At 36.1% G+C, this 72,089-nt stretch overlaps 5 protein-coding genes across 10 annotated transcripts; all 5 read left to right on the top strand.

The window, feature by feature from the left end:
* Positions 1–46,191: 46,191 nt before the first annotated feature.
* LOC127080278 (uncharacterized) lies at positions 46,192–46,838 on the top strand. Its single transcript, XM_051020605.1, has 3 exons — positions 46,192–46,524; positions 46,630–46,699; positions 46,783–46,838. The coding sequence occupies exons 1-3, from the start codon at positions 46,192–46,194 to the stop codon at positions 46,836–46,838; spliced, it is 459 nt and encodes a 152-aa protein (XP_050876562.1).
* Positions 46,839–47,473: 635 nt separating this feature from the next.
* LOC127080277 (protein SODIUM POTASSIUM ROOT DEFECTIVE 2) lies at positions 47,474–50,510 on the top strand. The gene is made up of 3 exons (XM_051020604.1): positions 47,474–47,677; positions 50,226–50,301; positions 50,377–50,510. Exons 1-3 carry the CDS (start codon positions 47,474–47,476, stop codon positions 50,508–50,510), a joined length of 414 nt encoding a protein of 137 aa, XP_050876561.1.
* Positions 49,199–53,727, top strand: LOC127084036 (cation/H(+) antiporter 15). 2 transcript variants are annotated; one of them, XM_051024402.1, is made up of 5 exons: positions 49,199–50,138; positions 50,226–50,301; positions 50,377–51,107; positions 51,257–52,261; positions 52,416–53,727. In XM_051024402.1, the coding sequence occupies exons 3-5, from the start codon at positions 50,910–50,912 to the stop codon at positions 53,631–53,633; spliced, it is 2,421 nt and encodes an 806-aa protein (XP_050880359.1). In that variant the 5' UTR covers positions 49,199–50,138; positions 50,226–50,301; positions 50,377–50,909; the 3' UTR covers positions 53,634–53,727. The 2 variants fall into 2 exon arrangements, with proteins under 2 accessions (XP_050880359.1, XP_050880360.1); XM_051024403.1 differs by having other exon boundaries at positions 50,357–51,107.
* Positions 53,728–54,294: 567 nt separating this feature from the next.
* On the top strand, positions 54,295–58,189 carry LOC127084037 (cation/H(+) antiporter 15). 5 transcript variants are annotated; one of them, XM_051024406.1, is made up of 5 exons: positions 54,295–54,691; positions 54,799–54,928; positions 55,106–55,510; positions 55,681–56,685; positions 56,843–58,189. In XM_051024406.1, the coding sequence occupies exons 3-5, from the start codon at positions 55,313–55,315 to the stop codon at positions 58,046–58,048; spliced, it is 2,409 nt and encodes an 802-aa protein (XP_050880363.1). In that variant the 5' UTR covers positions 54,295–54,691; positions 54,799–54,928; positions 55,106–55,312; the 3' UTR covers positions 58,049–58,189. The 5 variants fall into 5 exon arrangements, with proteins under 5 accessions (XP_050880363.1, XP_050880365.1, XP_050880364.1 ...); XM_051024408.1 differs by having other exon boundaries at positions 54,295–54,928; positions 55,386–55,510; XM_051024407.1 differs by having other exon boundaries at positions 54,295–54,928; positions 55,370–55,510.
* Positions 58,190–59,442: 1,253 nt separating this feature from the next.
* Positions 59,443–62,030, top strand: LOC127080276 (cation/H(+) antiporter 15; the record flags this gene model as incomplete). The annotated part of the gene is made up of 3 exons (XM_051020603.1): positions 59,443–59,637; positions 59,722–60,729; positions 60,813–62,030. Coding segments are annotated over 3 exons (2,421 nt in total), but the record flags the coding sequence as incomplete, so codon positions are not given.
* Positions 62,031–72,089: the final 10,059 nt, after the last annotated feature.

The raw sequence follows: 72,089 nt of genomic DNA, 5'->3' as shown, positions 1-72,089 counted from the left end.
TGAAAGATGTCTTGGTTCAAGGATTCATGCTTGTGATAAGTGGGTTGAGTGTTCTCCAAAGAATGACTTAAACAAAACAAAGCAAAAGCAACACTAACTTCTAATCAACAAACAACTAACATTTAATTTCAAGTCATTTCCTTTTAATGCACTTTAATTTTTTAAGCTTTATTCATTTGCCATTATTCATACCATTCAAGTTGTTTATTTTAATGTCATTTTCACTTTGTCCATTCGGGCCATATTTTGTGATATATTGTGTTTGGATATACTTGTGTGTTTGTGTGGTCTTTTGGCCTTAATGTACATAATAAGAACAAAAACCCTAAAAAACATTTTGTGTAGACTGTTGGTTTGATCTGAGACTATTAGACTTAGAATTTAGGCAACACTCCCTATGCAAAGGACTTGGCCAATGCCAACTTTTATGAAACCAAGTGCTTGTGAAGGGAACATTCATTTGATACAATATTAGAGATCCATTTGAGTTCATCTGCAACATGATCATTGTGAAGCTGTGACTTATGCCACCTTTGAAGTCATCTGATACATGGGCAATTTTGAAGAAGATCATGAAGTTGTTAAGCTTGGATATGGCTATCTTTATTTGATGCCTTGCTCTACAATTTTCTATTTATGTATTGATTGTTGTGTGATTCTAAATTCCAAGGGAAATTCGGGTTTCTATACGACATTCTTATCTATTGGATTGCAGCCCATCGGTCAGATCTTTTCAACTCTCAACTTTTAAATTTGTACTTAGGATTAGTCTCTTCATCTCCTTCCCATTTATTTAATTTCAAAATCTCTCCCTCCTTTTAAAAATCTTCTTTGTTTGTGTTTGTTTTTTTCTAGACTTTGACCTTATGCCATTGCACTTTTAAAATCTTTTCTTAATCAAATTTGTAAATAAACTTAACTATACTTGACTTAAATTTTCAAAATCCAAAAGAACTAACACTCATTCAAACCATTTTAGGCCCTTGTGCCTTTTAAACTTAAATTTTTTGTTAAAAGCAATGCACTCACTTTGAAACTGATACCACGAACTACGAGGTTTTGATCCCTCATTTTTATGTTGGTACGTAGGCACAAGTCTGAAGGTTTTGTCAAACACAAAAATATAATTAATGAATTCTTTTCTCATCCCTCCATTCTATTTATCTCAAACATCATTTGTACAAAAACACATATGCACACAAGAAAGGGCTCCCTAGGAGTACCTAGGACACTTTGGGTGCTAACACCTTCCCTCTGTGTAACCAACCCCCTTACCTGTAATCTCTGACATTTTATTAGTTTTTATTTGAAAACTTATTATCTTTTGGATTGTGTTTGTACTTTTCCCTTTTCCCTTGGAAACAATAAATACGCGGTTGCGACTCTGGTTTTATTGACATCTAGTTTATCCATAGCTTGATGATCTTGAATTTACCGCTACATGATGCAATTCGATAAGCCCATAAAATATGTGGTAGCTCATTGGCCCAATTTCCCTTGGATACCTACAACCACCTCTTCGAGCCTTTCATTGTTATCTGATTAGAAGCCTCAACTTGGCTGTTTGTTTGAGGATGTTCTACTGATACAAAATGTTGTTTGATTCTAAATTCTTTCAAGTGGCTTTTTAGTTTTTGTTTATAACTTGTGTTCCATTATCTGTGATAATTGCTTAGGGCACTCTGAACCTGGACAACATATTATTCTTAAAGAATTTTATGATGTTTGCCACCATGATATTGGCTAGTGCCTTGGCTTCGATCTGTTTATTAAAATAGTAGATAACGATAATAAGATATATGAGTTGCCCCAGTGCTGGAGCGAAAGAACCAATGATATCAATTTCTCATTGTATGAATAACCAGGGTGACGTTAATATGCAAATTTATGTGTCTGTGGCATTGAAGACGTCACCATGCCTTTGACATTGATTACATTTTTCACGTATTCCCGAGTGTCATAGACCATGGTCGGCTAGTAGTATCCCACCCTTAAAACTTCATAGTCGGCACTCTTGTTGCCAAGTGTTGTCCGACTATGCCTTCATGCACTTCCAATAGGGCGTAATTACCTCTAGCTTTCCCTAAGAACCTCAACATTTGCATGGACAAACCCCTTTTGTATAAAATTTCTTTGACCTTTTGTTAACCAACATTGCATCAGATGGATCTATTAGAAGTATCTTATATTCGATATATTGTTGAATCGGGGGTCATCCAAGAGAGTGAGTGATGACACTCAATCATTGTATGTTTTTTGTCAAAGAAACAAAGAAAAACAAGTCGAAGATGATCAAATTTGATGAATAATGGCAAAAGAATATAGCGAAAATGACCAAGTATGAAGAATTTGGGACTTAGAGAAATTTGGTTGAAAAGGTGTAGCGGTAAATTCATGACCATTAAGCTATGGATAAACTTAACGTCAACAAAACCAGAGTCGCCACCGCGCTTTTATTGTTTCCAAGGGAAAATGGAAAAGTAAGAACAAAACTCAAAGATAAGAAGTTTTCAAATCAAAACTAATAAAATGCCAGAGATTACAAGTAAGGGGGTTGGTTACACAGAGGGAAGGTGTTAGCACCCAAAATGTCTTAGGTACTCCTAGGGAGCCCTTTTTGTGTGTACGTGTTTTTTGGTATGAAATGATGTTTGCAATAAATAAAATATGGGTATGAGAAAAGAATTCATTAATTATATTTTTGTGTTTGACAAGTCCTTCGGACTTGTGCCTACTGTAGCGGTGTATTCGTCGCTATATGATCTATCGATTAAACCATAAGCTAAGAGATACGTTGAAATTTTCGAGTCGCCACCGCACTTTTATTTATCCAAAGGATTGGCTAAAAAGCGAACAAAAGCCTAAGAAGTTTTACACGTAGAAAACTAATAAAAAGATCAGAGATTCTGGGTAAGGGGTAAATTACGCAATGGGAAGGTATTAGGCACCCACTACGTCCTAGGTACTCCTAGGGAGCCCTTTTCACACTTGTTATGCAAAAATTATTATTTGTTATGACATATATATTGTGCAAACATGATTGGGATGGTGAGAAAAGAATACACATTTTTATTATTATTGGGTTCGAACGGATGAACCCGTTGCCTACGTACCTTCCATCAAAGGTAAGGATCAGAACGCCGTAGTTCGGCTAAAAGATTTCCAAAAGTGGGTTAGGTTCAATTTTAAACATAAACCCTAGGTCTTACGTTATCCACGGGAGAAAACTCAACCTTATACAAACAACAACGTCCACCATGTGAGAACAGCTTCAACTGGCCAGGGAGGGGTTAACCCTATAATAGGCGAGGAAGACTTACAATTCAATCACTAAAGACAGAAGGTGAGATTAACATCAACCACTAAGATAAATCAAACCTATAGCTCATGTATGAAAGCATTAATAATGGACAAAGCCAAAACAAGTGAATGGATGGCATTACTGATTATGATTATGAAAATGGAGTCAAAGTATAATTAAGATCAATTCAGATGAGTATTATGAAAATGGAGTTTGAAAAAAGGTCAAGGACTTGAGTCCAGGTTTTTAGTTAGAAAACATGAAGATGTTTGCACAACACTTATGTCAAAATTTAAAAGGTATAGTGTGAAAAGGTTCTAAGACGTAATGAATGATGAATGGATGAAGGATGGATAGTAAAAACTCCTCAGGCGGTTCACTTCTTGAAATCATATAGCAGATGATTCAAGTGTGTCCTTTGGAATAGGAATGGATAATAATAAACAAACAAAGCAAAGGCGGATATCGGATGCCAATCAATGGTCTTATACCAATCTCCTAAAACAAAACGGGATGTCAGAGGCCACTCAATGGACTTACACCGATCTCCACAGGAAAAGAAAAAAAAAAGCGGATACCGGATACCAATAGATGGATTTACACCAGTCTCCTAAAACAGAACAGGATATCAGATGCCACTCAATGGACTTACACCGATCTCCTCAAAAGGAAAGAACAAAGATGAAATATGGAAGTCAACTGCCAATTTATCTGGACTTAGGTTAACTCCACAGTATGCTCACAGGAAATCCAATGCCACATTACAGGGGCTTACAATGGATCCTCACATACAAGAACAAAAGCAACAATATGATCACAGGAATGCAAATGCCAACTTACAGGGACTTATAATTGCAACCTCTCACACAACAGATGAACAAACTATGATCACAGGAAAAGCAGATGCCAACTTACAGGGACTTATAACTGCAACCTCACATACAAATCAAACAGATCACATTATGATCACAGGATAACAGATGCCAACTTACAGGGACTTATAACTGTATCCTCACATACAAGAACAAAAGCAACAATATGATCACAGGAAAGCAGATGCCAACTTACAGGGACTTATAACTGCAACCTCACATACAAATTAAACAGATCAAATTATGATCACAAGACAACAGATGCCAACTTACAGGGACTTATAACTGTATCCTCACATACAAAACCAAACAGAAGATATGAGTGACCAATGAGGTCTTACACTCTATCCTTCCATATCACAGGAGCAAATGCCAAGGCAATGGACTTACAATTGTCCTCAATGGGCAAACAACAAATGATAACATCACAAAACAAATGAGATGATCATGCACTAATGGCAATTGATGATGATGATAGATGCATAACATATAAGCAAGCAAGTGCATATGAAGCAATCAATCAATCAATGAATATCAAACAGCACACTCTATAGCCAAACAATGGGGGGCTCACACAAGAGGGTTTGACTTTAAAAGTCCACTGTAATAGGTAAGTGTCGCTCTTAACCTGGCCATTGAGGGGCTCAGGTGAAGCAGATGAAAAGGAGATGAGGGGTGTGCCTCATTGCTTCAATCTCAAATCAGAGAGAGCATCAAAGAAAGTGTGGGAGTTCAGAAAGTAGGAACTCTCTCCACATTATTGACTCGATTAGATCTTGGGTATTTATCTCATTGCTTCAACCAGGTACTGGGAGCAAAGAGAGGACACACTGAATAGTGGGGGATAGATTACTTATCCCTACCTTCCACCAATTGCCTTACTTGAAGGACTTTTCCTGCTTAGGACAAATATAAACAAACACAGGCATTGCCTCTTAAGGAGGACTTCAGACAGTTTGCCCGGTCAAATAACAGACCGGGTCTCCAGACTACATGAAGAAGAAGTAATTATACCTCAAAGCAAATGCTAAAAAGCAAAGCAAGCAATCAAGTTCAAAGAACTTAGGCAACTAAAGTACCTGCAAAAGTCAAACTTATTAGCAAACAAGTCAACAGTCAAAACCAAAAGGAAATGAACCAATAGTCACACAGAGGGACCAATTGTGCAAGGCACAAAGACTCAAGCATATGAGTCACCTACAAAACAAGTGTTAGCACATGATAAACAAACCAACTCAATCAAAATCGAAAGGTCTTTGAGGCATTAGTGCTCAACCTGAAACAGATGAACTCAACATAAGCTCAGAAGACCACTAGGACTAGCCTAGGGTCAAAGATGAAAGAAAAAGTCAAGGCAGCAAGCAATATTCAATCAAAGTCAAGCTCAATCATGTAGGAATCAAACACAATTGGATTCAAACTTATATCATGCACCAAGGTCATTTCATAAGCCAAAGAATGCAAAGCATGGCAAGAGAAGTATACAAAAGTCAACAGCAAAGACTTCATTCAAAAGTCAACTCAAACATTTTCAAAAATCATGAAATAAATCACACTCAATCCTAACATCTAACATGGTATACATGTCAAATTTCATGGCATTTGGATGAGAGGAAGGCAGCCAATTAAAATCATGAATTCAAATCAAATTCAAGTAAGCATGATGAAAGTCAACAAGCATGGGTCAACTTCAAAAAATCATATCAATTTGAAAACAGCAAAGAAATGAATGAGATTAACACCAATGCAAAGCTTGAGATGTCTAGTTATCACATATGGAATTTCATGATCATACAATAAGATTTGAGAATTTCACAAAAGATTTGGCAATGCATAGCACAAAAAGTCAACAAAGGACCAAGTATGGAAGAAAATTCTCAATCAAATGGAAAACAGCAAGATTAATTCTAAGAAAATTCATACATCAATTAGACATACAAGGGATCATTCATGCAAAATTTCAAGTGATTTGGATGTAGGGAAGTGTGTGAACAAAATTAGAGAAAATGCATGATCATGGTATGACACCAAATGCAACACACAACTTCAAAAAATCATAACTATCAATCCACAAATGAGAAATCCACAAACTTTATATGGAAATGAAGATCAATGTGTCTAGTTTCACCACAAAAAAATTTCAAGCTCATTGGATATGTCATGAGTATTTCACAAAGAGAATGGCACAAGGTATCATTTATGCACACATGTTGGAAAATCATTTATCATTTAAAATCCAGAACATGAAAAATTAACTAAAATTCACAATTAAATACTAGACTCATTTGTGAACATGTGGAAAAAATTTCATAATTTTTTGATAAAAAATGAATTAGAAAACAATTTGTTGAAGTTGGATGAAATAGTGTAGCAAGCATGAACAAAAGGCAAGGCAATTGGTCAACACAAGGGTCAACCGTGGCATTGTGGTAATATTTGCCTTCATTTAACGAAACGACATCGTTTCAGGGGCGCCCAGGAAATGTCCTGATTGGCTCGCTCCAATGAAACAGTAAACAAAGCCAGCAACAACCAATGAGCTTCAAGATTCTAAGTTCACATGCATTTTAGGGTTTTGGCAAACAGCAAACAGCCTTTGGTTCATCAACATGTTCATTATCAACCAGCAAACACAAACTTCATACAAGTTCAATCACATCCAAACAAATTCGACAACAAACAACTCAGCAGTATAGCATCATTATGGACAAGGTAATTGTTTAAATAACAGCAGCAACAACCATCATTATGTTCATTATCCAACAGCAAGCAACAGCATGATATGCATTGCAGTTTGGCAATTGCAGCAGGGCATGACAGCATGTAACATCATGGCACCAATACACAAAACATAAACCAAGTGGATTCCTAGGAGAGTTTGAAACAGCAGCAGAGCAAATCCATCATCAACATGTAATCATCAAACAACAGCACAGCATGGTAGTAGCATAACAGCAGCATGGCATGACAGCATGGTTACATGTATTCATCATTAATAATCATTCAAAAATAAACAGCAGCATACAACATGTTTCAACACTGCAGCAGGGTATCATGGCATTCAGTACAGGCAGCATCATGGTTTAGCACAGTAGGTTCATGCAATTAAAACAGACAACAGCAGCAGTATTCATCATTCGACCAAACCAAAACAAATGATAGCATGGTATTATCAACATCAGCTTGATCAATCAACCAGAAACAACAGCAACATGTATGTTTATCACCATAAATCAAGCTTCGAGCCAAATCAGACAAAAACATGGCATTGGTACTGCATCATGTAACATCCAACATCACAAACCATACACAACAGCAGCACAACAAATTCTAACAGCATTTATGATTCACACGCAGCAGCAGGGGTATTAACATTCAATGGTTCATTCTAATCAATACCAAACAAGTTCAGACAAAAATTCAAAAAGCAGCAAGGCACTGAAACATTAACCATCGAGGCAACCTCAAACCAACACAAACCAAATACATTTCATGTGGATATAAAGTTTCAAAAATGCAGCATGGTATAGCAGCAACAGCAACATGGTATTTTAAGCACCAAAAGACAAACAGCATGAACAAATGATTGTGATATTCATATTGCAAACAGACAACAGCAACATTCATGTTTTAAAACTGCAGCAAGGTTTAGCATGGCCTCAATGTGTTCATCCATATCCAAACAAAATAACCAACAGCACACAAAAGCAATGGCATTCAAAGTTCTGGGCAAAGTTCTTGTAGCTAGGGTTTGGCAGCAATGGTATTCATTATCATGCTTCATGTTTATGGTTCATCAACATGCCAAAATTCGAGCAAAACACACAATGGCAGGGCAAGCAGCATGATACCATCATCATTCGAACAGCAGACCAAATAACAGCATATAGCACAATCAAATGAATTTTTTAGGACAATGTTCATAAGGCTCAAAGCAAGCAGGGCAGGCTTCATCATCAACATACATTCTCAACCAAAATTCAAGAGACATGGCAGTTAGCAAGGCAATGACAAAGTTCATGTAATGTCCAAAGCAGCCCTAAACCAAACATAACTAACACAGCTCACATGGATTTCTAGGCAAGGCAGGTTGCAAACAGCAGTAGTACATATTAAGCATCATCAAGATTTGACCAACAAAGCAAATAACAGCATAGCAGCAGAATGGCATGGCAATCACCCAAACAATGATATAACAAGTTCATGCAAGGTGTAAACAGCAACAAAACACAACATTTCAAACGAAAATCTGGGCAGAGTTTGGTTAATCATGAATAGCATATCAACTTCAACCTCATCATACACTTAAAATCAAATCAACCAGAAGTTCAAATTAAGCATGGTCACAGCATCAGTAAGCATCAAATAACAAGCATACAACATCAAACTTCCCAGAATCAAATCAAACATGGCAAATCGAGCAAGACTTCACTTGTACACAAAACTTCAATTTCAAATATCTCATGCAATACTTCATCAATTCAAACAAACTATGGCTCTTTAGAATCAGTGAAGCAAGGCCTACTTAAAGCATATCATTATTTGACAAAACAAGGTAATCGAAAAACTCACTTGTTTGGAGGAAATCAATGGAACAGTGTCTGTTTGAAGGTTTGAAGCTGAAACAGTTCCTCTCTATGCTATACAATGATGGAGTCTTGAGGTGGTTTGGCTCAATAGTGCATCGAGTTCTTCAAATCTTCCTTCACCATTGTTGATAGCTTGGAGATGCAGTGTTAAAGAAGGTGTTCCAGTTGATAAAGGATGGTTCAAAATGCCTCACAATGCAGTCCAAATGATGATGGATGCAAAGGTTCTTTGTGGTTTTTGGTGGTTTCTCCAAATCGAGTCAAAATGCAAGGTTGCAAGAGAGGAGGGAATGAGTTTTTTTCTGTGTGGTAGGCTGCAGAACTAGGGTTGGAAATGCAGAAGAATGGCTTAAATATCATCTGTTAATCCTCATTTAACCATGTGCTAAGCTGACTTAGTGTAAATGCCTTCATTTGCAAAGTTGCTAATTGTGGACAAAGTGGAAGTGGAGGGTGTGTGCTGCTGCGAATTGGGCCTCAAATAGGCTGGAAACAGACTGCAATTTTGCTGTTTTTGGTTGTACAGAAAATGCAGTGTGTGTTTTGTTTATGTACTTCCTTTTTGCACCTTTTGCCAACTTTGAATTTTGATTCAAAATGATGATAAAAGGATGGTATGATGATGGTTTTGGGATGGGAACAAGTCACAAATGTGATATGGAACATTTCCCAATTGACCAAATCAAGAAAAAGTCAAAAACTCAAAAAGTCAAAGTTTGGTCAAACTTTGAATTTAAATGCAAAAGGTCCAAAAATGCCATTTTGAATGGTAAGGTTTTAGGTCATGAAATTTATATTTTTGGAAAGAGGATGAAAAATGTGATGTGTAGGAAAAAACCCCACCAAATTTGGCCTTATGGTTTGAGAGATATGGCTTGTTGAAGTTCAAAATTTGGTGAAAATGATTTGATCATATCTTGACAACCACACATGGGATTTTGATGTTCTAGGACTTTTTGAAAATGGGAAGACAAGATCTTCAACTTTCATGTTGGGCAAAAATTCATTTGAAGCTTGTATCATGATGTAAGTTTAAGATCAAGAAGTTTCCATTTTTGGCAGTTGAAATTACAGGTCCACTTTCTATTTCTGGAAAATTTCTGATTGACTTGATTTTCTTCCATGATGAGGCTGAACATGATATATGAGACTTATACAAGCATGAAGGAACTCCTTCAGATCAATTCTATCCATCAAATCACTGATTAAATCAACTGTTGACCAAGTTTGACTGTCTGTTGACTTTTCTAGGGTTTTGGACTGATTGAACTTCTTCTGATGAGTTCCAAACCCTAAATCCTTGAGAACTTGACTTCAAATGATGTCACAAGATGTATGAACCTTTGATTAGTGATCATGGTGCCCAAATTCTGCAAGAATGGCCACCATCCATTGCTTTGACTGACTGTTGACTGATCTTGACCTAATTGCTGATGACTACTTTATCTGCAAGCAAAAAGGTTAGACTGACAATATTTTTGTACTTTTTGAATGATAAACATATGAAAGCAAAGATATACAAATGCAAAGTATGCTTGGTGATCAAGAAATGAACCTACAAGGCAATCTACCCACTAAGAGGAAAGCAAAGGCATGCATTGATCCTTGAGGTCATGATATGAATGATATGGGCCATGAGGGATCTTTAGGGCCCAAAATTGGGGTCTTACACCTACGTACCAACATAAAATGAGGGATCAAAACCTCGTAGTTCGTGGTATCAATTTCAAAGTGAGTGAATTGCTTTTAACAAAAATTTAAGTTTGAAAGAGGCATAAAAGGCTTAAAAGAGTTTGAATGAGTGTTAGTTCTTTTTGTATTTTGAAATTTTAGGTCAATATGGTTAGATTCATTCACAAGTTTGGTTTAAGAAAAGAGTTTAAAAATGCAATGGCATAAGGCCAAAGTTTCTAGTTTGCAATAAAGTCTAAGTTTAGAAATCACAAGCAAAGAAGATTTTAAAAAAGGGGGGAGAGATTTGAAATTTAAGAAATGGGAGGAGATGAAGAGACTAATCCTAAGCAAGAATTTAAAAGTTAAGAGTTGAAAAGATCTGACCAATGGGATGCAATCCAATAGACAAGAATGTCATATAGAAACCCACTTTTCCCTTGGACTTTAGAATCAGAAAATATCAATACATAAATAGTAAGATGAAGAGCAAGGCATCAAATAACGATATCCACATCCAAGCAAACAATTTCATAGTGTTCTTCATAATCTTCCCCATGTATCAGATGACATGCTTCTTGAATGGCTCGGAATAATGCATTAGACACAGATTCAAAGTAACATCTTCATCAAGACCAAGTTGCAGATGAACTTATAAGGATTCCAACACTTGTATCAGATAGAAGCTCAATTCACAAGTTTGACTTTAGAAAAGTTGGGATTGGCCAAGTCCTTTTGCATAGGTAATGTTGCCTAATTCTAAGTCCAAGTCTCAAATCAAATCCAACAGTCCACACAAACATTTTTTAGGGTTTTTGTTGTTTATTAAGTATCTTAAGATCAAAAGACCACAAAAACAAACAAAAAATGCACAAACAATTATATACAATCACAATATATGGCTCAAGTGAGCAAAGTAAAAATGACATAAACATAAACAAGTCAAATGATATGTATAATGACAAATGATAAATGGCTTGAAGTTAAAGTGCATAAACATAAATGACTTGAAATTAAAAGTTAGTCAATTGTTAGTTGATTAGGAGTTAGTGGGGTTTTGCTTTTTTATTGTTTAAGTCATTCTTTGGAGAACACTTAACCCTCTATTCACAAGTATGGATCCTTGAACCAATACATCTTCCAAAGGAAGAAAAAAGGTAAAGTTTCCATACAATACCATGAAATGGGGGAGACATACAATTTCACTTAGTAGAATGATATGCCTTTGGGTCAAAATTTAGTGTTATGTTAAGCAATCATAATTAGACTTACGTAGAAGTCATAACTATCTGAGGCCGGGTAATAATTTTTTTGGTGTTAATGCATGTTAGAGATATGGTATGATGAACCATACTCCTAAAACATACCACACACAAAAATAAAATGATCAAAAGGGTGGACCTAATCTCATCCATACTTGTATTGGTTTATGAACCAACTAGCCTTAGGATATTGAGATGTCATTGGCCAATGAGAGGAGTGGGATAGAAAGGATTGAAGATAAAGAGGGAGGGGAAATGAGACAAACACAAATTGGTCATGGGAGGAAATTTATCAAACTAAAATCATTCATTCATTTTGGGAGATAAAATGTGCATTTCATCAATCCCCTAAATCTAATGATTTTAATCCAATAAAAATCAAATCAACCTTGACCAAGACCCAAACACAATAGTCAAACTCCACAAGTTAATAAAAATAGCTCAACACACTTTATTTTCAATTAAACAAATTAAAAATCAATTAAAAGTGCATTAAATTAAATTATGTTTGATCAAAAACCTAAAACCTCTTCAAAACACCAAATAAATGGCCAAGAGATTTATCATAGGTCAAAGGACCTTGGAGAAAAAATTTCACTATTTTTGAAAAGTAAAAAGTATTTTTAAACAATTAAAAATATGCACAAAAACAATTAAATCATGAAAAATATTAATATTGATCCAAAAATAATTTTAATTCAGAAAATGAAAGAGAAGAATATTTGAAATTTTTTGGTGAAAGTCCCATATTTTTTGGATCAATATTAAAATTAATATGAATTAATGAAAATAAAGCAAATAAAATGTAAATTCAGAAATTACAAAATACGTGGACCATCTGATCTCCCTCATTAATTGAGGTGGCAGATCAAATGGTCCAAAGCACGCGTTCCATGTGGTCATCAGTCAACTGCACAACACGCGTGGTAATCACAACCAACGCTCAAGATTAGAACAAATTGAATGGATCTTGTGGTTGGGAAGCTTGCTAACATATCGCCGGAGCCAGAGCTTCGGTCTTCTCCTCCGGTGGACCTCACCAGACTGGTCCACCTTCAACCATCACCAAAATGGAAAATCAAGACATGGATTTAAAGAAAAACTGCTCAGGAGCTCGAATCTGGCCTCAATTTTGTCTAACTCCAAGTATATGAAAAGATACAGGGAGTTGAATTTTGAGGATCATGATCTGAGTTGCTTTGAACTCAAAGCAACTCAATCTTCTTGCCTACATTAGTAGGACTTCACACAACCAAAAATCAACAAGAATAGTGGAGAATAAGAGAGAATCGAAGAGTGGAAGTTTCTGAAAATTCACCTTCGAGTTGATCCAATTTGACTTGATTTTGATCTGGATTTGATTGCTTTCTCCTCCTCTTGCTTGCAGAAACCAAATGAATTGAAAATGGAAGTGAATTTCTGGAGTTTGAACTTCCGAACAGATGGTGAAGTTCAAGCTCGATTTCAAAGAAATCTCATAAAATTCTATGGCATTGAGGGTTTGCAGAGGTCTAGCAAATCTTGGGTAAGGTGTTCATTTTGAATCTAAAGCCTTAAACTTGTTTAAATAGGCATTGTGTTTGATATTTGCACCACTTGAAAATTTGACAAAAATAGTAATTCACTTGCATGGGTGCATGGGCAATCATTTGGGCCTTTAGAGTGATGTAATCCAACTCCAAATCGTGCACAAAGTCTATTGAACTCATAATGTGCAAGCATGCAAAAGCAAATGATCATTTGAAGTTCAAACTTGCCAAAACACTTCCCCTAATGAAGTCATGTGCAAGTCCTTCAATTTTGATCCAAATGAGATGACCTTGGATGTTTTGAAAAGGTAAGATCAAGGGGGACAACTTTAATGTTGAACAATTTTTCATTTAAAGCTTGAATCATGATGAATTTTGAGGTGGAAGTTTGGGAAATCAAACATATTTGAAACTTTTCTAAGTCCCAAGTCAAATGTTCACTTCTTCCACCTTGAGTAACTTTTTCTATGTACTTCAAATGAGAAAAGTTCCTTCATAGAAGTTGTATCTATTTCAAACCTTTGAAATTTGGTCATAAATTTGACCTCATTTGGATTTGTAATGAAGGAGTTATGCAATTTATAAGTTGAGGAAAATCACTTGTTCAATGGTATTGGTCCAAAATGACCAATAATGTTTCCTCTTGGCACATGCATTTTCAAGTTGAATTTGCACTTACTCCAAACATAAAAGTTTAAGTATACATATTGAAATTAATCATGCAATTTGAATGGTTTCATATCATAAAAAGTGAGCAAGTTATGGTCTTGGGAAGTTGACCTCCAAATTAGGGTTTAGACAAAATGACCTATAACCTTTCACCATAAAAAATGACTTTCAAAGCAAAACTAGCTCTTGATCTCAACATGAAAGTTGTTTCTAATGTAGTTTAGAGTAACGTTTATCTTGGAATAATTTTAATATGATAAAAATTCTAGGATATAGGGTCAAGGGAACCCCAATTTTGACCAGTTGACTTTCTCTAGTCAACCACCATGAACCAACTTGCTAGCTTGATATTCTCTTGACTTTTGGGACTCATGGAGGATTATATATGCATAATATGATGTAATATGAAGTATACCTTAGAATATTTGATCAATTGTTGAAGAAACTTGTTGAAGAAATCACACAAGATACCCATATGAATTAGGGTTTCCAAGGTAAACCAACTCCAAACTCCTGATGATTTCTTGATCAAAATAACATGTGAAGATCATGGGGATCCATATATGATACTTAGAGCCATAGTAAACCAATCTTGATTGAGCTCATTGAAATGAGGGTCTTAAACCCTATATATGAGCTTGATAGAGCATAGGTGAGCATACACACTACTTACAAAAGAGTTAAACTATACAATGACATATTTTTGGTATTTTGGTTAGTAAAAAATGAAAAACAAAGTATGATACAATCAAAAGTGCTTGGTGATCTCTCCCAATGCAAACCCAATGAATGAGGGGTAAGGAGAATGCCAAGGTGTGATCCTAGTGCTAATGCATATGATGAGATAACATGAGGGATCTTAGGGTCAAAATTGGGGTCTTACAAAAGGGAGCAAAAGCAAGCAAGCCACTAGAATAATTACACGTTGCATCGCGCATGCGGTAGAAAAGAATAAAAATGGTATCATGCACCATCGCATGCGTGGAAAAGTAGCAAACGCAACATCGTGCGTGCGATGCAGTCTATCGCGTGCGATGGGCCCTTTTTCTGGAAAATTTGTGACACATTCTAGTTCAATGTGATGGCTATAAAAAGACATACTTTGGACTTTTTGGGGCAATTCTACGATTGGAGACTGGAAAGTACGATTTACGACATTGAAAGTGAATTTTAGAATGCATTCGAAGCCATTGGAGGCCAGATTTTTAAGGAATCCTTATACAATCTTATTCTTATCAATTACTATTGTGATTTTATCAGTATGAGTAGCTAAACACTTTTAGGTTAGGTTTTATCTTTGAACCTATTTCATACATGTTGGGACATATGTTTAATTTGATATTGTATGAATTATCTTAGTTAGATTTCTATTTAATTGCCTATTTTACTTAAAGTTAATTATTTTAGATACTCTGTTAATGTGATTATGGACGTATAGGAAAAATTAACCCTTAGCTTATGCATCTAATCTAGGGCAACTATCGTACTTACGCTAGTTGAATAAGAATAAGAGACCTCGAGTAGTGGCCTTAGAGTTAATGTATTGTATCATCGCATGATTTCACTAGCATCGGCTCAATAGGGATATGAGACCTATATTATGAACCAGTGAGGTATACACCAAGGGATTGGGTATAGTGGTCTTGTTAACTCACCGTGCAAATATAACATCGATTGATTTATGTAATCATTAGACATCAACATAGGAGAAATAGGGGTTCTAGGCAAAACCTGACGACTTTCTTTAAATTGTCAAAACACTTATTTTATTTTCAACTGCAAACTCAAAACGCACCCCTCAATTATTAATTTTAATACTTGCATGATTATTACTTTGTTAAACAACAATCCATGTGGATTCAATACTCTTTTTATTAGTGCGACACTATCGATACACTTGCCGAGAAATCATTAGTGAGACCATGTCACTTATTAATGCTATTGATTTCTATTTCATTTCCACGCTAGGGATTTTCTTAATTTCATGGATGAAAGATTAGTTGATTATGGGGTTTCTCGTGCTGGATAACCGAGATAGAACATTGGCTCAAGTGTTTTCCTCCCAAGGTATATGGTCTATTTCAAATGCCTTGAATTTTGCTAGATTTCCTATAGCTAGTTTAAGATATTTTTGGAGCAAAGGATCATTTGTCTGGGCTTCTCCGTTTATTTGGGAAATAACCAATTGGGAGTCTGTTTGTAATTTGATGCATTATGCTGCCATTTCTCTGACGACTGTGATCCCGTCAATGACAACCTCATACTCGATTTGGTCGTTGGTGTTTGGGAACTCAAATCTTATAGATACTTCCATTACTAAAGCAAAAAAAATCTAGCATCACACTTATGTCGCTTTCCCTTATGTTAGACTATCCATTGGTGAAAATCACCCATGCACGATCTGGTTCTTGGGATATAAGAGTCATCTCTACGAAGAAGTCAGTGAATACTTGGGATTTTAGGGATTTTCTTACTTCGAAGGACACCTCAAACTCAAATAACTCAGTGGCACACTTCGTTAAACGTCCGACCAGACCCGGTCGATAAACACATCTCTCAGGGGCAGATGTACTCGAACGATAATGGAATGTGCAAGGAGATATCGTCGCAATTTGTGAGACACTATTACCAATGCCAGGGTTGTTTTTCCAATACTTTGGTATCATGTTTCTGCCCTTGCCAATGCTTTAGAAATGAAATACACTCGTTTCTGGTGCGCGTCAGATTCTCTGATCAATATGAAACTTGCAGCTTCTTCGGCAATAAGTAAGTATAAATTTAAAACTTTCCCTGGGATTATTGGGTAAGTATTGGGGGCGTAGCCAAAGTTTTACTTCAAAGATCTAAACACCTCCTCACAACCATTTGTCCACTTGAAATCGGTTTTCTTTTTCAACAGTCAGTAAAAAGGCAAAGCATGATGTGCAAACTTTGAATTAAACATATTCAAATAAGTTGGCATGCCGTTTAACCTTTGAGTTTCCTTCTTCGAAGTAGACAAGCTCATCTGGATTACAATTTCACATTTGTCTGGGTGAGCTTTGATCCCTCACTTGGTTAAATAGAAACCCAAGAATTTTCATGCCCTGGCCCTAAAAGTACATTTTTTCAAGATTAGGCGCACATTATATTGTTAGACTCTTTTGAACACCCGTTGAAGGTGTTAAGCGTGAAACTCCTCTTGGTTAGGCTTTACGATCATATCATCCATGTACACTTTCAATGTCTCCCCTATCTATTCTTGGAAGATCTTATTCATCATTCTTTGGTAGGTTGCGTATGTATTCTTCAATCTGAAGGGCATAGCATTATACTGATAGTTTGCTCGCTTCCTCATAAAGGCGGTTTTTATCCAGTCAGGTCCATACATATATATCGGGTTATACCCCGAATAAGCATCCATGAATGAAAGTAATCGATGCCCAGCTGAATTGTCTACCAATTTATCAATGTTTGGGAACATATAAGAATCTTTCGGGCAAGCCATATTAAGATCTTTATAGTCAACGCACATCCTCCATTTTCTCGATCCTTTTTTACCAACATGACATTGGATATCCATTCAACATATTTGGCTTCAGAAATGAATTGGGCGTCCAATAAGGCATCAATCGTGATAGCAGTGGCCTCGGCCTTTTTTGGAGATTGTCCCCTCCAACATCGGGATACTTAAAGAGCTTTGGTGTCCATATTTAGGTGGTGGCACACTATGCTAGGATCTATGACTGCAAAGAATGTGAAATAGAAAAGAAAAAAAATCGATGATTAGTTGGTAAAATAGAAAAGAAAAGAAAAGGACATGGAGATATAAAATGAGATTTAATAGAGAGACAAATAATGTGAATGATGGAAGAAAATGTTTAAGGTTACAAGAAAGGTTGAGTCAGGTTTGGTTGTTCATGGAAGAGATAGATGAAGAAGGTGAAAGATTTCCATTTTTTTGAGATATTGAAAAAGGATGAGAGAGACGAGAGACTTTGCAATATTGTGTGATGTTTGGAAAATGTAGTATGACATTTCTGAAGATGGAATAATGATCATTGGGAGTGATGATTGTTTATGGAAATATGAAAATTTTAAAAGACATATAGTTACTTTTGAACTAAGAAGAAAACTTAGTTGAAAAAAGTAGGAAGAAAGTTTGTGGATGCAACATCGTACATTAAAAAAGAGGTTGATTTAGAACTAGAAGAGAAGCTTAGTTGAAAAAAGCTTGCAAAAGACTTGTTTTACCCCAAAATTAATTACGTGTAAAAATTGAAAGCAAAGGATGATAGGTAATAAGTAGAACAATTAACTTTCTCATATTATAGATATGAAATCGGGACAGTGGAACAATATAGAGAAAATGAGTAATTCATGATAAAAATAATAAAATTGTGAACAAAGTTTGTAATGCACTTTACACAAAAACACCTTTTAGCTTGTGTTTCTTTTGAAATTTGTTAGGATGGAAATTTAGGTTTTGTGCCTATTTTCTTATAATTGATAAAGATGATTTGTGATTAACCTAGCTTGGCCCGATCTCAATATCTTTAGGGGAATACTCATCCCACCCTCATGGGGTGCGTCTCACACCTCTGAAAACTCAAAAATACCCTTATTGGCGAGACCGTGTCGTTTATTACCGATATTGCTTTCTCTTTCATTTCCACGCTAGGGATTTTATTAATTCCTTAAATGAAATAATGGTTGAATACAAGGTTTATCGTGCTGGCTAACCGGGATAGGACATCGACTCGAGTGTTTTCCTCCCAAGGTACATGATCTATTTTAAATGCCTTGAATTTTGCTAGCTTTCCTACAACTAGTTTAAGGTATTTTGGGAGAAAATGGTCCTTTTATCCAAGCTTCTCTGTTTATTTGGGAAACAACCAATTGGGAGGTTATTTTTAATTTTACGCATTCCACTTACATTTCTCCCGCGAGTGTGATCTCGACAATCACAACCTCTTACTTGGCTTGGTTGTTGGTGGATAGGAACTCAAATCTTATAGAAACGTCCATTACTAAACCAAAACAGTTTTCTAGGATTACACATGTGTCGCTTCCCTTTCTGTTAGACGGTCCATCGGTGAAGTTCACCCATGCATGATTTGGTTCCTAGGGTATATGAGTCATCTTCGCCAAGAAGTCAGCGAATACCTGAGCTTTCAGGGCTTTTCTTACTTCGAAGGATACCTTGAACTCAGATAACTAGATGACCCACTTCGTTAGACGTCTGATTGAATCTGGTTGGTAAACTACGCGTTTCAAAGGCAGGTCTGTCCGGACGATAATGGAAAGCGCGAGGAAATACCGTCACAATTTATGAGATGTTGTTACTAATATCAGGGTTTCTTTTTTAATCCTTTGGTATCGTGTTTCTTCCCCTGCCAATGCTTTGGAAATGAAATACATTGGTTTCTAGTATGCGTCGGATTCTCTTATCAATGCGAAACTTATAGCTTTTTTGGCAAAAACTAAGTATAAATACAAAAATTTCCATATGGATGGTTGGGTAAGTACTAGGTGCGTAGCCAAATTTTTCTTCAAAGATTTAAACGCCTCCTCATAACCAGTTGTCCACTTAAAATCAAATTTATTTTTCAACAGTCCGTAAAAAGGCAAAGCATGTTGTGCAGACTTTGAAATAAACTTATTCAAAGAAGTTAGCATACGGTTTACTCTTTGAATTTCCTTCTTCGAGGTAGACGAGCTCATATGGATTATTGCTTCACATTTTTCTAGGTGGGCTTTGATCCTTCGCTCGGTCAAGTTTTGAAACCCAAGAATTTGCTCGCCCTTGCCCCGAAAGTACATTTTTCTAAGTTGAGGCTCATATTATATCGTAGCACTCTCTTATATACCCGTTGAAGGTGTTAAGTGTGAAGCTTCTCTTGGTTGGACTTTACGACCATATCGTCCATGTGCACTTCCGGTGTTTCCGCTATCTCTTCTTGGAAGGTCTTATTCATTGTTATTTGGTAGGTTGCGCATGCATTCTTCAATTCGAATGGCATGATGTTGTACTGATATTTTGCTCGCTTAATCATAAAGGAAGTTTTTACAGACTCAGGCTTGTACATATGTATTTGGTTATACCCTGAATAAGCCTCCATGAATGAAAGTAATTGGCACCCAACATAATTGTCTACCAACTTATCAATGTTTAGGAGAAAATAAGAATCTTTCGACTAAGCCCTATTAAGATTTGTATAGTCAACGCACATCCTCCATTTCCTTAATTCCTTTTTCTCTAACAGGACGTTGGATATGCATTTAGTATATTTGGCCTCATAAATGAGATGAGTTTCCAATAGGCCTTTAACAATTCTAGCAGTGGCCTTTGCCTTTTTTAGAGAGTGTCTCGTCCAACGCTGGGATACATAGCAAGCTTTGGAGTCCATATTCAGGAGGTGACACACTATGCTAGGATCTATGTTGGGTATCTCATATGGGGTTATCACAAAAAGGTCTATATTATCCCAGAGACATTCAATTAACACGACTCTTTCATTTAAGGGGAGGTTGGCACCTATTTTAACTAACCTGGTAGGATCTTCCCTGAGCTGGACGAACTTGAAATCGCCTTATGGCACCAACAAACCTTATCTTCATGAGCGTCTAGGTCGAATGTTTCGAGGTCTGTTTACTTTCCTCTTGTTCATGCTTCTAAGGTCGTCACTGGCACCAAGAGATCCCTTTGGATAACTTCTTTGATTCATTTGTCCTCATACACATCAGCGGCCGCTAAGACTGATCTTCCTTCCATGTCGTGATATGCCAATTTCAAATGGACCGAAGACGCTAGTGCATCTAGTCTTTATAGTAACTATCTCCTTATGATACCTATAAAGGTGCTCCGACACGATATTGTCACAAAATTAAGGACCACATTTATTATGCGATCTCCCTTTCCAACAACCATCTCCAGATCCGTGGCTCCTTGAGGATGAGATATCGTACCATTGAATACTAGTAGATCTCCTCCTCTATATGGATTCAAATCTACTTGTTGGATTCCTATCAAATCCATCATATCTAAATAGAGGATGTTACATGAGTTTCGTCCTCCACAAGGAATCCGGTTAGATTGTGATCAACTACGGTGATTGTGAGAATCAAGGTAGATCTTCATTTGGACTTCCATTCAACTTATAATGATTTAGAAATCCTAACTCCAATCGATCAATTTTTTATTGAACGCCTACATCAGTTACAAATATGGAGTGATCCAACGAAGGATAGGTACTAGATGATATAATATCATGGAATTCGCCAATTGGTAATGCTTGATAAACAATCGACTCAAGGAATTCATTTAAGATTCTAGCCAGAACTACCGTTTTTGTTATTCCTGTTGTGGTTACCGATCCAATTTTAAATCAAGATTGAACTGAAAATGATGAGAGTTGGATAACTAGAGATCTTGAATGGTGGCTCTTATCTCTGTTATGGTGGCGTTGGGTGGAGCCGTATGGTTAGTACTCCCGCTTCCAAGTCGGTTCAAGATTCAAGATGAGTATAGTGAAGTTGGAGACCAAAGATTGTGTACCTTCTTATAGCGTGTGAATTACTTTTATATATCAGGTTGAGTAGAGTTAGATTGAGAGAGATTGACCTTAGTTAATTGGGCCTTTTTTTCGGTCCAAAACAAGTTTAGATATGCATCTCTGGACTAAGTTTCATGTGGACCCATTATAATAAGGAGATGCAAACGAACTGACATGTACCAACAACCAATTCAGAAGTTCAAATGTGATGACATATGATTGAGAAAATGTGAGTGTCCATTTAAATTTCGTGGATAACGTAAGGAGAATGATACATGGAATTTCTTTTCCTAGTATACATAATCATGCCTTGTATCACAAGCTAGTCAGGTATCCCATTGTATGCGGGCATCCCATTGTATGTCACCTTATTTTGAATGAGAAGGAACTTGTTTTGGACATGACATTAAACATAGTTGCGCTGAAAAACATACTTAAAACTTTGAAACAGAAAACAAGTCAAAATGTTTCAAATATCAAGTGAAATTCTGGTATGTAGATATCAGATGTCCTAAGAGATGTCGAGACACTGATATCTGATCAAAACAAAATAACAAGAAAACTTATAGATATGAGAACAGAAAACAACATAACACACAAAGTTGTTAACCCAGTTTAGTGTACAACAACACCTACATCTGAGGGATACCAAGTCAGGGAGGAAATTCACTAAATAGTATTAGTTTGTAGGCCTTCTGCAAACTATCTCCAATTTACAGTTGACACCCTAATCACTACTCGTGCTTAACTTCTACCTAAGACTCTCTTAGGTGTGAGACCCTTCTCACCTCCTTATCAATCACAACAGTGATACTTAAACAATTTTAAGAAATTCAGAAGTCACACTTCATAGGCACACAAAAACTCAATGCTTAAAAGCTTATGAGTGCTTGACAATGCTTACAACCAATCAACACAGGCCTACTCATATATTAAAAAGATATTTGAGAGGATCACAAATATCACAAACACTCAAACCCTAATACGGTCAACTATATTCTCTTCTTCATGTTCAATTAGGTTTTGAGACATTCTATATGTAGCCATAGAATAAACTGAATTTGGGCCCCGTACACCACATGAATCAGTTGTACAACATTAGGTTATCAATCAAAAGTTTCCAAAAGTATCTCAAAATTTAGAAAACAAAATCTGTTAACCACAATTAGAATATTTGATTCCTCAATCACGAACGTCACATGGGAATGTTTAATATTCCTAGAATATTCTGTAGACAGTTAACCCCATAAACATTACCAAGTGAAAAACCTGTTCAGACAAGATGTCACAACCACATGTTATGACATCTTGTTCAACATGTTGCAACTAAGTTAGTTTTACCAAAATTACTGCCAATCAAAACAACAAGGAATTAACAATCTTCCCCTTTTGGCAAATTTTGGCTAAAATAACCAAGTACACCTTGCACACCTGCACCACAATCCAAGTTAGCACCATAGGACTAAAACATAAATAGAACAAAATCAAACACATAATAATTATAGGGGTACTCAGGCAATCATACCAGTTAGCATCAGTAGTCAGTACTCCCCCTGTTTCATATAACCAGGACTCCCCCTCAAGGGAACATCTAAGACAATATGAACTGTCAAAGTCAAAACAACAGAGGCATATGCAGTAGAAGAACATTAAGCCTCATAAATAAGAGAAACCAAGGTTCTCCAATAAAACTTGCAGACAAGATGTCAGGACATTTGGTCTGACATCTGCATAAGCACCAACAGTAGTAGCAGCATCTACTACAAAACAAAACAGGCATGCTAATCAATCATGCATACACACCCTGTGTTACCTCACATATCAAAGGCATATGCAGCGGGAAGAGCTTCACATGTCACACCAGCATGTTGATGTCACAACACCCAGTTAGACATCACAATACAACAGCCTAGGAAGTGACTAACCTGCATCTCCTATCTCCTTAAGCACATTCAGGCAGAGGTTAGTGGTTAGTAGTTGGTTAGCACACACAATACTCCCCCTTTTTAGCCATAATCTAACAAAGGTAAGCATCTAACCAAAAACTTACAAAAACAAATTCATAAAGTGCAAAATCCCACACAAGGGGGCAAAATATCCTGGTCATAGACCAAAAGCCACAAAAATAAACAGAACAAAACAATATTGTAATCAAATATCTTTCTGACTATCTGAGTCAGTTGTTGCATACTCTTCTCCTTCATCTTTTTTCTCTTCATCAACATCATCTTCACCAGCATAATCTTCATCATCAGTTCCTTCATTAGCATCACCACTCGTACAACTTCCTTTTTCTCCTCTTCCATCATAGCCTTCATCAATGTCTCTAGTTTAATCTTTGTAGTAGAGTAAGATCTGATGGAGTCCTCCAGCTCTTTACATGTTTCCTTCAGCTGAGCAGTGCCACTTTTCTTGGAGGTGGCAGGGCCAAGTGCTTGAGAGGATGTCATAATAATGTCTGAGACATGAGTTCCTGTAAAGAGTTTGTAGTGGAGCGATAAGGGAGAATCCTTTTTCTTCACATTGTTAATGGGCAGCAAAATACCAGGATGTTGATTTAGGATGATTCCACAAATGAGGGATGGAAAGAAAATAAGCATTTTTCCAACAGTAGAGAAGGCATGTTTCAACACTTGTTCAAATATGTATTTCCCAAAGTCAAACACTCTTTTTGTACCAATAACATAAATAAATTTTCCCATACCAGTAGAGATTTTTGAGGTATGATTAGCGGGCACCCAATTGGCAGTACCAATCCTATGAAGGATGGCATATTTTACACTTAGCTTACCAACATACAACTTCCCTTTGTTTGGATAATGTCTAATCTGCTTGGTTGTGATCTCTTTGCACACCTGATTATTAGTAACTTACAGCTCAGCCTGAGGTTCATCCGTTCTTCCTAGAAATTTATTGATCACAGTTGGAGAGAATTTTATAACATTTCATCTCACATAAACTTTACCATAGTCAACACTCTTCTTATCATCATATTCATCAGGGGTAGTCACCATAAACTCATTTACTAAGTTTTCATAACAAGGTCCAAAGTGTGTGGCAGTCTTTATTAGCCCAACAACTTCTATCCGTTCCATGACCTCATTAGACTTAAGGGCATCCTTCTCCAATTCCCTTTCTATAGATACCCTTCTCTGAATGACATACTTACACCTTTATGCATTCTCCGCATAATGTAAAGAAGCATTGTCCAGTGGAGCTTTGGACTTAGTATCATGAGGTTTCTTATTAGCAGGTCTTTTTATAGGGTTGATGTTCTGGACATCCTATGTATCATCAAACTCGGACTCACTAGAGGAGACAACTTTCCTCTTTCTAGTAGGGGTAACAACTTTACTCCAAGATCTAGTGGGTCAAACGAGAGATTTTCCCGTGGAGCTTCTAGAAGGAATACCTTTCAACCCGTCAACTTTTCTCTTCACTTCCATGGAGAGAGAATCTTCAAAAGCAACAGTCTTTCATTTACGTCTCTGTAGTCTCTTGGCAATACTAAGAGTAACAATGTTTGTAAGGGGTTCTTCATCATAAGTAAGTTCTTTAACATTGACAACAAACTCAACTTTCTTTTTACTTCTTCTCTCACGAGCAACATGATCAAGAACATTTTCCTTAGCTTTTTCACTTGATTCATTGTCAGGGCTTGGATCTTTTGTCAAAGATGTTTCAACATCTGAAAAAACATCAAAGTTTACTTACTTCAAAGTAGATGCAACAAACTTCCTAAGTTCCTTATTAGTTGCACTTGTTTCTGCTTCTGTGGGATTTAGAGAGCCGTCAGCATGCATACTATAGTTTCTTAATTCAGACCCTTTAAGCCTAGATTATTCTTCAACAACATTTTTATCTTTACTGCGGATTATAGGTTCAAAAGACTTACCATAAGTCTTGATTATTTTTTGACACAGACGGTGCAACTTTCTTCTAAGGAGGGGGATGAACCGTGGATATAGGGGCAACATCCAAAACCATATCTGCCATGTTGATAATTTAAAATAGTGTGTTTGCCCTGGACGTTGGTGAGGAGGATGCACTGGTTTCAGTTGGGACATGCATGTGAGTGGGTGAAGATTGTTAAGACATGTTGGTAGACACTTGGGGCAAATGGAATAGGCAAAGGTTTTTGAGAGAGAGAGAGAGAGAGAGAGAGGACAAATATATGGAAGAGAGTGAGACGTTTGAGTGGAAAAGGTAGTGTAGTTTTGTCCAAATGGGTACACAATGAGGTAAGGGATTTAGGTAAGCGTGTCCAATATAATGATAAGAGATATGCTCTTGTCTGGCACACTTAATTCACTGTAATTGCTATAAAGGGTCATTAACACAAATCCCAAGTTTTTCTTATAATTTTTCAAATTGAATTGCATCCAAGGCTTTGGTAAAAATATCTGCAAGTTGATTCTCTGTGTTGGCATGCTCAAGTGTTATGACTTTGTCTTCAACAAGTTCTTTGATAAAATGATTCCTGATGTCAATATGTTTAGTTCTATTATACTGAATATGATTTTTAGAGATATCAATAGAACTCAAGTTGTCACAGAATAGTGTCATGACATTTTGTGTGACATTGTATTATGTCAACATTTGTTCCATCCACATTAGTTGATAGCAGTTGCTGCTTGCTGCTATATACTCAGCTTCTGCAGTGGATAGGGATACACAATTTTGTTTCTTGTTGAACCATGAAATCAAATTGTTTCCCAAGAAGAAACATCCTCCAAAGGTACTTTTCCTATCATCAACACTACCAGCCCAATCAACATCCAACTAACATAGAATTTGAATCACATGAGTACAACATTCCATACTCACTTGTGCCATTCACATACTTTATAATCCTCTTTACTCTATTGATGTGACTTACTTTGGGTTCATCTTGATATCTAGCATACACACCAACAACAAAATTTATATTTGGTCTACTTGCTGTAAGGTATAAAAGGCTGCCAATCATACTTCTATATAAGCTATGGTCAACACTTAAGCCTTTTTCATCTTTAGATAACTTCAAGTGGGTAGGTGCAGGAGTTATTTTGTGACAAGCATTCTCTAATCCAAATTTCTTCACAATACTTTTAGCATATTTGCTTTGACACAGAAAGATGGAGTCTTTCATCTATTTGACTTGGAGCCCAAGGAAGTATGTCATTTCTCCTACCAAACTCATTTCAAGCTCAGATTGCATTTTCTTGACAAAATGTTGGACCATCTCATCTAACATCCCTCCAAACACAATGGTATCCACATAGATCTGAGCTATCATAAGTTTTCCATCCTTTTCTTTGACAAGGAGGATTTTATCAATTCCATCCTTTCTAAATCCAAGATTGATGAGAAACTCAGTCAACCTTCCATACTAAGCTCTTGGGGCTTGTTTTAAACCATAAAGTGTCTTCTTTAATTTGTACACATGATTTGGGAATGTAGGATCAATAAATCCTCTTGGATTTTAAACATACACATCTTCATTTAAATAGCCATTTAGGAAGGCACTTTTAACATCCATTTGGAACAATTTGAACTTTAAAAGACATGCCATTCCAAATAACAATCTAATAGACTCCAAGCGAGCAACTGGAGCAAAGGTTTCATCAAAGTCTACTCCTTCCATTTGGGTGTATCCTTGAGCAACAAGTCTGGCTTTGTTTCTGGTGACAACCCCTTGTTCATCAGACTTGTTCTTGTATAGCCATCTAGTGTCAATAACATTTGTTCCTACAGGTCTTAGAACCAAATCCCATGCCTCATTTCTTTTGAATTGACCAATTTCATCTTGCATATCATTAATCCAGAATCATTAGTCAAAGCTTCCTTGATATTCTTGGGTTCAAATTTAAAGACAAACCAGGCATTTGACACAACTTACCTTGATCTGGTGATAATTCCTTTATTTAGATTTCCTATAATAAGCTCCTTAAGATGATCTTTCTGAACTCTAATGGAGGTCCATTTGTTAGTTAAATCATTCTCTGTAGGTTCAATTTTAGTATTTGTGTCTGCAACATCTTCTAGGGCATCATTCATTGATGTTTCAACATCATCTGTGATATCAGTCTCGTTAGTTGAGCCCTCTACTACAATGTTTATGGATTCCATCATTACTTTGGTTCTGGAGTTGAAGACTCTATATGCTTTACTTTTTGTAGAGTACCCTAGAAAGATTCCCTCATCACTTCTAGGGTCCATCTTTCTCCTCTGCTCACGATCTGCTAGAATATAACATTTACTTCCAAATACATGGAAATATTTCACAGTTGGCTTTCTTCCTTTCCATAGTTCATATAATGTGGCAGAAGTCCCAGATCTGATAGTTACTCTATTAATAATATAACAGGAAGTTTTCATGGCTTCAGTCCAAAAATGATATGGGAGTTTCTTAGCATGAATCATGACTCTAACACACTCTTGAATGGTTCTATTTTTACGCTTAACCATACCATTCTGTTGTGGGGTGATGGGTGAAGAGAACTCATGACTAATTCCTTCAGAGGTGCATAATTCCTCAAACTTGTTGTTCTCAAATTCCTTCCCATGGTCACTTCTAATCCTGATAATGCCACAATCCTTCTCTCTTTGAATCTTTTGACAGAGTTCTTTAAACACTTCTGACTTTCTTTGCTAAAGTTCACACATGTGAACCTAGAGAAGTCCTCAACAACAACATAACCATACATATTTCCTCCTAGACTTTCAACTTGCATAGGTCCCATCAAGTCCATATGGAGTAGATCCAGAATTTTTGAGGTGGTCATATGTTAAAGCTTCTTATGGGACGTCTTTGTTTGTTTCCCAATTTGACATTCACCACAGTTACTTCCTTCATCAATTTTCAGTTTGGGAATTCCTCTGACTGCTTCCTTTGATATCACCTTCTTTATACCTTTCAGATGTAAGTGACAAAGCTTTTGATGTTATAGCTTAGGCTCTTCTTCTTTTGACATTAAGCAAGAGGAGAGACAATCGGTTTCTTGAGGAGTCCACATATAGCAGTTATCTTTTGTTCTGTCTCCCTTCATGATAGCTTCATCCTTCTCATTTGTTACCATACATTCGTATTTATTGAAGTTTACCTTGAGACCTTGGTCACAAAGTTAGCTAATACTTATAAGATTAGTAGTCAGTCCTTTAACAAACAGGATATCCTCTAGACTAGGCAATCCTGGATAGTCCAACTTACCAATCCCCTTTATTTCTCCTTTTGATCCATCTCCAAAGGTGACATATCTAGTGGGATAACACTTATATTCACCAAAAATTTATTGACATAAGTCATGTGTCAAAAGCAACCACTATTAAAGTACCAGTCCTCTCTAGCTGATGCTCTAAGGGAGGTGGGAGCTATGAGACTTGACATACCATTTTTGGGAATCCATATTTTCTTTGGCTTCACCATGGTTTGCTTTCTTCTGAGTTGTGAAGAAGGTTTAGGGTAGCCATACAATTTGTAGCAGTAAGGTTTTATATAACCAAACTTCCAACAATGATGACACTTCCATCTTTGGGTCTTGTTTCCTAAGTAAACCTCTTGACACCCTTGCTGATGTTGGGACATTTGATTTGACATATGTCGTTCCAGTTGTATTTTGGGTGGAACAAAATTCATTACAGGACCTTTTCCTTTGTCCATTCCTCCTTGATAGTCATAGCTTAAACCTTGAACATTTCCAGCATTCTTACCAATTTGAAGAGTTTCACCTAGTGCATCTGAACTACTGTTAAGCATTCTTACAGACTTAGTCATATTGTCAATTCTTGAATTGAGCAATACAACTTCCTCCTTCAGATCAGAGATGATAGAGATATGCTCCATTTTCTCATCCTGTAGTTGAGGAATAGTTTCCTTTTGATCTTCTCCCAGTTTACAGACTTCTTCATTTCTGAGGCACAATTCTTTGTAGGATTCAACAAGTTCTTCAAAGGTTAGTTCTTCACAGTCAGAGTCTTCATCTGAGTCATGAATTCCAGTCAGGGTAGTAACCTGTTTGGTAGGTTCCACTTCAGGATCACTTTCAGAATCATCTTCTGACCAAGAGACATACAAACCCTTCTTCTACTTATTGAGAAATGTGGGGCATTCAGCCTTTATGTGACCAAACCTTTCACATCCATGGCACTGTATTCCTTTTCCTTGGTTAGTCTTTTCTTCAGCTTTGGTCCTTCTGCCAAAATCCTGATTTTTGGAGATGTCAAATGACTTGTTCTTGACATTAGCTATTGTATTCCAGTCCATCTTCTTCATCAATATGTTGAACTGTCTCCCAAGTAAGATAATGACATTAGATATCCCTTCATCTGTATCCAGGTCACACTCATCTTCGAGGTCTTCAATATTAGAAACAAATGTTATGCTTTTCTTCTTTTTTGACTTTTCACTGATTCCTAACTCAAAAGTTTGAAGAGATTCCATCAGTTCATCAACTTTCATGTTGTTGATATCTTGAGCTTCTTCAATGGGAGTAACCTTCATGTCAAATCTCTTTGGAAGAGACCTGAGGATTTCTCTGACCAGCCTGACTTCTGACATCTTCTCCCTTAGAACACTTGTGGCATTGGCTATCTCAATGATATTCATGTGAAAGTCATGAATGCTCTCATCCTCTTTCATTCTTAAGTTCTCAAACTTGGTGGTCAGAATTTGAAGTCTTGACATCTTAACCTTGGAGGTTCCTTCATGAGCAGTCTTCAAGATCTCCCAAGCATCTTTAGCGACAGTGCAATTGTTTATTAGTCTGAAGATGTTCTTATCCACTCCATTGAATATATCATTCAAAGCTTTGGAGTTTCCATAAGCTAATTTGTTATCTTCATCATCCCAGTCTTCCTCAGTTTTCAGCTCTTCAATGATCTTTCCATCTTTGTCTCTAATCATTGGTTGATCCTATCCTTTGACCATAGACTTCCAAGCCTTGGTGTCCATGGATTTGATAAAAGCCACCATACATGCAATCCAGTAGTCATAGTTAGTTCCATAAAGAATGGGTGGTATATTCATAAAGCCTCATTCCTTGTCCATTGTACCAAAAAGTATCTTCCCTGAATCTCACCCAGAAACAGAGCAGGATGTCGGCTCTGATACTAATTGAAATTCTGGTATGCAGATATCAGATGTCCTAGGAGATGTTTAGACACTGATATCTGATCAAAACACAATAACAGGATAACTTACAGATATTAGAACATAAAATAATAGAGTGCACATATTTGTTAACCTAATTAGGTGTACAACAACACCTACATCTTGGGGCTACCAAGCCATGGAGGAAATTCACTAAATAGTATTAGTGTGTAGGCCTTCTGGAAACTATCTCCAATTTACAGTTGACACCCTAACCACTACCCATGCTTAACTTCTAGCTAGACTCCTGTCATACCCTAAAATTCACCCTACCCCGATACAATTTTCATCTGATCCATGACCCTACTGCCCATGCATGTATTCATTATTTCATCATCACAATCTCATTGAAATTTCATAACCAAATACATACTACACAGACTCAAGGCATGGTGTTTACACCCGGAAAAAATGGGGGTTATCCGGTTAAAGTTCTGGAGGAAAAAACCAACAAAAAAAGGGAAAAATCAATTTTTGGACTGGGTAATCGATTACCCTAATCATGGTAATCGATTACACAGACAAAAAATTGATTTCCAGGCCATTTTGGATGGTGTAATCGATTACCCCAATCCTGGTAATCGATTACACCTGCGTAGACAGCAGCAGTAACTTTGTTTTTTCACCACAAAGTGATTTTCTTTCACCCACTTCAACCCCTTTGCTTCCTCTATAAATAGAGCACTATCCCCACTCATTTTTCAAGCTTGAAAGCCACAAAACCTCTGCCCAAATCACATTCAAGCTCCCTCTTTTCAACCTAAACCCTAACTCACCCAAACCATCTTTTCTTCTTTGAACCACCCAACCACCATGTAAAAATCCACAATCTCCACACAACAAAAACAGTAGCAAACTTGTGACCTTCACTTACATAATCATTCACCACCACCATATAAACATACACCTTCCTTCTCTTCCATTTTCCTACCACAACAACCATAGCCACCCTCTTCCAAGCTTTTTTCTTCATTCTCAAACCCAAACACAACAACAACCTATTTTTGACACCACAATCTTGGTAATATTTTGGACTCAAACTCCTTGACATTTTTGGTTTTGTTTTGTGTTTGAAAAATGGCTTTTTACTCTTGGGTTGTGTTTTGAGAGAGATTTGAGTCAACTTTTAGACAGGTGGGTTTTGTTAGGTTTACACCCTTTTGGAGATTTTTGCTCTTACTACTTTTTATCCACCATTTTCAATCAAACCTTGTTTCTTGTTATCATTTAATATTTATTGTTGACTTGTTGTTACATTTATTTGGTTGATGAGTTGTATTAGATCACGACCATGGTTGTTTAGAGTTGATTAAATCTTCAATGTCTCAAACCTATTAATGGTTGATCAATAGACCATTCATGATACTTTGAGGCATTGATAGATTGCCTCTATTCCAACCCTATTTGAGTCATTTGATGCATAGATGAAACCATATTCTCTACATTAACTTGCTAATCCATTTGCTTATTGTTATTCTATTAACTACTAACTACTAACATTTATATTATTACACTTTAATCCCTTGCAATTTATTTTATTGTTACTAACCACTAATTATACTTCACTAACTTTTTTTATCATTAACCTTTGTTATCACGATTTTGTTACCATTAACTTGTGGTTTATTTTGTGTCATTTACATTCACTAACCATTATTAATGTGATATTGTCATTCTTTATCTTGTGATTTACTTTTATGTCATTACCTTGTAATTTACATTCAAGTACTCATTATCATCATTGTACAAACTCATCATGCATGTTTATTTACTTGTTATCAATTTTATTATCATCATACATTAAAAATAACAAAAACATGATAAAATGGTAAGACCAAAAATATTCACTCCACTCTTAATCAACTTGGACTTAGAGGATTTCATCTTAGGACCTTTGCTTGGAAGTCTTCCTTTACTCTTTGTGATACTTTGTAAACACTTGGATTTTCATCCGTAACTTACATGCATGTTGTAAGAATGGCATCATGGCACCGCCTTAGGGGGACATGTTTGTAAGACCATTATCCTTTGTTTAGCTTAGGTCACACAAAAGGCTTTCTATTGGGCTACCTTACAATGAGACTCTTTAATTTCTTGTTGGTTACTTTGCATTCATGTTTCTTAAGTCAAATTTCATAATCAAAATAAAATAAACCCTTGATTCAACGTCAAGTGGCATTTTCTTAGCCAAATTCAAAAATACTTAATAATTACAATTATTATTGTGCGCTATGAGCCTTAAGTGGTGGAGAATGAGTGAGAATGGAGCATTCCTACCCTTACTCTGATTATTTTGGACGCAAGACGCTTGGCTTGTTGTCTAGAATAATCACCTCCGCCCATAGACTTTAGTACAATATAATCACAAACATTTTTTCATAAAACCCTTATTCAAGGTAAAAACAATACAACTCATCAAACTCGTGTTTGTGCCTTAGGGCATCATCCTGAAAACCCTTTTCTCAAAGGTAAAATCAACCAACACACAAATATTTTCTACTCCGAACTACGGAGCTCTGATTCCTCATCCCCGAATGAGTGATACGTAGGCACAAGGGTCCTAATCCTTGGTGAGCACTATAATAACAAAAACACCCCATTCTTTTCACACATTCTTTTGAAAATAAAACAATAATAGATAAATACCATGTATGTAAAACAACCCAAATGGTTCCCATGGAGTACCATGGACGTAAGGGGTGCTAATACCTTCCCCTTGCGTAACCGACTTCCGAACCCAAATCTCGGTTGCGAGACCGATTCCTTATTCTCTTTTAGCGCTTCACATACACGTCTCTTTTCCGAGGGTTTTATCGACTATTTCCTCTCTCCTCTCCGATAGAGGTAAACTAAATAAAATTCGGTGGCGATTCTTCTGACTTTGCCTCTCTTTGGCATCTCTTTAGTCCCGGTTTCGTTATCGTGAAATCCCGGTAGCGACAGCTGGTAACTCCAAAATTCCCTAAGCAAGTCTATCCTAGTTTGGGTTGTTCCTCTTTTACGTACGTGGAGATTTATCTGTTATCTATTTTTTCAGTATATATTGCTTTCTTTGCTAAACTGTGAATATTTTCTTTGTTTACCTGTTGGTCCGAAACCCTGACTTTGTGACGAAGAATTTTTGGAAGCAATAATGATTGTAAAGGTAAAAACCTTGTGTGAAGGACTCCCCACCCGAGTCTGAGAGTTTGCTTGAGATATGAGAGGTTGAGTAGTATTGATCCACGAGGTGCCTTCCTCGTTAGGGTCGTACGAGAACCTCATTTAGTGGTAGATTCTCTAAAGGGGATTGATGACCGTCGTGCTTTCGGTGTAAGCATCTTTTCTTTTACTAGAGTCAATGACCCTAAGACCCCTTTTAGAACCTTTAAAACTATGGCTAGCCTAGACCGATGGTCGCGTAGTATAGGCCATCGAGGTGCCTTCCTCGTAAGGGTCAATATGAAGATCTCACTTAGAGTAGATGACTTTGATGGAGCAATCGCCTGGCAAGTAAATGGACATAAGCGGCTGACAGTCAAGGAAGTCCATGACTCTAGGGGCAGTGTCTTACACCCAATTTTCCAAAAGCCTTAGATCACATAAAGCGATAACCTTGGTTTACTACGCAATCATTATTAACTCTATGCTTCGTCACAACGGTCCAAAACTATGAACCCATGCCTAAAAACCTGTGGAAATCTTCTCACCCATTCATTCATAAATAAGCATCGCGTTCATGCATCATTTGCATCTCATAAGCAAAACCTTATACCACCTTCTGTTTCTACCCCACTAGCTGATTTCCCGACGTACGCTCAGAACTAGAAGCATGTCTCAAGCCACTGTGGAAGAACTCCAACAAGGCCAAGCTGCATTGAAGGAAGAGATAAGCCAACTAAAGACTCAGATGAGCTTGGTTATGGAAATCTTGCAAACACTGTTGAAAAAGGAAGGAAATCCTACACCAACCTCCAGGATGGAAATGGTCTCCCTTATGCCTCTGTCCGGCTCCACCTTACATCATGAGTTGCCTCAGGGATACCATCCCCAACCCGAACTACTGAGGTTTCTTAATCAACAGCCAGTGTTCGCTCCTCAGCTAGCTCTGAGGAACCAAATGCAGAATCAGAATTGGTACTCAAGTGGAAGGTAAAACTCTTATGCTCAAAAAGGTCAGAAAAAATCAAAGAGGTCGGAGAAACAGTTTGACCTGATTCCTATGTTGTACGGTCGAATTCTCCCTCTTTTGCTCAACAGATCATTGATGCAGTTAAGGGTACTAGGACCTTCTCCAACACCTCTTCCCTTGAATTACGACATGAATGTTAGGTGTGAGTTCCACTCAGGAGCACCCGGACACTCGATCGAGAGTTGTAAGGCCTTCAAATACAAGGTCCAGGAACTGATTGATTCAAAGGCTATCACATTCATACCAAACGGCCTGGATATAATGAGCAACCTCATGCTGCCACATGAAGGCACTTCTACAATGCCATAACCAGTGCCAATGGATGAGGAACAAGAAGCTGAATAAGAGCCTCCTTGGGGACTATCATACATAAGTTCCTACAAGCATGATGACACCAGTCTACGGTTGAAACAAGGTTAATCACGCCAGCAATTATGTTATCATTCATTTGTTTTCATGTGTAACTTTCTTGCTTGTCATTGTAATATTCACTCTTAAAAACTTGTTTTTGCAACAATGAAATGAATATGCATGTTTTAAGTCAATCCAATCATGTTCACTCTTATCTTACTTTTGTTTAAAAACGAAACTTAGAAGGAGAATGATGAATATAAGGTACAATAGCTTATTGCATGTATGCTTTTGAATAAACACCTTGCTGATGATGTAAGGCATTGCTTCAAATCCCCAAACACTTGAGGTATAAGGATGATAATCCATAGTCAACCCCTTTGAGCCTAGAAGTAGGAGTTTTCTTCCAAGCAGAGAAACCCTCACATCTTAAACCCGGGGCAGGGTAGTCTTCAGCTAATTTGGCCACGCGTTCAATTCCTAAAATACAAAGTAGGGAGTGTCCCATTTGATAATCAGCCATATTCTAGGGAGTGTCTTGTCTAAAAGACAACCACATCATTTCCCTCATGAGAGGTCGAAATCACAATCCAGTGGTTGTCCCTCGCCAACAAAAAGTGAGACAACCACAAATCCTTTCAAACCAAATAAACAAATGTCACACGATTTGTTCCACAAAAAAAACTCCAAAAAAAGAGAGAGAAAAATCCCGCTAGGTCGAAACTTGAAAACAAGTGGCTTAGGCAAAAAAAATAGGGTATCCCGATGGACTGTAAGCAAAAAAATCAGTCCAGGCAAAATTAGGGAAGTCGAAAAAAAAAAGCAGAAGAGGAATCGAAAACAAAAATCCTCAGCAAGAACAAAGTCGTGTGACTGCAAACACAAAAATAGGAAGGCAAGTGACTGTCACTCCCAAAACCTTATTGGTTCTCTTACTACCACTCACATCATTCTAAGAGACGAACGTCTGTGTCAAACTAGTTGAACGTAGGACTGAAGGGTATCAAGAAGAATGGGCGGGCTAAATAAATTTTTGAGCCATAAATCCTTTGTTTCTTAAACCATGAACCATCCCACATTACAACCCTCAAAAGACCTAATTGAAGCAAGGTCTATTTTGAAAGCATATTGCATTAGAGCTTGTGTCGAAACTGACTCATATTTGTTTTGCTAAGTATCAGTATGACTTTTGTAACTAGTGATCCATTCACTATATCTCATCTTTTTAGTGGACATACTTGGATTTCTAAAACTACCATAAACATAACATTAGCATAAATAGTTTTACTTATGAATGAGCATTGACATCAAGAGCATTTTCACAATGAACATGACTCGAGAAGTTTTGGTTACCCAAAAGAGGCAAATTTCATGAGGACTCCAATGAGCAATGGTCACCCCTTAGATTGATCCCACCAAGGAGGGCAAGGTATCTGAGAACTCCGTTGAGCAAGCCACTTCAAGATCCAGTCAGTCTGGGACAATCACGTCGAGATTAGGCAAATCTCTCCAAAGGCAACTGGCAAGGGGAATCCCCTCAGAGATCAACCAGTCATGGGCAAAATCCCTTCAAGGTAGGGCAGACCACCTCAAAAGCATGAGAAAGTCAAAACACTCCAAGAGATGGATAAATAGGGGTAGGCAGACCCAAGACATTGGGGCATATCAGGTCAAGATCAGTCTACCCAAGATTTGCTTCACAGCTTGTGACTGGGGCAACCCGTGTAAATACCTAATAGATTGGGGCAAGACTACCCATGGAAAGGAAGCATTTACTTATATTTTTTATTTTCTTGCTCAGATCAAGCACAAGGCATAATAAGATCTAGACCAAGCTCACTACGTCAGCCAAGTTCAGAGTAAATGTCGGGAAGTCATGCTGAACACATCATCCCATAATTTGTCAACAATGAGCCTTGAAGCCAAGCAAAAATATTTCCCAGTTCCAACCATTCTTGACCCACCTCAAGGACATTTGTTGAACTATCCAAAACAATTGCATCAACCATTACGCACCAACCATGTTGCTTCACTCATACATATCATGCGTCATGCATAACATGAAGCCTTTCCTGATAAAGAATAATGAAGCCAACCCACGCTTGATACCTTCCAAAATTAAAGCCTACTTAGAAAACCCAAAAATCTAAGCATCATCAGATCCAACCTGATCCCGTCCAAACCAAAATCCAAAAGCCCAATCGTTATTGGCACCTCCCAAAATAAATCTCTATCATTAACCATAAAGCCCAACCATATGTGGAACAATCCATATATGACACTTCTTTCCATCAACCCTCCGATGATGATGTTCCAAACCCTTTTTCCATCAACCCTTTGATGACGACACCCTTTTCCATCAACCCTTTGATGATGACACCCTTTTCCATCAACCCTTTGATGAGGACACCCTTTTCCATCAAACCTTTGATGATGATATTCACCAACAATCTCTCATTGGAAACAAAAATAAATCCCTACAAAAATCCAAATAACCAGTCGCAATCCCACACGCATTGCACGTATCACTTTATGCATAATTTTCTCGCTGAAACGGGAAGTTCCTAAGCCCAACCATACTTGGCACAATCCATATACCACGCATTTACATAACCCCAATAGCCCGAGCATACTTCGGCATTCTGCATACATCGACACATTGCATACATAATATTGCATCATAATATACTCTTCATAACAGATCATGCATGTTTAGCGTAAGTTGGATTCAAGCCTTTCTCGAAAGTGCAAGGATCCCCATGAACAACCCCAACAGGTTTCCCCAAAGTATCTCTTTTTATTCGCCTTTTGCAAATATTGTTGGCCATTTGTCAGTACCTCGCCTTTTGCAAGACCCCTCTGCTTTTTGCAAGGGAAAACCATGTTTTGCCTTTTTGCAAGCCTCCTTGTTGCCTTTTGCACGAGAGAGTTTACCTTTATCAACTTTGCATGTTAAGAAAAAATCAGAGATTGGACGATTGACCTACTCTCTTATCGTTTATCTTAAAACACCTGATGTAGGTTTGGCAAGTCCCAAGTGGTAGCCATATTTCGAAAATTTCATCCCCGCTATTATGCCTGAGGGATATAATGAGTTTTTTGTGCCTACCGTAAATTTTCCTCTACCTTGTGTATGATAACCACCATATCTATTCACCTGTCTTTTGCAAGTACCCCTGTGCCTTTTGACACTTTCAAAATTCAAACCTTCCCAGCCATTGCTAGGGATTGACACTTTCAAAATTCAAACCTTCTCAGCCGTTGCTAGGAATTGACACTTTCAAAATTCAAACCTTCTCAGCCGTTGCTAGGGATTGACACTTACAAAATTCAAACCTTCCTAGCCGTTGCTAGGGATTGACAATTTCAAAATTCAAACCTTTCCAGTCGTTGCTAGGGATTGACACTTTCAAAATTCAAACCTTCCCAGTCGTTGCTAGGGATTGACACTTTCAAAATTCAAACCTTCCCAGCTGTTGCTAGGGATTGACAATTTCAAAATTCAAACCTTCCCAGCCGTTGCTAGGGATTGACACTTTCAAAATTCAAACCTTCTCAACTGTTGCTAGGGATTGACACTTTCAAAATTCAAACTTTCCCAGCCGTTGCTAGGGATTGACAATTTCAAAGTTCAAACTTTCTCAATCGTTTCTAAGGATTGACACTTTAAAAATTCAGAATCTCCCCAACCGTTATTAGGGGTCTACATCTTTAGATTTCAGGTATTCCAGCCATTGCTAGGAAGCGTCACTGAACTAAAACCTCCCTAGTCGTTTCTAGGGATCTACATATTTAGATTTCAGGTATTCCAGCCATTGCTAGGAAGTGTCACTGAACTAAAACCTCCCTAGTCGTTTCTAGGGATCTATATCTTTAGATTTCAGGTATTCCAGCCATTGCTAGGAAGCGTCACTGAACTAAAACCTCCCTAGTCGTTGCTAGGGATCTACATCTTTAGATTTCAGGTATTCCAGCCATTGTTAGGAAGCGTCACTGAACTAAAACCTCCCTAGTCGTTGCTAGGGGTCTACATCTTTAGATTTCAGGTATTCCAGCCATTGCTAGGAAGCGTCACTGAACTAAAACCTCCTCAGTCGTTGCTAGGGGTCTACACCTTTAGATTTCAGGTATTCCAGCCATTTCTAGGAAGCGTCACTGAACTGAAACCTCCCTAATTGTTGCTAGGGATCTACACCTTTAGATTTCAGGTATTCCAGTTGTTTCTAGGAAGCTTCACTGAACTAGAATCTTCCCAGCCGTTGCTAGGGATTTTCACTATCTTTTACATAAGAAACTTATCCCCAACGAAGTCATATTCCCTCTCATCTTTCTTCTTGACCTTTTGTTATGAAGCTTTTCTCTTTGTTTTCCATTTGAAGAGATACTTATGTTACACACCATAACATACATTGCATATCATATACATCATGAAATAACCATTATACAGCTAACTTATGTCCTTCCCACATAATACCATAAACTATCCTCAACAGATAATTTCATATCAAATTCATTTTTCATCCCATGAACAACCATCACAAATACCCATCACTTCATATCACATTCATTCATTCCCAGTAGGGAGAATTTTTGGATAATTTTTGTATTTAATCCTCTCTTACCTTGGATGTGTGGAAGCCGTTTCTATCTAAACATTCAGGTTCGAGAAGATTAAATAGGGGCAACTGTCATACCCTAAAATTCACCCTACCCTGATACAATTTTCATCTGATCCATGGCCATACTGCCCATGCATGTATTCATTATTTCATCATCACAATTTAATTGAAATTTCATAACCAAATACATATTACACAGACTCAAGGCATGGTGTTTACACCCAGAAAAAACGGGGGTTATCCGGTTAAAGTTCTGGAGGAAAAAACCAACAAAATAAGGGAAAAATCAATTTTTGGACTGGGTAATCGATTACCCTAATCATGGTAATCGATTACACAGAAAAAAATTGATTTCCAGGCCATTTTGGATGGTGTAATCGATTACCCCAATATTGGTAATCGATTACACCTGCGCAAACAGCAACAGTAACTTTGTTTTTTCACCACGAAGTGATTTTCTTTCACCCACTTCAACCTCTTTGCTTCCTCTATAAATAGAGCACTATCCCCACTAATTTTCAATCTTGAAAGCCACAAAACCTCTGCACAAATCACATTCAAGCTCCCTCTTTTCAACCTAAACCCTAACTCATCCAAACCCTCTTTTCTTCTTTGAACCACCCAACCACCATGTAAAAATCCACAATCTCCACACAACAAAAATAGTAGCAAACTTGTGACCTTCACTTACATAATCATTCACCACCACCATATAAACATACACCTTCCTTCTCTTCCATTTTCCTACCACAACAACCATAGCCACCCTCTTCCAAGCTTTTTGCTTCATTCTCAAACCCAAACACAACAACAACCTAGTTTCGACACCACAATCTTGGTAATATTTTGGACTCAAACTCCTTGACATTTTTGGTTTTGTTTTGTGTTTTAAAAATGGATTTTTACTCTTGGGTTGTGTTTTGAGAGAGATTTGAGTCAACTTTGAGACAAGTGGGTTTTGTTAGGTTTACACTCTTTTGGAGATTTTTGCTCTTACTACTTTTTATCCACCATTTTCAATCAAACCTTGTTTCTTGTTATCATTTAATATTTATTGTTGACTTGTTGTTACATTTATTTGGTTGCTGAGCTCTATTAGATCATGACCATAGTTGTTTAGAGTTGATTAAATCTTTAATGTCTCAAACCTATTAATGGTTAATCAATAGATCATTCATGATACTTTGAGGCATTGAAAGATTGCCTCTATTCCAACCATATTTGAGTCATTTGATGCATAGATGAAACCATATTCTCTATATTAACTTGCTAATCCATTTGCTTATTGTTATTCTACTAACTACTAACTCCTAACATTTATATTATTACACTTTAATCCCTTGCAATTTATTTTATTGTTACTAACCACTAATTATACTTCACTAACTTTTTTATCATTAACCTTTGTTATCGCGATTTTGTTACCATTAACTTGTGGTTTATTTTGTGTCATTTACATTCACTAACCATTATTATTGTGATATTGTCATTCTTTATCTTGTGATTTACTTTTATGTCATTACCTTGTAATTTACATTCAAGTACTCATTATCATCATTGTACAAACTCATCATGCATGTTTATTTACTTGTTATCTATTTTATTGTCATCATACATTAAAAATAACAAAAACATGATAAAATGGTAAGACCAAAAATATTCACTCCACTCTTAATCAACTTGGACTTAGAGGATTTCATCTTAGGACCTTTGCTTGGAAGTCTTCCTTTACTCTTTGTGATACTTTGTAAACACTTGAATTTTCATCCGTAACTTACATGCATGTTGTAAGAATGCATCATGGCACCGCCTTAGGGGGACATGTTTGTAAGACCATTATCCTTTGTTTAGCTTAGGTCACTTTTGAACACAAAAGACTTTCTCTTGGGCTACCTTACAATGAGACTCTTTAATTTCTTGTTGGTTACTTTGCATTCATGTTGCATAAGCCAAATTTTATAATCAAAATAAAATAAACCCTTGATTCAACGTCAAGTGGCATTTTCTTAGCCAAATTCAAAAATACTTAATAATTACGATTATTATTGTGCGCCATGAGCCTTAAGTGGTGGAGAATGAGTGAGAATGGAGCATTCCTACCCTTACTCTTATTATTTTGGACGCAAGACGCTTGACTTGTTGTCTAGAATAATCACCTCCGCCCATAGACTTTAGTACAATATAATCACAAACATTCTTTCATAAAACCCTTATTCAAGGTAAAAATAATATAACTCATCAAACTCGTGTTTGTGCCTTAGGGCATCATCCTGAAAACCCTTTTCTCAAAGGTAAAATCAACAAACACACAAATATTTTCTACTCCGAACTACGGAGCTCTGATTCCTCATCCCTGAATGAGTGATACGTAGGCATAAGGGTCCCAATCCTTGGCGAGCACTATAATAACAAAAGCATCCCCTTCTTTTCACACATTCTTTTGAAAATAAAACAATAATAGATAAATCCCATGTATGTAAAACAACCCAAATGGTTCCCATGGAGTACCATGGACGTGAGGGGTGCTAATACCTTCCCCTTATGTAACCGACTTCCGAACCCAAATCTCGGTTGCGAGACCGATTCCTTATTCTCTTTTAGCGCTTTCCGTACGCGTCTATTTTCCGAGGGTTTTATCGACTATTTCCCATCTCCTCTCCGATAGAGGTAAACTAAATAAAATTCGGTGGCGACTCTTCTGACTTTGCCTCTCTTTGGCATCTCTTTAGTCCCGGTTTCGTTATCGTGAAATCCCGGTAGCGACAACTCTCATAGGTGTGAGGCCCTTCTCACCTCCCTATTAGTCACAACAATGATACTTAAACAATTTTAATAAATTTAAAAGTCACACTTCGCAAACACATAATCATTCAATGCTTAAAAGCTTATGGGTGCTTGACAATGCTTACAACCAATAAACACAGTCCTACTCATATATCAAGAAGATAAATGAGAGGCTCACAAATATCACAAACACTCAAACCCTAATACGGTCAACTATATTCTCTTCTTCGTGTTCAATTAGGTTTTGATACATTCTATATATAGCCATATAACGAATTGGATTTGGGCCTTGTATTCCACATGAATCAGATGCACAACATTAGGTTATCAATCAAAAGTTTCCTAAAGTGTCTCAACATTTAGAAAACAAAATCTGTTAACCACAATTAGAATCTCTGATTCCTCAATCACGAACGTCACATGAGAATGCTTAATATTCCTAGAATATTCTGTAGACACTTAACCCCACAAACGTTACTAAGTGAAAAACTTGTTTCAGACAAGATATCACAACCACGTGTTAGGACATCTTGTTCAACATGTTGTAGCTAAGTTAGTTTTACCAAAATTACTGCCAATCAAAACAATAATGAATTAACATCAAGCAAGTATACAATGTGTGTGCTCGAAACAACAAGAAGGTAAGAGGTCCAAGATCTTAAATTCAACTATTATTGAATCTTTTTCTAGGCATAAAGTTTGTGAGGATAAAGTCATTGTTCGAAATATATTTTGGAGTCATCCCAATTCCATCAAGTTGTTCAACATATTTTTCATTGTGCTCATAATTGATTTAACATATAAGATCAACGGGTATAAGCTTCTAGTGGTAATTGTTGGTGTTACTCCGACAGAGAAGACTTTTTCAGTGGGTTTTGCATTTATGGAATCTGAATAAAGTATAACATTACATGGACTTTGGAATATGCAAGACTTTGTTGAAGGGTGCTCGCACTAGAAAACCATCTCCCCCACCATTGTTACCAAAAATCATCCACATTGAATAAATACCGCTTTTTATGCACAAATACATTGAGCTAATTGTAGATGTTAAAGGTGACGACAACTTGTGTTTTCGAGCTATTTCAAGTTTGCTCGGTAAAGGAGATGAGGACCATCAATTTTTCTATCATCAGCTTATACAAAAGTTGACGACACATAGGGGATCATATACAATGATATACGAGAAAAAAAGAACATTATGATATAATTCTTAATGCTCTTGTTCCTTGTGTTAGTGGTCTGACACCGGTTGAAAAATGGACGCGCTTCCCTAAAATGAGATAGCTTATAGCAAGTGCTTATGATATGGTGTATATTGATTTGACACAATATGGGTTCTCAAATACATTTTTTCCACTTCGGAGTAGGCCACATCAAAATCCATCCAGACACATCATATGTATTTGATGACTTTCAAAAACATAACATTTTGTTCAAGTTTATTTAAAACGGGGTGTCCTATACCAAAGATATCACCAGAGTGTATGACACATTTCACAAAAGAGGTTGAAACTTGGTTGAATCACTTTCTTGAAAGGATGAAAGAGTTCACAAAGTTGAGCAACATTGTAAGAGAATCAAATAAAAAAATGTCAAAGAAGAAACCACCAATAGATATTAATTAGGTGGTGACAAATGTTTTTTATGCATTTTAGTTTTTATCTAACAATGTAGCTCATTTTTTATATGTAATATTTTCAATGATGTAATCTCGATACAATTTGAGACATACATAATGTATATTCTACATTAATGTTATAAAATTTTGGGGGAATTTTAAGAAACTTTTTATGTTTCAAAATTTGGTATGCATATTAAATGGTTATGTATGAAAAGTGTTATGGGTGATTGTGGATATGTATCTCCGAGCACACTCCATTTTACTAACGTGCATCTTCACAAAAACCCTTATTTTGTAAAAAATATGGTGTGTCCAGATATGTATATATTTGAAATATGCTTTGATGAGAGGATAATATTTCTAAGGTCCAAATTAATCTAAAACTTGTATAAATAGGGAGAGTATCTCATCCCACGTTCTTTACAAAAATGCAACACACCCGAATGAATACATATCTCCATCTTATATTTGTGTATTTCAATGGTGCAAAACCCCCGTATTAAATTTAGAATCTCCGATGACACACCTCTTGTCGATCTGAATTCAAACTTAATTCTCTCATGTGATATTCAGAAAATCTAAGTGTTGTAAAGCTCGAGTAGCGTTCACCCTCGATTGACGATGAAGAAAATATATAGTTCACTAAGCTTGAACTGAAGGCGAATGACGATTTAAAGATTATGTGGAGTATATTTTACTGTTACTCATCAAAGGGTCCGATTGAAGTGGATGCAACAGTTACAAGATCGACTGAGGATATTCTAAAGATGTTGCAGTGTCTTGAACCACCCGTTTGCAATTAAATGTAATGTTAAATTTATGTTACGAATTATTTAGGTAATGTTAAGTATTTGAATGTTAATTTGTGTTTTTTTTCCAACATTTTGTAATTTTTTCTAGTTTGACCTAACAAAGCATATTCCGAAGATGCATATCTGTATAGTTTACTGAGTTTTGTTAAGGAGATGCATCTTCGGACTCACCCCAATGTTGATATAAATATGTGTCTCTAGACTAAATTTTGGCAATATAAGAATGACTTACTATTTTTCTCTGATAAATGTGTAAAAATGATACATTTGAAGATGTATATCTGAATTTTAGGAACAATTATAACTTTTTTTACCATGGTGAGGAAACAACCATTTTGTGTAAAGAGTACTTATCTATCTTTATCTCACCTTGTCTACCTCACCACCAAGTCAAACACTACCACTAGGGGTGGCAAAACGGGCCCGGGCCGCTGGGCATGCCCGTTTGGCCTGCACTTTAGTGCGGGGGATCAATAATTTAAGCCCTCATTCTCTAATGTGTTTGTCCCATCCCGTTTTTTCGCGGGTTTTTGCGGGTACATGCATTTACATAAATTTTTGCATTTTTAGGCTTGAAGAGTGCAGTGCCCGCGAGTTTTCCCCGTCCCGCCCTCACTTTTTTGTGGGGCAGACCTAAGTTTTAGGTCCACATCCTCAACTATGATCGTCCCACCCTGTTTTTTGCGGGTTTTTACGGGGCGGGCATGCCCATTTGCCACCCCTAACTACCACTGAATTACATTATAGTCAAACATCTCGAACTTTCTTTGTTTTTTTTTTTCTTTTAGTTTTGATATTTATTTTTGGTTCCGAATGTTAACTTTGTAGTTTACTTTGATCCCTTAATTTAAAAAGGATCCATATTGGTCCCTTAAATTTTCAAAACTTATTATATTAATTTTTTTCATCTAATATACGACAAATAAATCGATAAGAACTAAAATGACATATTTGAAAGAATCAAGAAATAAATATTTTTTAGAATTTAATTGATATATATTAATCGTGTAAAGATTTTTTACACTGACAGTTAATCACAACCAATAATATAAAACATTTAAAAAATAATACAAACGGAGGATTGTGATGTATTGACGGTGTAAAATATTTTAGAGTGACAATGACAATTAATCTCGAAGGAAATAACATAGATGTTGGGTAATTGATATTCGTGTTTCGGTTAACAACATTGCATCTCATAACAGAAAAACACAAACCACTTGAATCTCGTCTCATCTTCTCTTCATCATCTCGCGTTCAATCCTGATTTTTATGGAAAAATCCGTTGAATCAGTGTTCATAAAGGGATTATCACGTGTTGTATCATCCGCAAAACCACACAGACACAAAACAACCCAACCCGTATCGCCGAACCGGGTCACCACTCCCCGAACCACAAAACAAGACCTCACTGTTAAGGTGGAATCGCCCAAGAAGATGGAACCTATCGATTGTCGAACACCACTTGCCAAGGTGGTCGCCGATTGCGCCAAGCGGTGGTTCCAAGACACACTCAAGGAGGCCAAAGGTGGAGATAGCACCATGCAAGTTCTGGTTGGTCAAATGTATTACTCTGGATATGGTGTTCCTAGAGATCCTCAAAAGGTCTTTTTTTGTTTTGTTTATACTTTTCAATTATATTGTCGATTACAAACCCTAATTATTCGTTCCAGAATTTTGGTCATACTGTGTTACAAAGTTTGTTTATAGGGACATGCTTGGATTAATAGAGCCTCAAAAAGTAAAAATTCAGTTTGGAAAGTAAGCCAAAAACAGCCGGGTAAGATGCTCTTTATCTTATGTTCAAATTACTGAAATGTCGTTTTGTATGTTCTGATTTTTATTTATTTTGTTTACATACAGGTTATAGAGCAAGTGATTCTGACTCATGTGATTTGGAGAACAAATCTACTCCTTAGTTTGCAAGTATGAGCTTGAATTTGAATTCTATAATAAAGCATATGATATGAAAACTTCTTGGCACTGATGCTTGTGTTTATTTACTTTGGCATCCCAAACATTAGTTGAATCTTGTTAACCGGCAATTGTTCCACTTAGTTGGATAAATAAGCTGAAAACAACTCATGCATATGTCATAATTTGTTTTTGTAAGTTCTTCGAAACAATTTCACTAGTGTTTATGTCAGCTGATAAGTTATGATATAAGTCATTCCAAACAGACCCAAGTGTCTATCAGCTGAGTGCTGCACCTATTTGGTTGTTGCTATAGTTAGTATGAAAAGTTACCTGATAATGACTAGGAGTATGATTAGTATTTCAATGTATTCAGTATGATACACTTTAATTGGTATGATCGATGTTATAAGGCCTTAACGGAGATTAAGGCAACTGGGCGTTGACATTTATTGAAGTGTTATAGGTCTAAGTCAATTAATAGGATCATAAAGTGTATTTGGTGACCCTGATAGTGATAAGTAAGACTCATCATGCTGAACTATTGCAGCACTGGTGAGCACCAACAAAATGATATTGGAGTGTAATTGTCTCATAGGACGTGAAAGATGGTGATTGAGGAATTAACCCCCCATGATATATGGTGAAGTTGTATATTGGTATTGTTGAATTTGTGTTGGAACCCCCCACATTGCTTAGATTCCTGAGCTGCAGCGTTGTCAATGGCGGTCCATGGAGGAGAGCCAAAATCCTGTCATACCAGCCGCTTTGCGGCACTGTTATAGCGGAAAAACCCGCAATATCGGCTGATATTTACCGTTGCTGCGAGTCCCAAAACCGCCATGTATATCCGCCATAGCGGCCATGGTGCCGCAATTTGATAACACTGCTAAGCTATTGGATGTATAAATGTGTTTAGGCAACTCCACCCTTTGAGCTAGCTTTTAGGATGAGATCCAAGCTCATTTAACAATATCGATATGCTATATTTACATATAAATTGTATAAAAACAACGCCCATAATGAAAGAGTAAAGCCATATTCCTTGATAATACGTTATAGTCTAAGGTTTTGTTTGGGAGTTTAGAGGGGAGGGGAAGACTTTCGAAAATGAATTTTTAAAAAAATATAGGAAAATATTTGACATTTTTTGAAAGAATGATTTTGTATAGATTGATAAGATAGTGTTTTTCATTACTATGTTTTTAATTTTCAGAATACTATAACACAATATATTTGGAAAATTTATGTAAACCATCCAAAACCCTTCCATACAAATTTTGAGTTCCCTCAAATTAGGAGGATTTTGTGTTATGAATAAAAACAAATCCTCCAAAATTTTCCCCACCTAAATCCCTCTATTTTTTTCATTCAATCCTTCCCTTTTTTCAAAGTCTTCTCCTCCAAACTCCCGAACAATGCCTAAAAAAAAATAACAGGGTTAAAAAGGTGTGTGAAGCCATTGATCAATGAATGGGCTCAAACTTGTGAGGGTGGACAAGATGGACAGAAGCTGCTTGCTTCAAACATGTACGATGTTGGGGAATGCTGTTGTGATTTTGACTGCAAATTGCAGTGTAAAAAACTCGAAGAAATGCTGCACCACATGCATTCGTCAATGGTCAAAGGCGATGGTATAGCCAAATGATAACTACGTGATAACGAATGTTTAAATACTTTCAGGGTTAGGTTGCAAAAGTAACAGGCTTGCTTGCTACTGATTGTAAGAGAACCCTCCAAGAGAGGTTTCTAAAGCTTAGTTTGTCAGCATGGACATGATAAGAACCAACTTTTTCATTGTTCATTACTGGAGTTAATCGATTCTTTCTTTAAGTTTTTGAACCAGTTCGTCCCCATAACCTGGTTCTTGACATTTTTTAAATTAAAAAAGAAGACTTTGTAAATGGATAAAGGAGGACCATTCTAAGAGAGAAAATATGAATAAGTGGAATAAAAATTTATAAAAGTGGGTTAAGCTGCGGGACCCATTTTGAGCTCTAGAGATTTCACTATTGGAGTAAAAAATAAGTGAATTGCTAAAAAACAACCCAAATTGGATTCACCATTGCAGATTGTGCTCTAAGGGCTTAGAACCCTGTTAATGAGAATCTAGAAAAGTCTAGATTGCGATGTGCTTTACTTTTAATTCAACTATTGTCTTTTTGAATGCTATTACTTAACTTTGAGAGTAATCTTTTGGTTTAACATATGATTATTCATTTTTGTGGTGACTTGTTGGGCTCAACTACTTGACACTCTTTCTGGTTTTATAATATAAAAAGCCTGATTTTATATTTCTACTTCTATGTGTGTTTCTATGCAAATGTAATCGTAATCTTTGACATGTTTCTTTTTTCTTATACAGAAAAGTGTCCTTAACTCTCTTTTGACCTAATCTCAGACGGTACTGCATTCGTTAGTCATTACTGCCTCGTCGATGAAGAGGAAGTGTTTGAAATCCCTGTTTGAGTTTGCTGCATTGTGCAGCAAGTATTAGCATGCATGTCCCTTTATACAAGACAACCATGTCTTCTTTCAATCTTTTAAAATAAACTTTTTGTATTCTATCATATGTAACTACTGGTGTAGCCATACATATTTATTGTATCAATGTATCAAACGCTTTAGATCAACTTTCTATATATGAGAGTATTTTAAGAATTATGGAAGGTGTTTTATGATTTATGAAGAACATGAAATAAGTTTCTCACAAAATATTTTCAACATTACATCTTATTGTTAAGAGACAAGCAAATGAAATTGCTGATATTATAACCATGGTGTCTTCATTTTAATCTTATTCTCATTTTTAAAATTTATTTATGATAGTTCACTTGTATTTCTACTTTGATTGATGATAAATGAAATGATCTTCATTTCATGAAAAAAAAGTTGATTTGTGCGAGCGAGTGAAGATGAACAAAGTAAAAGTGTTTTTTCACTTCTAGTCTTTGAAAAAAAATACATTTATATAAGACAATAAAATATACCAAAATTCAATTGTGAATAGGGGTATTTGGTGGCAGTACAATATGAGGTTTATTTTATTAAAAAACTTCATTATCTTTGTAACACTTTCCAATACTTTCAATTTTCTTCCTTACTGAAAGTGAAAGCTTCCTTAATTTACGTTAAGAATCCAATTTCTGTCTTCACCTTATCTTTTTCTCTTCTATATTTTATATTATATTGATACTATTTGCTTTGATTCGGTTCCATAAATCATTACAAAGTCTCTTTCTCTTCCTCTTCTGTCATCTCTGTTGAAGACTTGAAAACCATCACACACATTCAGAATGACTAATGTAAAAACCAACCATTGATCATCTTTCTGTTTTCATCTATTTGTCAGAATCTGATCTGAGATACTTGTTCTTCTTATGTTTCATCAGGTCGTGGAAGTGAAAGTTGGTTTGCACTGTGACGACTGTATCAAGAAAATCCTTAAAGCCATCAAAAAAATTCAAGGTACTTTCATTTTACTACTTAAACAACATGGACTGTTTTTGAAATGAAAACCTAGGTGTATGTGTGGCTTTGCAGATATTGAAACGTATAACGTCGACACAAAGCTGAACAAGGTTATCGTTACCGGCAACGTCACAACAGAACAAGTTACCAGAGTCCTTCACAAAATTGGAAAGAATGCAACTCCCTTTCAAGAAGATGCAATTTAGCTTCTCTAGCATATACAATCTTCCTTCTTTGCAAAAAACATATTGTACTTCATATATATGATTCAATAATCTATCAATGATTTGTCTACTTATTGTGTTATACACATGTTTATTTATGTTAGACAATAATTTTAATTTATAATTAAAAATATTTGTTTACACAATGCCTAACTTTTTTGTACAAAAATAGAGTTTGCAAGAGAGTGATTGATTTCTATAATAAGAGAAGTTGAAGGTGAACCATCAAACATGTTATTTCCAAAATACAAGGAAAGCCTCTTATTCCTTCGTCAATCTTATCATCTTCTCTCTTTCACCATTTTCTTCTTCTTGTCTAGGAAAAATACTGTTAAACAATAAAGACAAATTTCAACTGCTAAAAGTTTATATATAAAAAAAATGGAAATTATAAATTCTACACTAATATGTTCAAGTCCTTATCGTAATTCTCACAAGAGTGTGTGGATGTTAGGCAACCCACTTGCTTCCCCCACTCCTCTTCTCTTTCTGCAGGTTTCACTTATTACTGTTGTTTCACAACTCGTGGATGCTTGTCTCAAACCACTAGGACAAACCACCCTTGTATCTCAGATTCTTGTAAGCTTTTTATATTCCGTCAATCACATAATTAGATAATCACATTCGTCTGTGTTGGTGCTACGTAGAATGTTACATGTGATGCATTTTAGTTTAAGAGTGTGTTAAAAAGAGGTTATTTCTAACTAACATTCTTAATATCTGAATAGGGAGGATTGGTATTTGGTCCATCAATGTTGGGGCACAAAAAGATGGTGACAAGAATCTTATTCCCTATGAAAGGTTCTTTAGTACTTAGCACAGTGGCAACTTTCTGCCTCAATTTCTTCTACTTCATATGTTGTGTAAAGATGGATACTGCAACAATGCTGAAAACAGAAAAACAAGCCATCACAATTGGTATTTCTGTATTCACGTTCGCATTTGCAATCCCTCTTGGGTTATCCTTTGCATTCACCAGTTTTGTTTCCATGGACAAAACCCTCGCGGCTGCTCTCCCTTTAATAGCCATCTCGCAAAGCTTTACTGTATTCATCAGCATATCAGTCCTTCTAACAGAGCTTAAAATCCTAAACACCAATGTCGGCCGTCTAGCATTATCATCGGCGATGTTTACCGATGTTGTTAGTGTCCCTATGGTAACACTTATTTTTGCAGTAATGCAGGTTAAAACTTCTCATAAGAATATGGTTACACTGCTATGGATCCTTCTATCCATAGGTGCACTCTTGGTTGTTATCTTCTATGTAATGAGGCCGACTATGATATGGTATGTAGGCCGGTTAAATGGAAAACCGATTGACGAATTTTGTATTGTCTGTATCATTCTGTGTGTTCTCTTCACTGCATTTTGCAGTGAGTTCATTGGACAGCACTATTCTATGGGACCGATATTTTTAGGCTTGGCTGTTCCTGAGGGACCGCCTTTAGGATCGACTTTGATATCGAAAATGGAAACACTTTCTGTTGGGTTTTTGTATCCATTATACCTTGCTGTCAGTGGATTGCAGACTGATATATTCAAAATCAACTTTCAGGCTACTTGGATTATAACTGTCATAGTGGTAGTCGCTTTTGTCGCAAAGATCATTGCTGTTATTTTGCCAGGTTATTATTACAAAGTTCCCATGAAAGATTGTGTTGTGATTGGGCTAGTTCTCAATGGCAGAGGTATTGCTGAGCTCTCCATGTACAATTTAATGAAGAGCGGCCAGGTAAATTGATATTTCATACTAGTAAGTTCAATCCAATATATCGAAATTTCAATGTATTTTTTGTCCTACAAACTCTGTAAAATTTGATTTTGATTCTACGAAATTTTGGAGTGAGTGACTAACATGATACAGAAAAATATCTTTTTTATGGCAGCTACTAACAGGACAAGTGTTCTCTTTTCTGGTGCTGACCCTTATATTGATAAATGGTATCATATCACCACTGGTAAAATTGACATATAATTCTTCAGCCGAGTATCGTTCAGGAAAAAGAATTTCAATACAACATACAAAGCAAGATTCCGAGCTCCGAATCATGGTATGCTTTAACAAGGATGAAAACATCCCAACAATGTTCAACATCGTAGAAGCATCGTGTGCAAGCACAGAGAGCAATGTTGAAGTTATAGCAGTTCACTTTGTAGAGCTTCTGAGAAGATCAAGGCCTCTTCTCCTCGCTCACCAACCGTATGACACGCTTCCGGTAACCATTTGTGATTCAACTCAACTCGACAATGCATTGAAGCAATATACACAGCTCAATGAAGGGTGTGCACATGTTCAATCATTCACATCAATCTCCGACTTTGACACAATCCACGAGGATGTCTGCAGAATATCCCTAGACAGAAGAGCCAACATTTTGATCATGCCATTCCACAAAAGATGGGAGATAGATGGAACGGTTGAGGTAGAAAATAGAGGAATCCAAAAAATAAACATTAAAGTCCTCGAAAGAGCGCCTTGTTCAGTCGGAATCCTCATCGACCGAGCTATCTTAAGCGGTTCTCCGTCACTTTTAATAGGTAAATCAGCATACTATGTAGGAGTACTCTTCATTGGCGGTGCAGATGATGCTGAAGCACTAGCCTATGCTAGCAGAATGGCTAGACACGAGTGTGTGAATGTATCTGTTATTCGGTTCCTTGTTTTTGGAGAAGCGAATTCAAAAGATAGAAAATATGAAACTGATCTTGTAGATGAATATCGAAATTATAATAACAGAAACAGTAGGTTTAAGATAACCGAAGAAGTAGTGAAAGATGGAATCGAGTTTGCTTCTATAATTAGAAGAATGGTAGATTGTTTTGATTTAGTTATGGTAGGGAAGTCACATCCACAATCAATATTGTTACATGGACATGATCAATGGAGTGAGTGTCCAGAGTTAGGTGTGATTGGTGATATGTTGGCTTCACAGGGTTTTGTGACAAAGGCATCTGTGTTGGTTGTGCAACAACAGAGGATTGGAGGGAGATTCATTAACCATAATGTTATACCAAGTCCAAGGGATCATCCAGTAGGTAATGTTACAATGGATGAATCACCAGGACATTCTTGTTCTATTTCAGTGGTTAAATCTGACATATAATGTATTAGTGATATGTATATAATATGTTGGCTGTTTTAGGAAATTATTCCCAAGATATAGAGTTATGATTCTCTTTTTACTTATATTTCATCAATTTTGTTTCACGTCATCAAAATTTTGTCATGTTAAAATATATTATTAGGCTATGGTTATCAGAGAACACATTCTCGAATCCATAGTCATATATTTTATCCAAATTTTTATATTATTACTTCAAATTATTATTATTCAAGGTAAATGAAATGAAATCAATATAATTCTCAACAATTTATATTCAATCTCATATAAAATTATCAAAATCTTAAATACCCATCATCGTCTAACTCAGAGACACGTTCAAGTTATAAGTATAACTCATCATCTCTAATGAAATGTTCAATGAATAAATTGCATTTTAATATTGTGCAAGATATAATGAATAAATTGCATTCTAATATTGTACAAGATATAATGAATCAAAGAGTGGCAGCAATAGAAAAATTCGGATTTTAGTAAGATGAAATATTATATTATCAAAATTTAATATTATGTAGTACTTACTATTCAAACTAGCTCTTATTCAGATAACATTATATATATATATATATATATATATATATATATATATATATATATATATATATATATATATATATATTATCACTCTTCTCGTTCTTCTCTCACTCTTCTCATTCTTCTTTTATTTTTCTCTCCTTCTTCACTCATTTTAATGGATTCAAATAATTCAAATGATCTCAACAAACTCTTTTACGATTTTATTGAAGAAGAATTAATGGACAACACAAATCAAGGACTACTAATGTTAATGCTGGAATGTTAATATGAAAGTTTCTCTAGGTCAAAGAGAAGAACAATGATAAATCATAGTAGTGAAGGACACAATCTATTATTCAATGAGTGCTTCTTAGAAATTTTATTATACACAAATGCTCTAATTATGTAGAAGCTTCAAAATGCATAGACATGTGTTTCTTGGAATTATAGCCACCATTGGAAATTATGATGAATATTTTCAAATTAGGGCTGACGCAATGAACATGCGTTCTCTGATTAGAAAGGTTGAGGTTTTTCAGTTGCTTTTGGAGTATTTGAATGATTCGGGTTCTAAGGGGTGTAATCTTCCGTCTTTGCTTTGTTTGAAGGAGCTTTATTTGTTGCTGTATAGGTCGAAGATTCTTCTTGATTACTGCGCGCAATCGAGTAAGTTGTGGCTTTTGCTTCAGAATCAATCGATTTTCAGGGCATTTTCATGATTTGAATCAGGATAATCCTTAAAGCCATCAAAAAAATTCAAGGTACTTTTCATTTTACTACTTAAAAAGCATGGACTATTTTTGAAATGAAAACCTAGGTGTATGTGTATGTGTATGTTACATGATAATATTAATTTATATTACTAAACATTTTAAAACAGTGTTAAATTAATTAAAAATATTTGCTTACACAGTGCCTAACTTTTTGTATAAAATTAGAGTTTTCAAGAGAGTGATTGGTTTCTATAATAAGAGAAGTTGAAGGTGAACCACCAAACATGTTATTTCCAAAATACAAGGAAAGCCTCTTATTGCTTCATCACTCTTATCATCTTTTCTCTTTCACCATCTTATTCTTCTTGTCTAGGAAAACTATTGTAAGACAATAAAGACAAGTTTCAACTGCTAAAAGTTTATATATAAAAAATGGATATTATAAATTCTACAGTAATATGTTCAAGTCCTTATCCTAATTCTCACAAGAGTGTGTGGATGTTAGGCAACCCACTTGCTTCCCCCACTCCTCTTCTCTTTCTGCAGGTTTCACTTATTACTGTAGTTACACAACTCATGGATGCTTTTCTCAGACCACTAGGACAAACTTCCCTTGTATCTCAGATTCTTGTAAGACTTTTATATTCCGTCAATCACATGATTAGATAATCACATTCGTCTGTGTCGGTGCTACGTAGAATGTTACATGGGATGCATTTTAGTTTAGGAATGAATTAATCATGTTTAAGAGTGTGTTAAAAAGAGGTTATTTCTAACTAACATTCTTAATATCTGAATAGGGAGGATTGGTATTTGGTCCATCCATGTTGGGGCACAAAAAGATGGTGACAAGAATCTTATTCCCTATGAAAGGTTCTTTAATACTTAACACAGTGGCAACTTTCTGCCTCAATTTCTTCTACTTCATATGTTGTGTAAAGATGGATACTGGAACAATGCTGAAAACAGAAAAACAAGCCATCACAATTGGTATTTCTGTATTCGCGTTCGCATTTGCAATTCCTCTTGGATTATCCTTTGCATTCACCAGTTTTGTTTCCATGGACAAAACCCTCGCGTCTGCTCTCCCGTTAATAGCCATCTCGCAAAGCTTTACTGTATTCATCAGCATATCAGTCCTTCTAACAGAGCTTAAAATCCTAAACACCAATGTCGGCCGTCTAGCATTATCATCGGCGATGTTTACTGATGTTGTTAGTCTCCCTTTGATAACAGTTATTTTTGCAGTAATGCAGGTTAAAACTGCTAATAAGAGTATAGTGACACTGCTATGGATCCTTCTATCCATAGGTGCACTCTTGGTTGTTATCTTCTATGTAATGAGGCCGACTATAATATGGTATATAAGCCGGTTAAATGGAAAGCCGATTGACGAATTTTGCATTGTCTGTATCATTCTGTGTGTTCTCTTCACTGCATTTTGCAGTGAATTCATTGGACAGCACTATTCTATGGGACCGATATTTTTAGGCTTGGCTGTTCCTGAAGGACCGCCTTTAGGATCGACTTTGATATCGAAAATGGAAACACTTACTGGTGGGTTTTTGTATCCATTATACCTTGCTGTCAGTGGATTGCAGACTGATATATTCAAAATCAACTTTCGGGCTGCTTGGATTATAACTGTCATAGTGATAGTCGCTTTTCTTGCAAAGATCATTGCTGTTATTTTGCCAGGTTATTATTACAAAGTTCCAATGAAAGATTGTGTTGTGATTGGGCTAGTTCTCAATGGCAGAGGTATAGCTGAGCTCTCCATGTACAATTTAATGAAGAACGGCCAGGTAAATTGATATTTCACACTAGTAAGTTAGTTCAATCCAATATATCAAAACTTCGATGTTTTTTTTGTCCTACAAACTCTGTAAAATTTGATTGATTCTAAATTTTTTTGGAGTGAGTGACTAACATGATACATAAAAATATATTTTTTTATGGCAGCTACTAACAGGACAACTGTTCTCTTTTATGGTGCTGACCCTTATATTGATAAATGGTATCATAGCACCACTGGTAAAATTGACATATAATTCTTCAGCCGAGTATCGTTCAGGAAAAAGAATTTCAATACAACATACAAAGCAAGATTCCGAGCTCCGAATCATGGTATGCTTTAACAAGAATGAAGACATCCCAACAATGTTCAACATCATAGAAGCATCGTGTGCAAGCAGAGAGAGCAATGTTGAAGTTATAGCAATTCACCTTGTAGAGCTTCTTGGAAGATCAAGGCCTCTTCTCCTTGCTCACCAACCGCATGACACGCTTCCGGTAACCAATTGTGATTCAACTCAACTCGACAATGCATTGAAGCAATATACACAGCTCAATGAAGGGTGTGCACATGTTCAATCATTCACATCAATCTGCGACTTTGACACAATCCATGAGGATGTCTGCGGAATATCCCTCGACAGAAGAGCCAACATTTTGATCATGCCATTCCACAAAAGATGGGAGATAGATGGAACGGTCGAGGTAAAGAATAGAGGAGTCCAAACAATAAACATTAAAGTCCTCGAAAGAGCCCCTTGTTCAGTCGGAATCCTCATCGACCGAGCTATCTTAAGCGGTTCTCCGTCACTTTTAATAGGTAAATCAGCATACTATGTAGGAGTACTCTTCATTGGCGGTGCAGATGATGCTGAAGCACTAGCCTATGCTAGCAGAATGGCTAGACACGAGTGTGTGAATGTATCTGTTATTCGGTTCCTTGTTTTTGGAGAAGAGAATTCAAAAGATAGAAAATATGAAACTAATCTTGTAGATGAATATAGATATTGTAATAACAGAAATAGTAGGTTTGAGATAACCGAAGAAGTAGTGAAAGATGGAATAGAATTTTCTACGAGTGTAAGAGGAATGGTAGATTGTTTTGATTTAGTTATGGTAGGGAAGTCACATCCACAATCAGTATTGTTACATGGACATGATCAATGGAGTGAGTGTCCAGAGTTAGGTGTGATTGGTGATATGTTGGCTTCAAAGGATTTTGTGAGAAAGGCATCTGTGTTGGTTGTGCAACAACAAAGAATGGGAGGGAGATTCATTAATGCTATGCCAAGTCAGATTGTACATAACGTTCCAATGAATGAACCACCAATACCTTCTTGTACTATTTCAATAGATGAAAATGGCAGAATGTAGATACATCTATTTCATTAGTGATAATTTTTTTTTTATATTTTTTAGTTCACTCCTTTGAGTTTCCTTTCTACTTCTTCCTTAGAATTATTTGTTTATAAATACAAACTGATATTCTTACACGATTCAATTCTATTCGACCCATACCCATGAGCATAACTTTAACATCACTTCGAATTATCGAAGGATTAGGACAAGGAAAAGAATAACATTGATTATATGACTACGACTAAACTTTTATAGTAAAACTTTTGAGCAACGACAAAAAATATTTTGATTCTCTGCAGTCTTCTTGAATGCTTAATTGCGTGAAAACTTCTGTTCATGTCTGGCGTAGCAGATATTGAAACGTATAACTGGCAACATCACAACACAACAAGTAATTAGAGTTCTTCACAAAATTGGAAAGAATGTAACTGAAGATGCAGCTCAAACCCACCACAACTGAACTTTACTACTGTTTAGTTTAGCTTCTTTAGTAATAAATCTTTATTTTTTCCAAATTAAAACATCAATATTGTACTATATATAAGCATGGTAAGATTCAATAATCTATGAATTATTTGATTATATCTATCTACCAATGTTATGTAATTCTTGAATTTCATGTACATACACTATCAAATCCGAAATCATAATGACCATTTTTTCTAAGAAATATGACTTCTGATTACTCGGATGTAAGATTATGATTAATTTAATTGAATAAATAATTAATTTACATTAATTTCAAATTTTCAAAATTCAGATGAACTATTTAGTTGAATGAATCAAAATTTTGATTGTGATTTGAATTAATAATTTTTTTAAAATATAATTAACCCGGCATAGAAAAAATGGATGTCTCAATTATTAGGTTTTTAATTGTTTATATGAATATAACATATAGTGTCTTTGTACATACATGAGTAATTTGACATATATAAATACATATTATCTCATGATTAATATAATTTACATAACCATATACGTTAGTGAAGGCGGACTTAGGGCTCTCTCAAATATTCAGGTTGAAATCTCTGTTATGTACTAATAGTTTTTATGATGGAACACTTCATATAGAAGAAAATCTTTGGCTTCAATTGAGGTGAGATTTAAAAGGATTGGTTATATGTTTGCTATTTAAATTTTCACAATGCTTTCTAGTTAATATGATTGGCATCCTTTGGATGAAAGTGATACAAAAATAGAGTTTGCAAGAGAGCGGTTGGCTTTTAAAACAAGAGAATTTGAAGGTAAACCATGAAACATGTCATTTCCAAAATACAAGGAAAGCCTCTTATTCCTTCATCACTCCTATCATCATTTCTCTTTCATCATCTTCTTCTTCTCTATGAAAAATAGTGTTCAAACAATAAAAACAAGTTTCAATTGCTACAAGTTGATATATAATAAAAATGGATCTTGTAAATTCTTCAGTAATATGCCAAAGTACTATTCAGACTCACAAGAGTGTGTGGCAGTTAGGCAATCCACTTTCTTCCCCCACTTCTCTTCTCTTCCTGCAGGTCGCTCTTATTACTATAGTCACACAATTCTTGGATATTTGTCTCAGACCACTAGGACAAACCTCTCTTGTTTCTTATATTCTTGTAAGCTTTTTATATTCAATTGCATTCGTCTGAGACAATGTTGCACATTATTTGTTATAACTAACGTTCCTCATAACTGAATAGGGAGGATTGGTGTTTGGTCCATCAATGTTGGGGCACGGAGATATGTCCGTGACAAGAATGTTATTCCCTATGAAAGGTTCTCTAATACTCAACACAGTGGCAACTTTCTTCCTCAGTTTCTTCTACTTCTTATGTTGTGTAAAGATGGATACTGCAACAATGCTGAAAACAGAAAAACAAGCCATCACAATAGGTCTTTCGGTTTTCGTATTCACATTTCTAATCCCTCTTGGATTAGCCTTTGCATTGACCAAATTTGTTACCATGGACCAATCGCTCGTGGAAGCTCTCCCGTTGATAGCCATTTCGCAGAGCTTTACCGTATTCATCAGCATATCAATCCTTCTAACAGAGCTTAAAATCCTTAACACAAACGTCGGCCGTCTCACGTTATCATCCGCGATGTTTACGGATGTTTTCAGTTTCTCCATAACAATACTTATATTTGCAGTATTGCAGGTTACAACTACTCATAAGAGTATGCTGACACTAGCATGGATTCTTCTTTCAATAATCGGACTCTTGGTTTTTATCATATATGTACTGAGGCCGATTATAAAATGGTACATAGTCCGATTACACGGAAATCCAGTCGGCGAAATTTGCATTGTCAGTATCTTTCTATGCCAGCTTCTCACTTCATTTTTGAGCGAATTCATTGGACAGCATTATGTTATGGGAACCATATTTTTTGGCCTGGCTGTTCCTGAAGGGCCACCTTTAGGATCGACTTTGATATCAAAACTGGAAACGCTTACTTGTGGTTTTATGTATCCATTATACCTCGCTGTCAGTGGATTGGAGACTGATGTATTCAAAATCAACATTCACACTACTTGGATTGTATCTGTCGTAGTGATGGTCTCATTTTTCGTAAAGATCGTGGCTGTTATGTTGCCTGGTTATTATTACAATGTTCCCATGAAAGATTGTTTTGTGATTGGCCTTCTTCTCAATGGCAGAGGTATCGCCGAGCTTGCGTTATACAATGTCTGGAGGCAAGGCAAGGTAAATTGATGTTTTATACTAGTAAGTTCAATCCAATATATCGAAATTTCGATGTTGCTTAAGAATCTCTTTTTTTATGGCAGCAACTAACAGGACAACATTTTTCTTTATTGGTGCTGACCCTTCTAGTGATAAATGCTATCATAGCACCATTGGTAAAATTCATATTTAATCCTTCAGACCAGTATCATTCAGGCAAAAGAAGTTCAATACAATATATAAAGCGAGACTCCGAGCTCCGAGTCATGGGATGCTTTTACAAGAATGAAAGCATCCCAACAATGCTCAACATCGTAGAAGCATCATGTGCAAGCAGAGAGAGCAATGTTATGTTTATAGCACTTCTCCTTGTAGAGATTCTTGGAAGATCAAGGCCTGTTCTCGTCGCTCACCAACCGCATGATACGCTTCGGACAACAAGTGGTTATTCAACTCCACTCGAGAAAGCATTGAGGCAATATACACAGTTCAATGAAGGGTGTGCTCATGTTGAATCATTCACATCCATTTCCGACTTCGACACAATCCACGAGGACGTCTGTCGAATATCCCTCGACAGAATAGCCAACATTTTGATCATGCCATTTCACAAAAGATGGGAGATAGACGGAGCGGTCGGGGCAAACAATAGAAGAATCCAAATGATAAACATTAAAGTCCTCGAAGGAGCGCCTTGTTCAGTCGGAATCCTCATCGACCGAGGTAGCTTAAGCGCTACTCCGTCGCTACTATTAGGCAAGTCAGCATACTATGTAGCAGTACTCTTCATTGGAGGTGCAGATGATGCAGAAGCACTAGCCTATGCTAGTAGAATGGTTAGACACGAGTGTGTGAATGTATCAGTTATCAGGTTCCTTATATTCGGAGAAGAGAATTCAAAAGATAGAAAACGTGACACTGATCTTGTAGACGAATATAGATATTATACTACCGGAAATAGAAGGTTTGCGATAACCGAAGAAGTAGTGAAAGATGGAATCGAGTTTTCTTCTATAATTAGAAGAATAATAGATTGTTTTGATTTAGTTATGGTAGGGAGGTCACATCCACAATCAGTATTGTTACATGGACATGATCAATGGAGTGAGTGTCCTGAGTTAGGTGTGATTGGTGATATGTTGGCTTCACAGGATTTTGTGACAAAGGCATCTGTGTTGGTTGTGCAACAACAAAGAATGGGAGGGAGATTCAGTAACCATAATGTTATGCCAAGTCCAAGGGATTATCCAGTAAGTACTGTTTCAATGGATGGATCACCAGGACATTCTTGTTCTATTTCAGTGGTTAAATCTGACATATAATGTAGATACATATAGTTTATTAGTGATGTGTGTATGTATATAATATATAGGGTGCTTTAGGTAATCATTCCCAAGATTGAGTTATGATTCTCCATTTACTTACTTCATCAATTTTGTTTCACTTCATCAAAGTTTTGTCATGTTAAAATATATTATTAGGCGGCGGTCGTCAAAGAACACATGCTTGAATTCATAGTCATATATTTTATCCAAACTTTTATATTATTATTGCATTTCGAAAAATACGATTTCTTGCAATGGTCGTGAAAAAATATTTCGAACAGAGCCATCATCGAACTTTATTTATCTCAATGAAGAAATTGAAAAATATCGATAAAACCTTTAAAACCAGAATAATGGTCATCGCAATATTCGGGTTCGAGAGTCGATTACGCAAAGCGGAATGTATTAGTACCCCTTACATTCGTTGTACTCAACGAGAACCTTTTTGTCTAATTTACGATTGAGTGTTAGCTAATGTTATTTGTTTTCTTTAAGTAAATAAAAGAATTGAAAAAAGAAATGAAGGAAACCTCAAACGGGAAAAAATGAAGGTTTTATATTAGTGTGCTCGTCAAGATCTAACAATCTCGTGCCTACGTATCCTTATGATGCAATAAGGAAATCAGAACATTCGTAGTTCGGGGAACTACGGTTTGTTGGTGTTTTTTAATGAACAATTGTTTAGATCGCGTTCTAAAGGTTAAACATTGGATTGTCTACTCTCGGCGGATGCTTAATCACTAGTTTGTTATGCGCGTTAAAAGGGATTGAACATTGTTCTTTTCGAAAAAAAAATCGATCACACGGGGATGAGAAAACTATAAGTTTGATGTATTGAGATGTTTTGTTGGATGACGATTTCTCGAATGGTCGAATAAGGGAACTCGTATCCAAACAATCGAGGAAAGAAATCAAAGGCTCTAGACCATCTCCTTTTTCATCTTTAATTGCAAAAGGATTTGATAATTTTAAGGTGTTTTAAATGGACGACGAATACTCAAATGGACGAGTAAGGAAACTCGTATCCAAGTATTCGTTAGGAGGAGAAAACGAAGGCTCGAGACCATTCTCTTTTTCATCTAATTTGTTATAAAAATGGGTCTGCGTATGATTGATATTTTTTAGATAAATGACGAATACTCGAATAATCGAGTAAGACAACTCGTATCTAAGTATTTGAGGAGAGAAATCGAAGACTCTAGACCATCTCCCTTTTCGTTTAATTTATTATGAAAATGATTTTATTTAATTGGTTTTATAAGTTTTAAGAGAAATGACAATTGTTTGACTAATCGAGTAAGGGAGCTCATACCCAAACAATTGAGGATAGGAGTCGAAGGCTCGAAATCATCCCCTTTTTCATTTATAAATAACATTCAAGTATAATTAGAGTGTTTTAGTTTTCATTTAATAAAATACTCGACGTTGAATCGAGGTTTTGAGTTTGCGTTGGCAGATGAGTTAAAGGTTTATTGGGTGAATTGACCGTCTAATTAATTAGTGAAAATCGAATAGGTCTCATGGTAAGAAAGCCCAAGAGTAAGCTATGTGAGGTTGATGGCGATGCTAAAAGTAATCGACTTACAAAGGTGTTTGAAAATATGTTCGATATTGAATCGAGAAATATTTGACTTTTAAATGGTTTAACGTGATTATAATGCTCGGAGTGATTAATAATTGAACATCAAAATAAAACTCACCACATGGTTTATATGAAATGAGAAATCACACAAGTGAATAGATCAACCAAACACAAGATAATAAATCAAACAAATCCCACATAAATAAATAAATAAATAATTAACAAAATTATATTAGATAATAATAAAAATAATAAGAATATTAATTAATTAAATAATATCAAATTATTTAACCAAAAATTATATAAACATTGATTTTTTATAAGAAAAAAAAAGAAAAGAAAAAGAATAAAATAACAATGAAAAGCAAAAATGGACCATTTAAAAAAAAAGAAGCCCAATGAGCGCATCAAGAAGCAACAGGGGGTGCAAGGAGCCAAAATGAGCTCCAGGCCCAACTGGAGGCCCACGCTCGAAAGATAGTCCATTGCTATGTCGTTGACTCAATCAAAACCAAACTTGACCGTCAAATCCGTAGATCTGACCTAGTCAAACGATCTGAAGGGGGGAAACAAAAGGATGCACCGTCATACAATGGGGGATCCACATGGGATCCCCTGGTTGACTCCTCAGTCAACCACGCGTGGCCAAGTCAGGGAAGGCCACTTAGCCAGTTGTTTACCAGTGATTTCTGATAAACAACCGCTAGTCTTCCAAATTTATATATTTTTGGTAACTCACTGGATCGACTAGATTGATCCTAGGACATGTGTCTCAAGAACTGTTATTACGGTGATTTGACTCATGGTTAAGTTTGTTTCTGGTTTGTGGACAACGAAAAGTGTTTTGACAACAATTCTAAACAAAACCTATGATTTTATGAACAACATAAATGATGATAACTTTGTAGTAAAAGGTTTCTTAAAGATAATGAAAATACTTGGGAAGGGTAAAGATAAATGACTCGAAGTAAATGTTTTAAGTTTTGAGAAAGTACTGGAAATGAAGACTTGACGAAATGTAAATGCAGAAGTAAGAGTGATGATAAATTACTGAAAATAAGGGCAATTCGACAAAATAAAAGGGCAATGAATAACTTTAATTTAAATAATTGGTATGAAATAGATAACATGAACGAAATTTATGGTGTTCTTCATACATACATTTTCAGGGTAAAACTCTTTTCTCTCGCTCTGGTACTTCGAGTGTATTTTGTGAATTTTTGTATATCTGTTTGAACACACCTGAATCTAAAACTAAGACCCCTATTTATAGCAATTCGACCCTAACGGCCTTTACACATATGATTGCCACGTTCGCCACTCTCAAGCGTTGCATATCTCAGATGTTTCTGCGTGTTGGCCTGACGAAACAACTTTGTTTAAATTTCAAATACTTCCCGCTTGAAGTTTCGACTCTGTGAACGCTTATGTCGAAGAGAGCTTTATGGAAACCCAAAAAATCTTCTAAGTCTCAGGCTTCGACAACAAAGAATTGTTCACCCACGAAAAGAATTAAACAACTTCGACACAGTCATCTTTTACTTATTCTCCACAACGTAACATTCCCAAAGAACTTCTGCTATCTGTCGAAATCCCCAGCTAACACCAGCATGCATGGAGAGAGACCAAGGTATTTAAACCCGGCTCAAGGAGAACTTCTGCTCTCATTTGTGGGATTTATTTATGCGTGTGAGAGAGTTACGTGAAATTTGATGCTGAATTGTGATTGAAATGTTGTGGTCCCAAAATCACCTATTATGTATGTATGTATGTATGTATCACAGTTACTGATAATTTTATTATGTAATGGTCATGGTAATAATCTTCTTTTACGACAATATGTATGACGTGTGTAATATGATGTTGTAAGGGTCCTATTTGGTAGCTTTTCAGATTGGGTGATGTTGTGGTTCATTGTTTATCTATGGTGGCTTGTGCTTGTCAATTTTATTCTAATTTGTGTGGTCCTATCTGTTGGTGTAAGCCCTAGAGGCCAATATTTTTGGTACTTGTATCGAATTATTTATTAATAATAAAAGGCTTTTTCTTTATTATGTTTGTTTAATAAAGTCCCTAGAATATCTAGTCCGTTTAATGTATCAAGTGTGACTTAATCATGAAATCCCATTAAACATAAGGACATTATTCTTAAAGTATCTGTAGTCGAGCTTTGTTGTGAAGTGGGATAACATTAAAGCATTAAGACTATTATGTATATAGACTGATGATCACATCTCATGGATCATGGATAATGAGTTATCAAGTCTTAAACATAATATGAATATTGAGAGTAATATTTATACTGGATTGACCCACTATGAGAATACTATATAAAATGTTATGCTAAGTTTTATAAGTTATTCTCATGGTGATAATGGTGTATACCACCCTTTGACCTGAAACCATTATGTACCCTAGATGTAGAGTTGAGTGCCTTATTGTTGATCAAACATTTCCGTAACTGGATGACCATAAAGACAGTTGATGGGTACTCCGCGAAGCATGCCGAGGGACATGAGTGACCTAGATGGAATTTTCCCATCATGCGTAACAGGATAAATGTCTACGGGCCCAATATTGAACTGGACAAGGATGACACGATGACATAAGGGAAAAAGGGTAATTATACACATAAGTATTATCACAAAAGGATTTGTCAGATCACATGACATTTTCGTGTCTTGGATAGCAGTGATGTGTTGCTAGATACCGCTCACTGTTTATTATGTTAAATACGTGATTTAATATAATTGCTAATGTCGTGAAAACCTACAGGGTCACACACAAAAGAACAGATTGATGAGAGATAGAGTAACTAAGGAACACCGTAAGGTACGATACACTTAAGTGAATTGTAGAACATCGTAAGGTACGATATACTTAAGTAGAATACAAAATATGGTAAGTTACCACACGTTTAAGTGATTTTGGCATATCATAAGATATGGGCCACATACACTTAAGTGGTCTTTTTAGCTTGCAGTCCACACAAGTGGTTCTATAAATAGAACCCTTGTGCAGAAGCATTTGTGCAGTTGTAATTTCGTTTCTCTCTCTCTCTCTCTCTCTCTCTCACTCACTCACTCAAAGATTTCATTCGTAGCAGCTAGCACTGAGATTGAAGGAATCCGTTTGTGTGGACTGAGTAGAGGCGTTGTCACCATTCAACATTCGTGATCGCTCCTTAGATATGCATCAAAGGTTTCAATCACCACAAGAGGTAACGATTCTATCACTGATCATGCCCACTCGTAAGGATCACTAAAGGAGAATTTTTTTAAATTCCGCTACGTTTTGGATCGCTCTTCTCCTTCACTATCTACGGTTCATCCTTTAGTTATTTATGCATCTTGAAATGCCTTTATTCTGAATTGGGGAATGGTTATGAATTGGTAAACTCGCTGCTTGTTGATTTGTTGTAGTTGATTGTATACTCATGAACCATTTGTTGTTGCATTATTGATACCAATTTTAGGTGTTCTTTTTGCAGGCAAGAATTGGAGAACAAGGAGTTGTGCCTAGTGCTCAATGAGGGATGCAAGAACAAGATCTGATCCATGACTACTTAAGCAACCATATCATAGACCCTCTATTTTGCTGATTGAGTTAGTTTAGGCCTTCCATTTGTAACATTTAGAATTTTTGACTTGTAAATAACCATGTTAAGCCCTTTAACAACCTTTGTAATTTTTGTAAGATTCAACATTGGCCTTATGTAACCTTGGCGTGTAAAAGAATGCTCTTATATTTTTGAAAGCCACTATAGCTTGTTTGTTTTTCCTTAAAAATAAAACTCTTTCTTAATTTAGTCTTGTCTTCCTAATCCTGCAAGCGCCTTGAAATTCAATAATGCATTTGAAAAACCTTCGTATAAGACTTTTAATAAGCTTGATTCAAAGAGTCCTCAAATCCATATCTCCCCACCTCAAGGTCCATTGCCCATAAGGTTAAGAAATATGGAAGATCCAAACTCTCATTCTTAAATATAAAAGTTAAACATCGATTAATATCATGGTTAATAATGTAACCCCCTATTGACTCAAATTAAATTCAAAAACCTTGTAATCGAAGTTATTGTAGAACATGACATAATATGAGTTCAATCCTATTTCAATGTAATAACGCAATAGCCCAAGCTTTGGAACATGGTTTATCAATGCAATACAAATGAGAACTTCAAATAAAGTTAAGACATGACTGAATGCAAACAAGAATGAGAACATGTTATGTACAACTTTGAGACTCAAAGCCTAACCCTTAAATGACCATGGCCAAAGGCTAAATGGTCATCTTAGATGACTAACTTATTATTAGAAAGGTGCAAGACCCAATAGTCATACTTAGAGTAAATGGTATACAATGCAGTACATCACGGAGGTCTAAAAAGAAAAGAAAATACAGGACAAAATTGGGGGTACGACAACTGTCCCTATCTAATTGCCTGGAACTTGAGAAAATGAACAGCGTCAGGGTTCATCTTTAGGGCAACAACCAATTAGATACAAGGAGACCCCAAAATTTTTCCTTCGAAATATAGAGGTGCAATGCAAGGGTGAAGTGTAGTGATATAAAAAGAAATGAATTGAATAGGATTTTATGAGAATAGTCAGAACAATATCTTTTTATGATATAATCGAGATTTTGAGATAAATCAATGAAGCAGTATCTCAAACAGATAAATGAGATTCTCCAGATTAACAAAGTAGTATCTCAAACAGATAAATAAGATTCTTAGAATTAACGAAGCACCATCTTATATGATATAATCAATATATTTTGACAAAGGGGAACGTTACCTCAATTGTATCTAAGACTCTTAGAGGATACTTTGAGCAGTATCTCAAAGAACAAATGATATTCTCCGAATCAATGAAGTAGTATCTCTAACAAATAAATATATTCTCCGAATCAACGAAGCAACATCTTATATGATATACTTGAGATATTCTGACAAAGGGGAATGATACCTCAATTGTATCTAAGACTCTTCGAGGATACTTAGACCAGTATCTCAAAGAACAATTGAGATTCTCTGAATCAACGAAGCAGTATCTCAAACATATAAATTAGATTCTATGAATATTCCGGCAAAGGGGAATGATACCTCAATTGTATCTAAGACTCTTCGAGGATACTTAGAGTAGTATCTCAAAGAACAAATGGGATTCTCCGAATCAACGACAAGTGACCAAGTCAGGGAAGGCCATTTGGCCAGCATGCATGGAGAGAGACCAAGGTATTTAAACCTGACTCAAGGAGAATGAGTTCATTTGTTGAACTCATTTCTCTCTCCTTGCTTCAGAGCACCAAATGCTCTACAAGTATCAACATCCTCTTTGATCAACCCTCACTAGAGAAGACAGTGCTTGCTGGCCATAGGCGGCGGCACCACCTTCTTCTCCAGCAAACCACCACTCAAAAACCCAAAACTCCAAACATTAACCCCTCCGCTTTTTGGCTGAGGATTTCGAATTCGGCCTCACTTTCACCTAATTCTCCTCCAAACAACCAAATTGAACCTTAACAGAGTTCAAAATAAGAAACCATGAAAACAACATCCCTCAAGACAAAACCTACCTCAAATACTCTCCTAAACACTAAACGGAATCGAATTTGAAAAATAAAGATCAACAAAGAAGAAACCCTAATGTTCAAATTAGGGTCCAATCAGCACGGATTAAAGGAAATCAACATGGGGTTTTCATTCAAAATCACATGGCGAAGGAGCTGGTATAAAAATATCAGAGAGAAGAACGAAAGCTCACTGAATCGGAGGTAGTCCGATGAAATCTCCGGCGAAACAGATAAGTCCTCTTCTACTCCTTTTACGCTTTTAATGTCCTTAGCTTCTTCTCTTTCTGCTATTGTATGATTTGATTGGGCTAGCTCGGCTCACTCAGAGTTTCAATGAGAAACTATGAGTTGCTTTTTTTGCTTGAGCTTTGGGTAAGGTTTATGAGAAAATATTTTCAGACTAATAATATGTACTCCTTAATCAGTGAGGAATAAATTGTTTATATAATGGATTTGAAATAGGGATCTGAGTGATGTACGTGTGAGGTGATTTGGAATTGTGTGAGGAAGTGACTTTGTGAAATTTGTTAAGAAACGATGAGTTGGTGTGAATGGTCTCATTCTGTTAGAATATTCAGCTGATTTTGTGGGATTCATTTATGTGTGTGAGAGAATTACATGAAATTTGATGTTGAGTTGTGATTGAAATGTTGTGGTCCTATAATTAACTATTATGTATGTATGTATGTATCACTGTTATTGCTAATTTTATTGTGTAATGTTCATGGTAACAATCTTCCTTTACTCCAATATGTATGGCGTGTGTAATATGATGTTGGGAGGGTCCCATTTGGTAGCTTTCCAGGTTGGGTGATTTTGTGGTACATTATTTATCTATGATGGCTTATGCTTCTCAATTTTCTTCTAATTTGTGTGGTCTTATATGTGGTCCAACCTTTAGTTATTTTTGCATCTTGAAATACCTTTATTCTGAATTGGGGAATGGTTATGAATTGGTTAACTCGCTGCTTGTTGATTTGTTGTAGTTGATTGTATGCTCATGAACCATTTGTTGCTGCATTGTTGATACCAGTTTTGGTTGTTCTTTTTGTAGGAAAGAATTGGAGAACAAGGAATTGTGCCTAGTGCTCAATGAGGGATGCAAGAACAAGATCCGATCCATGGCTACTTGAGCAACCATATCATAGGCCCTCTATTTTGCTGATTGACTTAGTTTAGGCCTTCCATTTGTAACATTTCGAATTTTTGACTTATAAATAACCATGTTAAGTCCTTCAACAACCTTTGTAATTTCTGTAATATTCAACATTGGCCTTATGTAACCTTGTCGTGTAAAAGAATTATGTTGTATCTTTGTAAAGCAACTATAGCTTGTTTTTTTTCCTTAACAATAAGACTCTTGCTTCATTTGGCGCCTTGTAATTCAACAATGCATTTGAAAAACCTTCGCATAAGACTTTTAATTAGCTTGATTCAAAGAGTCCTGAAATCTATATTTCCCCACCTCAAGATCCATTGCCCATAAGGTTAAGAAAGATGGGAGATCCAAATTCTATTTCTTAAAGATCAAAATTAAACATGGATTAATCTCATGGTTAAGAATTTAACCCCCTATTGACTCAAATTAAAATAAAAAACTTATAATCGAAGTTACTGTAGAACATGACATAACATGAGTTCAATCCTATTTCAATGTAATAATGCAATAGCCCATGCTTTGGAACATGATTTATCAATGAAATAATGAGAACTTCAAATAAAATTAAGACATGACTGAATGAAAACAAGAATAAGGACATGTTATCTATAACTTTAATACTCAAAGCCTAACCCTTAGATGACCATGGCCAAAGGCCAAATGGTCATCCTAGATGACTAGCTTATTATTAGAAAGGTGCAAGACCCAATATTCATACTCAGAGTAAGTGGTATACAATGTGTCATACCCTAATTTTTAACCCTAAGATACCACATGTCATATGCATCATTTTCATACAAATAAGGTCATATCTTGGTCATTCCCTTTATCCATCTTTGGGTTTGCTTATTGTAGGGATCACCAAACACCTCTTTGTTGTTGCTTTACCTTTGTGTTTACATGATTAATTGATTATCTAACCACTAATAAAAATACCAAAAATATGTCTTGTTTCCCTTAAGTTTATTATGCAAGGTAAGGGGTTTTCAATCAAAAGCATCTCAGACTTTTGTGGCTTACTTCTCAAAGAAAGTCAAATGTTCATGTGTTTATTTCCATTCCTTCTTCAATAAGAAACTTCAAGCTTTGAGAAATTTAATAAAAAGGAAATTAAGGACACCTTATTTTGAGTTCATATGATCACTCATGTGCTTTGAAATGCAAGGAATGTCCAAGTACACAAGCTTACTCCAAGTGGTTTGACCAAAAAGTCAATATTTTGAAGTCAAAGTTCCAAGGATCACAACTCCTACAATTCTCAACATTTTTGAATGCTTATTTTTTCATATGACTCTTCTCAACACCCTCTACAATTTCTATTTAGATGATAAGATCCAATTATGCTTGGAGGATCATTAAAAGTTTGGAGACATTATAGGTCATTTGTGGACTTAGTGAAATTTGACTTATTTTCAAGTGACTTTTCCCCAACTTTCAAGATTCATAACTTATCCATTTTTCAACATATGAGGCTGATTATTTTTGCACAATGTCATTTTTTATTCCCTCTATAAGTTTGCTTCAAGGATCAAGGTCAAAATATCCTTAGAAGGTCATGTAATTCGTTGAAACATTACATGTCATTTTCAGCCATGAAGCACTCAAAGTTTTCTAAGTTATATGATCAGTTTTTCATGCCAACTTCAACATGACATAACTTTGTGCTAAAGCATCCAAATGCAACCTTTCTTGGCATATTGTAATCTTTGCCATGATATGAATACATTGCAAAAGGAATGAG

Source organism: Lathyrus oleraceus, chromosome 5, assembly GCF_024323335.1.
Source record: "Lathyrus oleraceus cultivar Zhongwan6 chromosome 5, CAAS_Psat_ZW6_1.0, whole genome shotgun sequence".
NCBI classification, from domain to species: domain Eukaryota; kingdom Viridiplantae; phylum Streptophyta; class Magnoliopsida; order Fabales; family Fabaceae; genus Lathyrus; species Lathyrus oleraceus.
Note: the sequence above shows the minus strand (reverse complement) of the source record. Positions and strands in the feature narration are given on the sequence as shown.

Bases quoted from the DNA above. Each gene is read 5' to 3' on its own strand.
- LOC127080277 (XM_051020604.1), top strand. From the start codon at position 47,474: ATGGTGAAGTTGTATATTGGTATTGTTGAATTTGTGTTGGAACCCCCC. The intron at 47,678-50,225 runs GTATATCCGCCA...ATGTTTCATCAG, and splicing joins GCGAGTCCCAAAACCGCCAT to GTCGTGGAAGTGAAAGTTGG. The intron at 50,302-50,376 runs GTACTTTCATTT...GTGGCTTTGCAG, and splicing joins AGCCATCAAAAAAATTCAAG to ATATTGAAACGTATAACGTC.
- LOC127080278 (XM_051020605.1), top strand. From the start codon at position 46,192: ATGGAAAAATCCGTTGAATCAGTGTTCATAAAGGGATTATCACGTGTT. The intron at 46,525-46,629 runs GTCTTTTTTTGT...GTTTGTTTATAG, and splicing joins TTCCTAGAGATCCTCAAAAG to GGACATGCTTGGATTAATAG. The intron at 46,700-46,782 runs GTAAGATGCTCT...GTTTACATACAG, and splicing joins AGTAAGCCAAAAACAGCCGG to GTTATAGAGCAAGTGATTCT.
- LOC127084036 (XM_051024402.1), top strand. From the start codon at position 50,910: ATGGAAATTATAAATTCTACACTAATATGTTCAAGTCCTTATCGTAAT. The intron at 51,108-51,256 runs GTAAGCTTTTTA...ATATCTGAATAG, and splicing joins CCCTTGTATCTCAGATTCTT to GGAGGATTGGTATTTGGTCC. The intron at 52,262-52,415 runs GTAAATTGATAT...TTTTTATGGCAG, and splicing joins ATTTAATGAAGAGCGGCCAG to CTACTAACAGGACAAGTGTT.
- LOC127084037 (XM_051024406.1), top strand. From the start codon at position 55,313: ATGGATATTATAAATTCTACAGTAATATGTTCAAGTCCTTATCCTAAT. The intron at 55,511-55,680 runs GTAAGACTTTTA...ATATCTGAATAG, and splicing joins CCCTTGTATCTCAGATTCTT to GGAGGATTGGTATTTGGTCC. The intron at 56,686-56,842 runs GTAAATTGATAT...TTTTTATGGCAG, and splicing joins ATTTAATGAAGAACGGCCAG to CTACTAACAGGACAACTGTT.